Below are 70,984 nucleotides of genomic sequence, written 5' to 3' on the forward strand. Positions count from 1 at the left end.
ATAATCGAAAGTTATGAGACTAATTTTCTAAGTCATAAAAATTATCAAAGTGAATTTTATATCTCTAACAAAGTCTTTTTTTTATATACATGACTAAAGAATTGAACTTTTGTCAACATTCTTAAAGAATCTAGGTATCTACTAATTTTGATGGACCTGGTTGGTTACTTAATTACACTTTTACTTCTTCATGACAGGGATCAATACTAGAAAATAAATGTACAAACAGTATGGGAATTTCAATTTAACATAAGGGGCCTTATTGTAGTGTGGATTCTCCCACCTCCATCAATCGGGATGTAATGTTTATTATGTCCAAAGTTGCAAGCTGAGTGCAGAGTATAACTATTCCCTCGTTGAAATTTGCTGGTGACTAGCATGACATTACGTAGACAACCATAAGGTTGTGTTGGAACTTGGTAAGAAACAAGCAAAAAGGATAAAAATGTTTTCTGAAGTGTAAGGAAAGAAGGAAGAACTAAATTGAGTAGCACAATTATGTGTGAGATTGAAACAATGAGGCATGGGAGCAACCACATTTAGCACTAGGCTAGCTTTCATTGGTGAAATTGAGAACATGAAACAGGTGCTTGAAATATCGCAAAGAGTAACAATGAAGCAGTGCGAGGAGTGCTAATAATGTAGAATTATAAACTCGTGGAAAGAACTGAAGTGAGAGAAACAAAGAAGGGACTTTCATACAAAAGGTGATGTTGTAGATTGTAAAAAGTTGGAAGACATTATATACAAAAATATGAAAATCGATACTTTTTGATGGGTGGTCAAAAGTTTCAGTGTTCGTAAGAGGTGAAAAGGAAAGATAGGCACAGCATGGCAGTGACTGTATATGCTTCCTCATTGCCATAGTGGGGAGCAGCCAGACCATTTAATATGGACCACAAAAGTTAACCATATTTTCTGTCCCTTCTCCATTTTAAATTTTGATAGCATTGATTTGTGTGGGGATGGTATTTTAAAAGATTTAGGAAAATTATTCTTGTTGAAAAATCATTTTTAGAAATGAATTTTGTAAAAAAAAAAAAAAATTGATTCAAATGGGTTATCAATTATCATGGGAGAAAGAGGCTTATAATTGTAAATTAAAATTCTCCATATTTCAATATATTAGCCAAAGGAAAACGTACGTGCCCACCTATGTGGTGATCACACTCAGAAAGATAAAGAAAAAGAGAAAGAAAAGTGATAAATGCAATATTTCTTTTCTAAAATGATTTTGTCTAGATGATATATATGGTAAAAAAATGAAAAGAATAAATAAAATTTTGTCTAAAACACACAACCCTTGTTCAAAAGCAAATCTTAAGGGTAGGTGATGGGGTTAGACCTAATTCTCGTGACCGTGACCTCGCATTGGAAATTTACCTAAACAATAATGAAAAATTACTAATGCCGATTTGACATTGCAGAGGACCATTTTCGGGGGGTTGGCAATTTCAACCAAAAGGACATTATAACATTGACTTCACATATATTGTCCATTTGAAATTTTCCTATAAGACCCCAAAGGCTGAAAGGTGGCCTTTTTCGTCCTTTTCCTGACTTTTTTTTGTCTATGACTTATTTTTTTGTCTAGATTATAAGCACCTTTTACTAGAAAGCAATCTTAATTAATTATTCAAATTTAATAGAATTAGTGTAGATAATAATTTTTTTAAGTATTGAATGTAATTATATATTTAAGATTCGAATTCAAAATTACTAGATGAGTCAAAATAATTTCACATTAATTAATTCAAGTGTGTTTACCATCGAATACTCTCTTTTTTTTAGCTTTGTAGGAAATATCCAAAGCCAATTAATATCATGGAACAACGATGCTTTGTAACTTACTCTTATCTCATGTATTCCTTCGTTTTTTTATTATATATAATTTGATATTTTGGCGACCATTTATCTCTAACTTGGTTCAGTAGTACCGTGATGACTGATGACAATATTATAGAAGAGCATGGCACTATGATAGATGATGAAAACTTTAGTGGTTCTCAATTCTCATTCTCGTTACTTTAGTGTTTCTTTATTCTTCTATCCATTAAAATATTTGAATGTATATAAATGACTAGCTAACAGAATTTCAATTACTCGTATATTACCATGAAATGCTTTATGTGGTGAAATGCTGAAATGATATACTTTTTAACGTATTGAGAAGTTACATTATCACCTTACAGCGGTGATTGTTAGAAATAGTTAGCAAAATTAAATTAGTGTTACGTCTAAGGTGTCTACTATATTGTTGACTTTGTTTAAGCTGAGATGAGATGGCAGTATTGCTACTTAAAGGGTGGCTGCTTTAAAGTTACATACTCCAACAATTTAATATATAAAAAATGCGTATAAGATACTCCCTCCATCTCAAAATAGTTATTGGCTTATGTAATTTTACATCAATCAAGAAAAAATAATAAATGAATAAAATATCTTATAAAATTAATCTTATATCGTCTTTAATTCATCTTTAAATTTTATAGTTTATCATTAATATGTTGAAAAACTAAAATGATAATTAATTTAAGACATTTTTTTTCTACACTACAATTATAATGGAATAGAGGGTGTAGTGTTTACAATATTTTGCAATTATAAAGCATTCAAGTTAGACTGAAATGCTTGGCATAGAGCCTAAGACCACTAATAGGAATTTTCACCTCTTGAGCAATGTTGTTAATGACGGATCATGGCACCAGCCCAAATTTCATATAAATATAGTGGATTGCTTATTCTTTTTAAAGTGGTATCTAATTTCATATAAATATAGTGGATTGCTTATTCTTTTTAAAGTGGTATCTAAATCGTTTTAAGGATGAAAAATAAAAACATAATTTATAAAGATTAAAATATAAAAAAATTGCAAGAATGAAAAGAAAAAAAAAACTAAATTACAATGCCTAAAAAGATATTTAAGTTCTATAAATATTATTGATTGACTCTGGACTTGCAGTAGTGATGTTTATGTTTAATAAAGCCAGGCCAACATAATTGATTTCAAACAGAAATAGAAAGGAGAAAATAATTGATATCAAGTTCCCCCATCCAAACAAAACCAATCATAAACAATAAAATTAAATAAAATAGTAAGCCACCGTTGCAAACAGAAATAGAAAGGAGAAAATAATTGATTACAAGTTCACAAGTAAATGACATGTATGAAATAGACCATCTTAGTATTTGGAAAACCAACATAAAATGCATATAGGCGACAATGCCAATCACAACCCATGCCCCTAACTTGACAAGCCTCTGACTCTGTCATTTAAGTTTCAGGCAAAACATATTGTTACAGTATCTACATAAAGGCCTTATTCATATGAATAAAACAGAAAAGGAAAATGAAATATCAACAAATGAGAATGCTAGTTTCATTAGCCTCTCCAATTGTCTTTCTGCTTCCTTATCTCTCCTAATGCTTCAACAGGTGACTTGCAGCCCACCCTCTCCTGGAAATATTCACAGTTCAAGAAAAGCATCAGGTTCAGCCTTGTGTCACTTTACAAAAGACTGCCACAAATTGCAGCTCCTTTTCTAAGTAAATATGTTAGAGTGATAGAGTTTCAATTTGATTATAGAAAGTACCAATAAACTCCTTAAAGCATTACTAAGTACATACTTCATTTTTCCCTCATCAATATGAAATCATTTCACACTTTGTAGAGTGGGTGGAGAGATGACAAACCTGGATCTCAGGTAGATCAACCCTCATAAAGGGATTGGTCTCCAACTCATCCTCAATGGTTGAGGGAATTGTTGCTTGGCCAGCTTGTCGTTGATTCCGAGCCCAGGTTAATTTTTGTTGTATCCTCAAATTGTCTGGCTCAAGTGTCAGAGCAAATTGCAAGTTGTTCACTGAGTACTGGAGAAGAAACAATTTCAAACTCTTACAAGTGATTAATGATATAAGTGGAAAACAGAAAATAATAAATAAGCCACTAAGAATTTAGGCTTTTATAGCCCAAAAGTAAAATAACCAAAAATTTCTCCTTCCTCACCTTGCATGTTCTCTATGCCCCAAAATTGCATTTTTTTTATTTAATCTAAGCCGTAAGTATTGCATTTTAAGCAGAAGTACACAGCCAATTCAAACAAATGAGCTTCTAATGAACAACCACCTCGGATTATCTAAAACAATCCACTTCTTCCCAAGTCAGAACTTAACACCTGGGCAGCTGAATCTTAAATATTTCAGAACCCATTATATCTTATTTCAGAAAATCATAGAAGTATGTTCTAAAGAGTGGAGGATTTCTGGTTTTACTTGCTCAAGGTTATTGTAACAGAACGCTATCTCTTAACTAGAAATATAAGTTTCCATTCTAGACACAAGCATAACAAAAGGATAGGAAACAGTATTCATGAATACTTAATGACCCTAACTTCAGCACGAGTTCTTATTCTGTTATATTCATATCAAGCTGACTACTCTATGCTGCACAAATGGAAATATAATCCTTGCATTCACCATACTATACACTTTTACAAAATATTAACATGTGTGGACTAGCTTAAAAAAGCTTATTTAGGACTGTTTACACCTTCACAACCAACAATTCCTAGGGTAGCACCACTAACATCCTCAACTAGTTCACACATATTTTGTGGATTGACCCAAGATGCTGAAAGAATTCAGGGAGCTAGCACAACATCTTTTCCATCAAATTAGATATACATCCTCATCAACTGTAGAAAGAATTAGAACTCATAAATATTTGCAACATTCCCCATCCTCCTATCTCCATTAATTAAATTAGAAATATTTACCGGGTAAAATCATACATGAACTAACTGTAAGAAGCAGTTTTGTGGCTTAATCCCATTCATCATTTATACTTATAAGATCAATCATCAATGACACTCCCATAGAATTTTTTTTTCAGTATGGATGGAGATTTTTACCTCATGGCCACAGTATACTCGAGTTGACTTTGGTAATGAAGCGAGTGTTACATTAAGTGACTGATACATCTGTTCTGCAGTTCCTTCAAAAAATTTCCCACAACTAGCAATAAACTGTAGAGCAACAATAACACAATAAATCCAGAGATTTAAAAGGATCTCTTCAAAATTCATATACACGAAAGTTTTCAGAGAGAAAGAATGAGAGCGAAAAATACAAGCACTTGTCACAGCTTTACATGTTTTCCAAATAACTACTTCTTTGTGATGTTAAAAAGATTGAGCAGTCATCTTACCAATGTATCTCCAGTAAAAACAGCCGGTTGCTCATCCTCTTTGCCAGTAACATAGTAACTTATATGACCTTGTGTGTGGCTGAGCAAGTCACAGAAATAACTTATGTTAATGCTAACAAGAGAGGGAAACATGTAAGCGAGGTTGAATCGCTACCGCAAACATCAAACAATACTAATAGAATGATAAATATCAACAACTAATAACTCACCAACCAAAATGAATAATAATAATAATATTAAATAGAATAATATTAATAATAACTGATAGGGCCAATGAAGCAGAGCAATGTCTTCTTGGTATCGTTTTACGCAATTCAGCGCATCTATTGTTTTTTATCATCAGATAAGCAGGGCTAAATCCCTCCAACAGAGGATGAGAACAATTGTCTCAATAAGTTCAACAAGCAGTACACAATTGATTCTACAATACAATACTTTTCTAGCAAGAGAAATACATTACAAAAAATTACAGCTGGGTGTCAAAGACTTGCACAATATTCACCCTGACCTGATTACAATTTTCGGCATTCAAACATCATGCTTGGCTCTAAGCAAGTTTATGAATTGTTCAAATCAGTTCCAGCCATGAGTTAGACTACTTCTTTCTTGGTATTCTTCTTTTCGAGCTTAGACTAATTTTATTTCATTTGAAACAAGTTGAAATAAAGATAGAGCTTCTATAGATTAACTTTTGCATTACTAATTTTAACTTACGAAAAAAACTCATATCCTGTTTCGATTAGTTTCTCCCAAAAAGCTAGTTTTAATTTATGAATTATCTAATTTGAGCCTATACACGAGAAATTTGTTTCATTTTTTTTCTTCTTGGTGTCTATAGAGAAGTTTATCCAAATAAGCGTAATTCATTTTACTTTTATACTTTGTTCTCCTGTAAGTGCTTAATGAAAAGTTTATCCAAAATTAGTGTACACTAATTGGAAACAATTGACAATAGCATAGGGATAGGGCATAGAGTACCAAGGAGTGTGAAGGGCCAATATAGTGATTTCAGCTCCAAGAGAGACCTTATCACCGTTTTCAACTTTGTCAGTGCAACCCTTGACGTTTTCAATGGAACCACCATAGACTTTGATTCCTGGCACCAGCTGCTTTATCTTGTCGTTTCCACCAGCATGATCCCTGTCACATAAAAAAAAAACAACATAGTGAACAAGTTACTTAGAAAGAGGTGGTTGATAAGGGTACCATACCAGTGATGGTGGGTGGTGAGGACGAATTTGAGAGTGAGGCCGTGCGAGCTGGCAACTTCAAGAACCTTCTCCGGTTCGACCGGGTCCACCGCCGCGGCTTCCTTCGTGCTCTCGTCTACGATCCTGCGCCACTCAGATGATTCATTCATCAAAATCAAGAGAAAAATTGAATGAAGGAATGTTAGATACTACATACAGATAGGAATAATTGTCTTGGAGGCATGCTATGTGATGGATTCTCATTTTTTTTGCTTCCCGATTCAACAACTCCCACACGCCCAATTTCTTCTACCAACAAGCCAACCATTCCACACCCTTACCTTATATATTATATCATTTATATATATATATATATATATATATATATATATATATATATATATATATATATATATAATATTTATTTTTTCTACGAAAATATAAAAATTATTATAAAGCTCACAACCATAGTAATCCATTAAAAATAGACTCCAATACAAAAATATGTTTTTCTTAGTTCAACCCTATAAAACTTGTCTATAAGAACACTATGTTCATTCAACTTGAAACTACAGCATTTCTACAATTATATTTATAAATTTATCTTTCGCCATGTGTGACTTTTATCACAATTATATTTATAAATTTGACTAATATCGTGATATGCGTGTCTAGGATGTCATTTATTAATCTGCACTAATTTAATGTTTCATATTCTTAATTCTCAATTCTTCCATTTTTAACTAATTAGCATCATCACCGGTTTGAACCAAACATGCATGATTTGTAGACTCAAAGTTTAAGATATTGAATGTTATAAAATAAATTGGCAGCGTTTTCCTTGAGCTAATTTATTCCATTAATTATGGATAAATTTTAAGTGTGTGAATTTAAATTTTTACATCAATTTTTTTTTTCATCTTACTTATAAAGATTATCATATATCTCTTTAAATTAAAAGAAAAACACCACAATTTTATATAATAGAAGTTTTTCACTTCTTATTGGAAGGTGAAGCAAGGTTTGATTTCATTAATTTTTCGCACATAATGATTCATCTTGTTGTCATGCATTTGATTTGACTTTTTGTTAAGTCTAAAAATGTCATATATTAAAAAATATGTCTAAAAGATAAAACAAATAAAACTTATTAATAAAGACAAATTAAATGAAAAATGATCAAAAAATAAAATAATAAAAAAAGATATATTTTTTTTGTAAAAAAAATTATGCAATAGAAGTAGAATAATCCAACCTCATTTTAATAATATAGTAGAACTTTACATATCTTCTTTTCCAAACCATTCATTTGAATATTTTGTGTTATTTGCTAAAACGAAATAAACTATAAAACTTAACTGAAAAAATTGGCAGATTAATTTTTTTTTTTTTTTTTGTATTTATCCTTCCTTTGAAGTTTGAAACTACATAACAATTTATTTAAAGCATTTAAGGTAATAGTATTATTTAAAGCGATATAATCATTTAGTAGCACACAATTATTGATTATCAATTTAATCAATTCTACATTATTCTATTTGTGTACTGACACATGTTTTTAATTCTATTTTATCATGTTAACTATTAATAAATTAAATACTAATCATCAAATAATATAATGTATACTTGTAAATAATAAATAACATATAAACGTAAAAAAATTGTGACAGTTAAAAAGTTACTATAATTATAATGAATATTTACAACAAATAATTATAAAATTTTGATAATAAATAAAAAGTTACCATAGTTATAAAAATCAATTCATCACAATTGATTTCTTGATTTATTAGCAAATATTACTATTACTATTAATATTAATAGGAATTAAGAAATTTTCCTATAAATTTGTGCTAGTAAATATTGATTTATTAGTAAATATTAATTCAGCCCAATGGAATGTCCAAAAATCATAATTCAAAAAAATGGAATAAAAATAAAATTTGAATGTTCTAATTTACATAATTGATATTAATTATCATAATTATATTTGTTTAATAAAAAATAAAATAATTTCATTTAATATTTTTTAGAGAGTGACATATAGAACAAAACCTTATTTTATATAAATATAATATACAGTAGATTTAAAATTAATTTTTTAGAGGGAAATTTTTTTATTTGTAATGTAATTAAAGGGTACTATGTGCAAACTTTCTCTCTGTTACTCAATTTCCAGAAGATTAATAAAATCTTTACAGAAGTCAAAATTTTTATGAATATTTTTTTTATTTTACTTAAAAATGACTAATAATAAAAGAAATAATTTCTTCTTCTTTTTTCTTAAGATGGACACGTTGACTTTTTTTTAATATATAATGTATAACATATGTTTAAGAATCTCATCCAAATAAGTTTTTTTGAGAAAATAAATTTAAAAGAAAAAAAATGAAAAATAAATGTTTTAGGCAAGATTTAAGATTTTAATTTTCAGAAATATACTTAAAAAGAGAACTATATTTCAAATATTTAAATTTAAAATGAAACTGAAAAAACAATTTAATAGACTTTTAATACCGAAAAAAATTTCTTTTTCCAATACAACTTTAAAAGTAAATCACACATTAATTCTAAAACAATTGAATTTAAGAAATAATAATTCAACTTTAATAATTTAAATTTTATTTTTCTAGTAATTATATCTTAGTAATATATTAAAAAAGGAAATAACAGTAACCCGTGCAATCATATTTGCTCCTAATTAAATGAAAATCCTCCACATTTAAATCCAAACAATTATCAGGTAAATGCACATATTAACATAAACTTCACATATTACACAAATTTTAACTAAATTATTTTCATTCATTCATTATATAATTAAATGATATTAAATAAACATCTATCAATAAGTGGTTGAACCAAGTGGTCATGAACTCGATCTCCTTAAATAAGGTCTCAGATTTAACTTGTGTGAATATAAAAAAAAAAAGTGATTAAAACAAAAAATCTCACTAAAAGTGATCAATCATATTTTTTGGCAGAGATTAATTACCATTAAAACAGATGGATATTACACACCAACATCATCATGATGATTCACCTATAATAAACATTTAAAAAATATATATTTTTTAATATTTTTGAAGTGTTTTACACTATTTTAGTATGTCAAATTATTTTTTTAATATTGTAGTATGTTTTTAATATGTTTCAAATTATAGGTCACTTTTTAGTATGTTTCAACCGTAATTTAAAGTTAATTATATATATATATATATATATATATATATATATATATATATATATATATATATTATTACTTTAAATAATACATTTCTATCTGTGAATCAATTTTTTTAATATGTTTTAATAAATATTAAGTCAAATTTTTTACTATGCTAGTATATTAATGTTTGTCACATGCATAAAAAAAATTCTTTTTTTTTTAAAAAAAAATTCATTGTAAAGTAGTGATGGACTCTGCTTCACACACTATACAATACATATATATTAGAATGTTTGAAGTTTTCCAACAAAAATATATTAAAAATTTCAACAAAAAATAATGATAACAAAACAAATTCATTTCTTATTTTATTTAATGAGATATATTTATAGAAATTAATGTTTGATATGTGCATAATATTTGCAACGTACATAAACTCTAAAAAGTTTATAATGATTGCATATACATGCAATTTTTTCTAAAATAAAATTATAGAAAATTTTTAGACAAAATAAAATAGAAAATTAAATTATAATAAAATAAAAGTTTTATAAATAATAAAATAAAATTTAATTTAAAAAATTTTGTGTCTGATTTTTGTATACATAATAATAATAAATGCACATTTAATTTTTGTTATTGTTTTTAATTACATAAATGATATCAATATAATAGGTATAAATCGAAAATATTATTCTTCCTTTTTTAAACTTTGAGAAAAAAGCGAAACATCCTTTACGAGAGCAGCTGACACATGTGCTAACAGATACAGTTGTGTTTTATATAACATATCAATTGATGATAGAGTAGGTGTGGATGGAATTTTAAAAAAATTTACAAAGATAACAACTATTTTAATAAAAAGGTTCTTCTTTTGAATTTGATGATAGTACTTTGTTTCGTAATAAAAGAATAGTCCCCAACAAATATAATTTTATGACAAGCTGATTCACAATAATACTATTAATTTAAAATATGCATGTACCATTAAACTTTACATTCTATTTAATGTGACAATACTAATCAAATTTTTAATGTGAAAATACTAAAAAAGATACCAAAATAGCCTCTTTGTTCATCACCTTCATGGCATAAAGGCACTACGATTATCTCATGAGGTTTCGTATTTGGAAAAGTACATGTTTCTAATGTTATTGTTGTCGTGCCTTTGTAGAGGGCAGAAATAATCAATGACTTAACTGAAAAAATTGACAGATTAATTTTTTGAATAAACATTATGTGATTAAATGATATTGAATAAACATTTACCAATAATTTGTTGAGTGATCATGGGTTTGATCCCAAAATTTCACTAAAAGTGATCAATCAAGTTTTTTGGCGAAAATTAATTACCACTAAAATGGCTAGATATTACACTCCAATATCATGATGATTCACCTATAATAAACATTTGAAAAATGTGTTTTTTTTAATATGTTTCAAGTGTTTTACCGTAGTTTAATATGTCAAATTATGTTTTTAATATGTTTTAAAGGTCACTTTTTAATATGTTTCAACCCTAATTTAAAGTTAATTATATATATATATATATATATATATATATATATATATTACTTTAAATAATACATCTTTATAGGTGAATCAAAATTTTTAATATGTTTTAATAAACATTAAATCAAATTTTTTACTATGTTAGTATATTAATGTTTGTCACATGCATAAAAAAAATCTATTTTTTTTTTAGAAATTCATTGTAAAGTAGTGTTGGATTGTGCTCCACACACTATACAATACATATATATTAGAATGTTTGAAGTTTTCTAACAAAAATATATTAAAAATTACAAAAAAATAATGATAACAAAATATATTCATTTTTTATTTTATTTAATGAGATATATTTATAGAAGTTAATGTTTGATATGTGCATAATATTTGCAATGTACATAAACTCTAAAAGGTTTATAATGATTGCATATACATGCAATTTTTTCTGAAACAAAATTATAGAAAATTTTCAGACAAAATAAAGTATAAAATTAAATTATAATAAAATAAAATTTAATTTAAAATTTTTTGTCTAGTTTTTTATACATAATTATCATAAATGCATATTTAATTTTTGTTATTTTTTTAATTACATGAATGATATCAATATAATAGGTATAAATCCAAAATATTATGCTTCATTTTTTAAACTTTGAGAAAAAAAGTGGAACATCCTTTACGAGAGCTTGACACATGTGCTAATAGATACCGTCAACAAGTGTTCTTTATATAATATATTGATTGATAGTAGAGTAGATGTCAATGAAATTTTTAATAAGAAGGTTCTTCTTTTAAATTTCATGGTAGTACTTTCTTTCGCAACAACAAAATAGTTCTCAACAAATATAACTTCATGACAAAATAGTTCACAATACTATTAATTTAAAATGTGCATGCACCATTAAACTCTAAATTATGTTCAATATTTTGTCAGATACTAATTAAATTTTTAATGTGACAATACTAAAAAAAAGACACCAAAATAGTCTCTCTGTCCACCACCTTCATGGCATAGAGGCACTACGACTATCCCATGAGATTTCGTATATAGAGAGGTACATGTTTTCAATGTTGTTGTTGTCGAGCCTCTGTAGAAGGCATAAGTGGTCAATGACATCTTTGTTGTTGGTTTCGAGGCAGAGGCACTACATGGCCTCAGACAATGCATACTTGTTCATCATCGTTCACACATCTACGATGAAACGACCAAATGAAAAAAACACCTTACCTTACAAGGTTGTCTTTCATCTTCAGCACATAAGGAGAGATCATCTTCTAAAAATGGCCAGAAACCAATCGTCACCACGTCATCAGTGTTGGCCACCGATAATGCAAAGGCAGGAAATAGAAGATCACACTTAACAACCATGATTTAGTCTCTCTCTCACAAAAGGTAAAAAGAAAGAGGATAAATGAATGGTTAATTTTTATGGTGACTTAAAAGGTAAAAATCTTCACACACATGAACGGACAATTTGGTGCACACATACCTAGCCTAGCACATGGATGTCACTTCCCCCATGTGGATTTGTCATGCCATATTTGATGTACCACTTAGGCATTCTATGTTAATGGAAACAAATATTACTTGAGAGTATGACTAAATTGTTGTTACATTTGCACAATTGTGAACTAAATTGATCATTTTCATAATATGAATTAAATTGTTAGCGAGTGTAAAAGTGCAACAATGAAAACAGTTAGTTATCCAATTTTTAATAAAGTGTAAATGCCCATTTGGTTCGTGAAGATGTGAGGCGGTGACAAATTAGTCATTAAAAAATGAAAATTTTGAATTTAATCATTGAATGTGCAAAAAGTGCTAAAAGTGCCACAAATTGATTATCTATACAATTTAATGACAAATTTGATCCTTTAACTTTGCAACTTAATGTCAAATTAGTCATAAAAAATATAACTTAGTGTCAAATTGGTTTATGAACATTACAACAAAATGATCTCACAAATTTAACAACAAAATCAATCTATTGCGTTTTATTACTTTCAAAGGACTAAATTTAAATTTTTTATTTTTCAAGAGTTAGTTTGTCATGATCTCACACTTTTTGAGACCAAAATACTTATTTATCCTTTAATATATAAATTGAATAAAATTATGAGAAAAAATAATATAAAATTTGTTTGTCAAAAGTCATATCAATTTGTAATTTGATTATAACATTGTTTTACATTATTCTTAGAGTATCACCATCCAACTTTTTAAATCATTATTTGTATGTTTAGATCGATTATGATAAAATAAAATGGAATGAAATTGAATTTTATTGCCTTTTATTTTACTCTTGTTAAAATATTTATGTTAAGAGATCACAACAACATAGTTCATTCACTTGCTAAAACAACATTTATCCAAGTGTGCTTTATATAAAGAAATGTGTTGGAAATAAATTCAATAATACTTTGAATACATCTATAATTATTTATTAAACTTGATTAAAAATTACAAAATTAAAAGAAATAATCATTCAATTAATAAGTTATTGCAAAAAAATTGTTATTTCTAATAAATTTTAGTTAACAATAAAGTGTTTTAAAAAAAAAAGTTATAAAATACATCTCTAACCTTTGTTCACAATAAACTGTCCAATAAGTAAATTAATTCAATACGATTCCCATTTTTTCTCAGAAAAAAATATACAACTGAACTCAGCAAGAGTGAGTAAACTTAGAAGCTGACTCACTTAATTTAAAAAATAAAATATTAAAATAATAATTTTTAAGTTAGTTATTGTAAAAATAAATTAATTTATCATAACAAAAACAATAAATTCAAATAATAAAAAATAATGTAAAAATATCAAGAACAAATACAACTAAAAAGCAAGAGAAACAATAATTTTTTTAAAAAAACACGGATCAACACATATTGGCCCAACTAATTTTGATTGATTAACCTCGTTTAGTAAGTCAAATTAAAACAATCTAGAAAAAATAAGACCAACAATTTTTAACCCAACTGGTGCTCACGTTTACATCTGTAGACTAAATAATATGTTTATGCATATTAGACTTCGTAAATCTGAATTTGTTCAGCTTATAGTTTTTTATTTTATTTTATTTTGAATTGTTCAAATTATAGTTGATAATGATATATTTTGCCATTAGAAAACCAATTTATTACTTTACTGGAGAAACTGGACCTAATGGACCATTTTGGGCCCAAAACAAAAGCCCGTCTCGTAAACAGGCAAAGCCCTAAGCAAACTACCTCTATATAAACCACTTCTTCTAGGGTTTGGTTTCGCGTACGCAGCTTCATCCCTAACGCGTGCATAGCAGAGTCAGAGACAGAGACGCAGCCATGGGGCGGAGTAAGTTCTAAGCATTTTCACCTTTCGCAGAATTTCAATTATTCGTTTCAATTTCATATCTGCTGCGTTGAAATCTGCTATTGGTTTATGGAGTTCTTAGCTGAATCTATTTTGTTCTGAAACACGAAAACTGTTTCTTCTGTCAATTTAGATTTAAATCGTTTACTGAAAATTGAAGATTAGATTTGATTTATTTTACGTGTTGGTTTTGTTGCTGTTAATTAAATTTAGAACTTGGTGATTGCTTTATTTTGTTTATCAATCACTGTATGTGTCATTTTGTGTTGTGCTCAATGATTTTTTTTCTAGGTTGTCAATTTCTAGTATTATTATCCATTAAATATGTATGTTATTCGTGTTTTGGAATAAACTGGTCCAGATTTTGCATGTTGTATTCTAAGTTGTGAATTTCTAGCATTAATATTCACTAAGCATGTATGCTATTGTGTCTGAAATTACAATCTCATGTCTTTGGAATAAGCTAGTTCATATTTTGTGTTATTGTTTTGATTGTAATTTTGAATGGTTTTTGGTTTAGGACCTGCGAGGTGTTATAGGCAAATTAAGAACAAGCCATACCCCAAGTCACGTTTCTGCCGTGGTGTTCCTGATCCCAAGATCAGGATTTATGATGTTGGTATGAAGAAGAAGGGTGTTGATGAGTTTCCTTTCTGTGTCCATCTGGTTAGTTGGGAGAAGGAAAATGTTTCAAGTGAGGCCCTGGAAGCTGCTCGCATTGCTTGCAACAAGTACATGGCCAAATTTGCTGGAAAGGATGCTTTCCACTTGAGAGTCAGGGTGCACCCATTCCATGTTCTTAGGATCAACAAGATGCTTTCGTGTGCTGGTGCTGATAGGCTCCAAACTGGAATGAGAGGTGCTTTTGGAAAGCCACAGGGTACTTGTGCTAGAGTGGCTATTGGACAGGTCCTTCTTTCTGTCCGCTGCAAGGACAGCAACAGCCATCATGCTCAGGAGGCTCTTCGCCGTGCCAAGTTCAAGTTCCCTGGTCGTCAAAAGATTATTGTTAGCAGGAAATGGTATGTGTTTGTTCTACTGGCAGATGTTTGAAATTTCCCCCACTTTAACTGAATTATAGATTTGGACTGCGTAGTTAACTCCAATTATTGTATGAAATGATTGCTCAGGGGCTTCACCAAGTTTAGCCGTTCTGATTATCTCAAGTTCAAGTCAGAGAACAGAATTGTGCCCGATGGTGTGAATGCAAAGGTAATGTGAAGCTGCTCATGAATGCAACATGTGGTATAATTGAAACTGTATGACATATAGATTGAGTGTTGCTGATGTATATTGGTAACATTGAAGTTGGGAATGCGTTTGAGGACGTTTCTGAATGAAATTCGTATTGTGCATTCAATTAGCACTTTTCTTTAGTTATTTTAAGTGCTTGTAGTTGGCCTCTTTAACTTATAATTTCCTTTTTGTTATCTTGCAGCTTCTTGGGTGCCATGGACCATTGGCCAATCGTGAACCTGGAAGAGCCTTTTTGGATACTGCTACTAGTTCTTAGTCTGTCTTTTAATTTGGAAATACTAGACTTTTGGATAACATTAGTTTTGCAAGAGTGAATTTGAGTTATTTTGTCAGCACATTCCATTTACTTAAATTTTGTTTGCGAACCTCTTCGATTTGGTTATTTTAATGTTATATTCTGGTATGATGCACAATTTCTCCTTATTACTATTGATATTCTATTTTCCGTCTCTTAATATTGGATCACGGTTCCTAGTAATTTTTCATTGTTTAAGAGTTTGATAGCACTCGCAGAGTGTGAAATTTTATATTTTACTTCATCTTGCTATAGATAAAATAATGGTTTTCACGAACGGAACAAAATATCATATTTTTGGTGCATGTTATAATATGAGCATTGCTCTGCCTATATCTTTGATGGAATGATTGACTCATTTGGGTCACTTTTACAAACTTTTTATAAAAAATGGTTTCTTCTAAAACAAATTATTGACATGGGTCTGTTTTTTTTCAAAGTTGAAGGTCAAATTGATAATTTGGAGATATGACAGGCTAGGCAGCAAAAAGGATGAAACAACAAAATTGTTGGATAGTTGCTTAACATTCCTGTGCACTGCTTCTGAGATTTCCCATTGTTTCTATAGTCTTTTTGACATCAAAACTTAGAGGGAAATGGGAAATCTCATAATACATAACCTACCAAAAAATTGAAATGAGCAAAATTGAACAACATAACGAACAATAAATGAACACAATAATAAAAATTGAAGAAACTCCCCAAATTGACATCCGGCAACATGCTGACGAAGAAGGAAAGGAACACGAAAAGGGTAGTAGCATTTAGGTCATGTGATACTTAGGAGAAGAGGGTAAATGTAAAGCCATTATTCCTTTCATCATCTCATTGTTTATATTAATGCAGTAGTATAGCTTAATGACCAAATCTCTTGGTATTCTTCTTAAAGTCTTGCTAATTTTATTGTATAAATCATAGAAAAGCTTAAAAAAATTATGAATAATATACCTTTTTTGTGTCCAATAAAAAACATTTGTACCTTAAATTTCTTAACTAATGTCTTTATGACACCACTAATGTCTTTATGACACCGTTAACATTTGTTTATTTTTAATTGAGGTTTATGTTTATATTAGAGCAGTTAAAACTAGATTTTATAATGGTAAAATTATATTTTTGTTCCCCTAGTTATTTTTAATTTTGATTTTAGTCTTTTTTTAAATTTATTCATAAATTTAATCTTTCAATTGTGTTCAAATTGGTGAATAAATTTAAAAGGAGATTAAAATCAAAATTGGAGATAACCATAGAAATAAAAAATGTAAATTTGCATTTTATAAATGAGAATCATGTTTTGAGTTTTTGTGCCTAGTAATGGATAACATGTTTTAGAAAAAAAAAAGAAATAATTTTCACTCATTAAATGTGCTTGATCATTAGAATTTAATATAAAGATTCTTTACATAAAAAGAAGAGACTTGAGTTTAAATTGAACATAAATATTGTGAAATACAAATAACACTAGAAGGAGGATTAAATGTATACTTTGAATGTTTTAATATATACTTTGAAGTATTTTTTGCAAAATGAATGTTTTCACAAAGTTATTTATCAAAAGAGGTATAAAAACAAAGCTCTTAAAAAGCATCCAACAACACTGAACACAATTTTACATAAACAAGTTTAACCGATAGTGTTCAGTTAATAACAAATAATTTTGACAAAGCTTGTGTGTAAGGGTGGGAATAGGCCAGGTTAGGCCAGGCTTTAAAAGGCCTAAATCTAGCATGCGATGAATTTTTGAGGCCTGAGTCTGGCCTATAGCCTATCAAAAGCTTTTATTTTGGCTCAGTCAGACCTTTTTAAAAGTCTGGCCTGGCCTGATAGCCTTTTTAAAAGCCTTCTTCACATTAATATTTCTTTGCTCTGGAGTAGTAGGAACTTAATAGGAAAGTTGAAGGAAAAGAAAACATTAACAGGAATAGGAAAACAAATAAAAATAATGAGGAATATAAAGGGACATATGATAAATTGTAATTAAAGTCTTACTTGATTATAGGAATAGAAGTTATGGAGCAATAATGTGTAATCAAAGTCTGCTAGTTTCAAAAAAATAATTAATTGTACCCAAAAAATAATATAAGTATATATTGGTACCCAAAAAATAATATAAATATATATACATATATATAGGCCAGCCTATTAGGCTTAAAAGGCTTTTTAATAAGCTTAAGCCTGATCTATTTAATTTAATAGGCTTTTAAAAAAGTATGAGTCTAACCTTTTAATTAAATAGGGCAGGTCAAACCAGACTTTATGTAGACCAGGTCGTAGACCCCTGTAGACCGGTCTGGCCTATTCCCACCCCTAATTGTGTGTCCAAGGCATGAAAGAGATAACTTAAAAGAGAAAAACAAGTTATAACAAGAGTTAGAGTAAAAAATACCGTTTATATTGGTTCACTCAAACTCGAGCTACATCCAATTCTTCTTCAAAACCTTGAAGGATTTTATTAATCAAAAACAAATTTTAAACAAGTATTTTATTCTGTCACTTCTGACTGCTCCAAGTATTCTCTAGGCAATACTTGAAACACATTTGATCTCCCTTGAAATTAAGGAACACCCAAGTATTTTTTATCACCAAACCACTCTTGACATTTCAAACAATAGTTTGAATTGAATACAATATTCAAAGCTTCCAAAGAGAGAATACACAATAAGCTCGGATATAACAAAATAACTTTGCAAGATAAAGGTTTACTCTTTTGGATTAGTGTTTGATCGTCCAAGGATTTCAACAGAGTTTCAACACTTGTAAATAATGATTGCTTTATTGTGGATTTTAGTATCTTGATCTTCTATCTATAGGCTTTAGAGGAATATATTCTTAGTGGGATCAGTGCCTTCTCGAAGATATATATTGTCATATAGATATCAAATTTTGTCATGTGTTAAGCATGTAAAGAAGAGAAAGAGAGAGGGAACAACAATAAAGACAAGATTTGATTTTCTGCTCCACTACTTATACAATAATTAGTTACATCAACACTACGAATTTTGGACCACTTGATTAAGAGATCCAAGTCGTTACTACTTTTGTGAAGCATTGTTAGTTAGATGTTTTATCTTCGTTACACATTGGAAATACTCGCTGTACTTATGCTACAAACCACACGTAAAGTTCTCTTGTACGTTGTTTAATTAGTTTGTATTGGTACTCTATACTCTATAGGGTCAATTCCCGAAGACATGCCAGCTAATTTAATTTATGTCTTGCTATTGGATTTCAAACGTTTAGACTATAAACCCATGATAGCTGTTTGTTTTCCTTATATACGTTGAGCTAATTTCAACAGCAAGAGGTGCACATTAATGTGATTGTGAGTTAGTTTGAAGACTTTGTAGGTTAGCTCCCTCATTATTGCTGTCATTGCAGATTTGTAGTTGAGTAGGAAAATGATTTTTTTTTTCTTTCTTTCATCAATGATATAACATAGCTCTGTGTGAATATCTTGGTGTGACCAACTCCAAGTGCTTAGTTTTAATCTCTTTATTTATTTCATAGTTTAATGTCATATGTTGCGTGCTCAATAAGTTTAGTTTAGCCCTGTTGCACACCATTTCATTTGATCCTCATTAAATGGCAAGTGGGAAATTTTGAACTTCATAACACTTCTCTCTTGTTGAACTGGATTAAATATCTCCTACTCGTTTTTGTGACATGATCTTGTTTCATTCTGTTCTAGGCATCCTCACACTGAATTTCATACAAAGGTATTTTCTCTTAATTCCTCTAAATTCCAAATTTGAACACTTGCAGTTGTTAACTTATAGACTTATAGTGCTTCATATAAAATTTTCCATGATTAAGGATTGGAAAACAAGGCATTTCTAATGAAGCTGGTCCATTTGTAGTTGATTATCTCTGCTGCTCATAGTTGAGTCATCATAATTGTTTTTTTTTATCTGATCCAATGCTTCTTTTAACCATCTTCTTCACAGATCTGTATATATGTTTTTTGTGTATACATGCTTGCAATGTTCCATATTACATATATCTCTGAAAATATGGTCTTTAACTTAGTCGAATGGCGCCCTGTGATCCACATACCTAATCGCACTTAGTGGGAAAAGGCTTTTATTGTTGTTGTATACATGCTTGCTATGAGTGTTATTCTAGTATATGTTAATTCTTGCAATTCCTTTTCTGCTGACAGTTTTATTTATTTAATATTTCTGGTAATGTTTCTAAGTGGAATGTTTTGTTTGCATGACTTCACTGGAGGAATCAGCAAGTTGTATTTGTTAAAATATTGATGGTACGATTGCTTTGAGTGTGAAATTTTTGACCCATTTGCATCCCTTTTGATTATCCGTTGTCCCCCGTAAATGCCTCAATCTGGTTCCAAGACAAAAATAGTTTTCAATATTAGAAGAAGAATGAAGATGAACTTTTTAGAGTATGCATTGATGGTGGTAAAAACTAGAAATCAGCACTCATGATTCACAACATCATTTTAAATTAAGAGATAGCAGCCTACTTTTAGCAATGAATGCTTTTTCTTTAGAAAGTACAAAAGAGAGTCAAACTTTAGCTTTTTCTTTTTTCGAGTTCTCTTTTTCTTGGATTCTCTATTACTACCTTCCTTTTCCCTCTCTTCCTTCTTGCTTGTTTTGAAACATGCAAGAACTGATTTCATGTGAGAATTTCTTTATTCTCAGTTAAAAGTGCACTTTAGTCCCCCATTAACTAAAGTCCACAGTGAAGCCTTTGTCTTTTTCTTTGTAGTTGAAAGAGTACTGATAGCACGACAAATGCTGAAAGAATGAACTTTCTTCAACTGATTTATTTGAATTTTTTACCACATGTAACATTCTCATACTAAAATTCAAGCTCTCTAAGAAAGGAATTGATTCAACTTATTGGACTTGATTTCTGCACAATTTCTAAATCCAATCTGTAAACTAATAATCTAATCCACTATTTCATGTTTAAGTTCATCACTTTCCAAGTGGCACATCATTGTTTCTAGACTAAATTAATGCTTACTGAAATGAATCCATGACTCTTGAACAAAAAAGTAGTTCATTATGACTTTCAACATTTTTATCCTTATTTGCTATATGATTCGCTAACACTTTATCATTATCTTTCAAAGCTAAACCAAGCAAGAATGAAGAACAGCTAAAGGTCAGAGATAGGAACTACCACTTGCCTCCACTTCACACCAAACAAGCACCTATGAAGTTCCAATTCCATGCAGTTCCATTTGTTCTACTAAGCTTCACAGTGTCTCTATTTGGTCTGATTGAAGCTGACTTGAACTCTGACAGACAAGCTCTCCTTGAGTTCTTTTCCAATGTTCCACATGCCCCAAGGCTAAACTGGAGTGATTCTACTCCAATTTGCACTTCTTGGGCTGGTGTCACTTGCAACCAAAATGGAACTAGTGTCATTGAAATCCATCTTCCAGGAGCTGGATTCAAGGGCTCCATTCCAAAGAACAGCCTAGGAAAACTAGATTCTCTTAAAATTCTTAGCCTTCACTCCAATGGCCTTAGAGGAAACCTTCCTTCTGACATTCTCTCCATTCCTTCACTCCAATATGTAAACCTGCAGCAGAATAACTTCTCAGGCCTAATCCCTTCCACTATCTCACCTAAACTCATAGCATTGGATATTTCTTCTAACAACTTTTCTGGAAGTATTCCAACTACCTTTCAGAATCTTAGTAGACTCACCTGGTTGTATCTCCAAAACAATTCCATCTCTGGAGCTATCCCTGACTTAAAAAACCTTACAAGTCTTAAGTATTTGAATTTGAGCTATAACAACTTGAATGGCTCAATTCCAAATTCCATCATCAATTATCCATACACTTCTTTTGTTGGAAACTCTCACTTGTGCGGACCACCTCTCAATAATTGTTCTGCAGCCTCTCCTCCATCTTCTTCTACTTCCTCTCTTTCTCCTTCTCCTTCTCCTTCTCCTGTTTATCAACCACTCTCTCCAGCAGCAACTCCCCAAAATAGAAGTGCTACCACTTCAAAGAGCTACTTTGGCCTAGCTACTATACTTGCTCTAGCAATTGGAGGATGTGCCTTCATCTCCCTCCTACTTTTGATTATCTTTGTATGTTGTTTGAAGAGGAACAAGAGTCAAAGCAGTGGCATTCTGACAAGAAAGGCACCTTGTGCTGGAAAGGCTGAGATTTCAAAGAGTTTTGGGAGTGGAGTGCAAGAGGCTGAAAAGAACAAGTTGTTTTTCTTTGAAGGTTGCTCTTACAGCTTTGACCTTGAAGACTTGTTAAAGGCTTCAGCTGAAGTTCTGGGAAAGGGGAGCTATGGAACAACATATAGGGCTGCTTTGGAGGATGGAACAACAGTGGTGGTTAAAAGGTTGAGGGAAGTTCTAGTTGGAAAGAAGGAGTTTGAGCAGCAGATGGAGGTTGTAGGAAGAATTGGAAGGCACCCCAATGTCATGCCCCTTAGAGCTTATTACTATTCCAAAGATGAGAAACTTCTAGTCTATGACTACATTTCAGGAGGCAGCTTGTTTTCCTTGTTGCACGGTACGTTTTATTTACATTGATACATTGTCTTTTCTGTTAGTTTTCCTTGTCTTTTCTCCATTGTTCAATTGCATTATATCATCTAGCAACTTGATGTGAGTAACCGAAAGGAAAAAACTGAAGTCAATATTTATGTAAGTTAATAAAGAAGTTCATTGACTTAATGTCATGGAAAAAGTAGCATGTTTTATTATTTCTACATGAGAGATTGTGTTATAATTAAACTAGGCTAAATTAGCTTAAGTTAGAACTTAGAACCAATCACCGTTGAAGATTGTTTACCAGAAATTTTATGGATTAGTCAAGATAATGGACAAAATATGCCATCTTTTGTTCATCATTCATCAGCTGCATTATGTTATTATAATTCATATATGAAACAAGATGACACACATTTTCTATTCTCAACTGTACTCCCTCTGTCCTTCCTTATAAAATCATTTCAACTAATTCACGTCCCCTTAAGAAAATTAGTTAATTTTGTCAATTATTTGTACTATCATTCTAAAATTATCCTTTTCTTATCTCTTCATTCACTTAATTGTTTCTCATTAATGTTTGGAGAGAGAATAAGTAAGAGTATGTAGGAAAAAATAATTGATGCATCTAGAAATTAGAAAAAGATCTTATAAAAAAGGACAAACAAATTTCTAAGAGTTTTATAATTAGGGACTGACGGAGTAAGTTGTAACAAAGCTATATATTTGTCTTATTCTTCTATCCTTCCCAAACAACAATAGGAAACAGAGGCATGGGAAGAGCTCCATTAGACTGGGATTCAAGAATGAAGATTGCACTAGGAGCTGCAAAGGGAATTGCTTCCATTCACACTGATCACATGGACTCAAAACTCACTCATGGCAACATCAAGTCCTCCAATGTGCTCATAACCCAACAACATGATGGCTGCATCACTGATGTAGGACTCACTCCTATGATGAGCACTCAATCAACCATGTCAAGAGCCAATGGCTACCGTGCTCCTGAAGTAACCGAGTATCGGAGGATCACTCAGAAGTCTGATGTTTACAGCTTTGGGGTGCTCCTTCTAGAACTGCTCACTGGCAAGGCCCCACTGGGATATCCTGGCTATGAGGACATGGTTGATCTTCCAAGGTGGGTGAGGTCTGTGGTTCGCGAGGAATGGACGGCTGAAGTTTTCGACGAGGAACTTCTTAGAGGGCAATATTTTGAAGAGGAGATGGTGCAGATGCTTCAGATTGCACTGGCCTGTGTGGCAAAGCTGGCAGATAATAGGCCAACAATGGATGAAACTGTTAGGAACATAGAGGAAATTAGGCTTCCAGAGTTGAAGAACCCTAACACATCATCCGAGTCTGATTCTAATCTACAAACTCCATGATTATTTTGTATATGTATGCTTGCCTTGCCATGATGCACTTGTTATTTTCTGTTCAATGCAAGGAATAACCTTGCTTTGTCTCTAGAATTTTAAAGTTATGGTAACTCTATTGTATGTTTAGATGACAATAGTAGTTTCTTATTCTCCAAATGTAGTAAGAAACGTAGTGTCACGTGAGTGGTCATTGAAGAAGTAAAAATTTTAAAACCTTACATTCTTGTATAATTCATTTGTGTATTTTGCATGAATTTTCATTGTCACACTGATCCAAATAAGAAAGACTTGGAAATCTTTGAATTCCCATATCAGGGTATGTGTCATATGCCTCTCAAAATGCCAGCATTCCAAATGCAAACAGTTTGTAGCAACAGTTGATGCGAAGTGAACTTTATTCACCTCTAATCTCTATTAGAAAACTTAATTAATTACCAATCTTTTTTTTGATAAAATTTATTTAAAATTACAAATTTTGATGAGTTTTATTATTATATAAGTAATAAATGTAGCGTCATTTGATATTAAATAAATATTCTTCTTATTTTTATAATTTTTAATAAATTTTAGTTAATAGAGTATGTAACACTCTCGTATTGATATTAGAGCCTATTAGGCTACACTTAAGAATGATGTTTTCCCTTTGGGTTTTGATTATACAAAATAAACAAAAAAGTTAGTGGAAAAAACATTTATTACATCAGAAATATTTAAGTCTTATAATATTTGTCTTTTTGAGTAATCAGAAGCATATAATGGGATATATTTAACACTCCTCAAACAATACCTTGGTTATGAAAAAGATGACCCTATAAACAAAGCATGTAGGAGTGTGGGGATCTAAATATGTCAGCTAGAAAACTTCTACAAATTGCATGTTCATGGCTTGTGTTCTTGCACTATTGCAACATGCAGCCTTTCTGTTGAAGTAAAATCCTCTTAGGCCTCTCACGTACAACCAAGTGGATTGCAGTTAAGGGTAAAGAAAACAACCCTTGACCCACCCACGGAACCAAAAGTGTATAAGGCTACGAGCCTTGAAGGATATTTCTATCTATGTTATATATAAATCTTCTTTTTTACTGCATCTCTCACCTATATTATTCTCATTTTCTTACATCTTTATCTCCATTACCCTTGAAATCATATTTTATAGTTTTAAATTGATAACATATTAAAATTTAATAAATTAAATCATTATATTATTATTAAAAAAATAAAATAACCATTCACATCTTCACATCAATTGTTATTAAAAGTTTCACCTTTATTTTAAATTTGTCATTAAAGGTGGACAAAAAAAAAGGACTTGAGGAGCCAGCATTGCTCCAGCAACCCTACATTAAGGATGATAAAGTAACACTAAGAAAAAATATTAAAATTAAGAGGTTTGTGCGGTTCAATCTTGAGAGTGTTTAGAGAAGAAAAATAAGGATTTTGTTGTTAAAGTAGCTACACAATCTCTTTTCCTTAAAAAAAAAATAGTAAGATGAATAACATCCGGGGGCGGCTCAAGGACTTAAAGCAAATTTAAAAATAAGACCTTTTATTTATTCATAAAATAGTTTATTAAAATTATCATTGTTTTATTTAAAATTAATTTTTTGAACTTTTTGTGATGCAAAATTATTGATTAAATATAATTTTTAATAACTTTTTTTGAGGTATATTAGTACTAAAAAAAATTTTGGGACATTTTTTTTGGGGCCTAAAGCCTTTGCTTGGACTGCTTGGGCCTTAAGTCGGCTTGATAGCATCCAATGTGTAGAATTCATGGATTGGTTTGGAAGCTTTACTGTCTAATTCATAGAAAAGCTGTAGTTGTTAATTCCTGTTCATAATTTACTGTGTGTATTTTAATTTTATTATATCCTTTTACATTTAATTTGTATATATGTTTTCTATTATATATTTTTGGGAATTAAATTTATATATATGTTTTTTTAGAATATATATATATATATATATATATATATATATGTTTTATTATATATAAATAACTTATTTTTATTTATATTTATTTTTCTTATGTTTTCGTTATATAGAATTTAAGTTGAAAATCATTAAGGTGATATTTTAGCCTTTAAAAATACAATACTAATTACAAATGGAGTAGTATAGATTACATCCAAAAAGACCAATTATAAATACAATTAATCCATATTAATTAATTAGTTAGTTATCGCTACAAAATTATGGTCATTTACGTCTTTATCAATATAAATTTTTTAATTAATACTATTTAATTCTTATAATTAAAATCTTCATAATTACACAATAATTACCTATTATTAACTAACATTTCAGAACACTAATTAAATATTTGTGCCAATTACTATTCCTCTTTCCACCTTAATTAAAAGTTTCAAAATAGTTAAGCATGGTAAGATATATTTATTTTTTTATTGTATAGTTATATTTATATATTTTTTTTATATATGATGTCAATTAATTTATTTATGTATAACTTAAATTTGAAAATTATCATCAATAAAAATATTTAATATTAATTAATTACTTTCTAACTAAATTTAATTCAAAAACATTTTGCATATTTAATTCAAAGTAACAATAGGAGTTTATTTGATTTTTCCTTGATGCCTCAGCCAAATCTTAGTTTAATTTCAAACAAAGGGAACAAATTGATATATGATGAGTTAAAGTATGACCAAAAAACTTTGACAGCAGGACATTCCTCATTGATGTCATAGGACACTATCATGCATGGAACGTATTCCTCATTGATGTCAACAATGAACGTGGAGCAAAGAAAAATATATGACACTATCATGGAACATATTGCTCAATCAAAACCAGGATTATTCTTTCAGTATGGTTATGGAGGTACAAGAAAGACTAACATTTGGAGAGATGTAATATCAAGCAAGGAAGCCCCCTTGTAGGATTGATAGTGAAAGCAAAATTGATAATATTGGATGAAGCTCCAATGACACATAAGCATTGTTCTCAAGATGTAGATACGACATTCAGGGACATTCTTTGTTTTGTTAATGATAGAAATTTACGTTTGTCTTTTAGAGGAAAAGTTGTTGAATTAGGTGTGGACTTATGACAAATACTTCCAGTCATGAAATATAAATATGCGGGCTTCTCACAAGAAGTTTCAATTCAAATGTTGCAGAAATGAAGTTGTTCTCAGAATGGGTTTTGGGAATTGGAAATCAAACAATTGGAGAAACACAATGATGTTGGCATACATGATGATATGTCAGATGATTTGTTGATAAAATCAGGCGAAGAATCTGTTGCAATTATAGTCAATTGTACTTATCCAAGTTTCTTACATAACATCAATGATCCATCATTTTTTCAAGTCCCAAAAATGATATGGTTGACATCATAAATGGGTACATGTCATTATTTTCAGGAGAAGAAAACACATATTTAAGTTTGGATACTCTTTTTTCAAATTATGATAGAATAGATAAACATGATGATGTTCACACCTCTGAATTTTTTTAATAAAATTACTACTTCAAGTCCACCTAATCATTAGTTGAAACTCAAAATAGGAGTACCGGATATATTATTAAGAAACATTGATCAATCCATTAGATTGTGCAATGGTACCAGATCATCATTACAAAAATGGGCAAATATGTTCTTGAAGGAAAAGTCATATTTGGAAGTAAATTGGGTAGGAAGATTTATATACCTAGATTATTAACTCCTTTAGAATCCCTTTCAAATTTTAAAGAAAGCAATCTGTGTTAGCTGTATCATTTGCAAGGACTATTAACAAAAGTCAAAGCCAATCTTTGAAGCATGTTAGAGTGTTTCTTCCACAATCAGTTTTTTCTCATGATTAGTTATATGTTGTCACATATAGAAAGGAATTGAAGATTTCGATAATCGGTGGGAGACAAAGAGGGCACAAAAACATTTAATGTGGTTTACAAAGAAGTTTTCAAAAATGTCTAACACAAAAGGTGAATTATCATCTTTTTTATACATTTCAGTTTAGACTCAATGGAGCAAGTTTGAGTTTACTATTTTTATACTATTTTCATGGATTTATGCCATAAAATTTCATATTACCATTTCAATAAATTATGGCTTGTATCAATAGAATAATATTTCTTATATTGCATTTATTTCATAATTTAATGTTGCCAATAGTTATCTTATACCTTATATGCACAATTTATTTTTAGTTGCTTTTATTCCATAGTATTTAAAAAAAAATTAGAACACATAATTTAATTAAATAATTAAATTTAATATTAAAAAACTCTTATATCTTCTATCACACATGGGTAACTTAATTAGTTGTAACTTTAATTTATTACTCATTAAGTTATGTTTGTTGTGACATACAATGAATGGATAGTAATAAAGGAAGGTTGGCATAAAGTCAACTTCGATGATATCATGATTTGTCTTAGTCAAATTCTATACATGTAGGATCTAACTAAGGAGTGTCAATGGGATTTAGCTCAATTGGTTGAATAGGATGCGTGAATTATTGTTAACATTTTGATATTATTTTCAATTTTCACAAATAAAAAAATAAATAAATGAATTTGTAGTAGATATGACAGCAAGGTAGGTAAGACAAATGGACCATATTTCTTTCTTTAAACAAATAAATTATATACGAGAATGAAACAATTTAGATCAAATTACACATATAATAAATGTTAAGGATATTAAGAATTCTTAACATGTAAGCTTAATTTTATGATTTAACTTTATTATAATTTAACCCGCTCCTATTCCTATCATATAAAACTCAACTGCGGCCTTGAAACAATTAATTTGATTTTTTTTCTCGTCATAGTCAAGACAGGATAAGTACCCGTATATATGATGTTTTCATTATGTATAGTTTGTATCGCAATTGAACCTACTCAAATCTTCAAAACTTCAAGTGTGGATATTGATATCCTCGAGACCAATGTGCTCGGAACTCCAAACTGATTAAATTTTAAAAAAAAATTGATAAAACAATTATTGTTTCTTACTAATGATTTGTATGAGATTAAATATAATTTTAGGAGAAATGTTAGCGACACTTTTCTAACACTATTATAGGTTAAATTTTATCGAAAATCATCCATTTTAATAAATCTCTTTCTAATACTTACTATCATCAATTTCAGTCAATCATGTGAATGTTAGAATGAGAATACCAAAAGAGTATATTGTTAGCATTTCTAATTTTAATCTTTCATCTCAAATTTTCCCCCTCTTACTAACTTTATGTTGGGCATAATACAAAGTATTTAGAGACAACAGAAAGAAAGAAGATATTGAATTTGGACAAGAATACTTCCTAATTTAAGTTACATCAATCTCCTTACATCTTCTAGCCTTGGATTCAAAACTTGACATATTGTGCCAACATATGTAACAATGAAAAATTAAAAAATTAAAAGGTTTTGCCTTGAAGGGTACGTGGATTTGGCCCCATATATAAACAGTCACGTGTTAACTCAACCAAGAAAAACATATTTGGATTTTGGAGATTACGTGCATGGGTTTCATCAATGAATCTTCATGCATATCGTAGAATATCCACAGGGAAACCAAGTTACCAAGGAATTAGAATTCCTTGTCAAGGGTAAAAGCAGGCAGTAATATGAAAAGACAAAAGATAAAACAAAACTACACTTTTTTTTATATATATGTTGGAAGCCAGCTTAGGGTGGAAAGTGCAACTTACAAGCTTTAACGCTAAACATTGTGTTCTCAAATATCAATGAATTTCCCTTGAACAGTCGATATTTGAGAAGCTCGATGTTCCCTATGATATCTTTTTCAGGTTTTAGAAAGCAATGTCTCAATTGTCAAAATCCAAGGAGTCTATAAAACAATCATGTTCCAACCCTTTTGTTTTGCTCACACTTTACCGTCAGATAGCAACCTTGGTTCAGCGCCATGGCCACGAACCAAGGTGTCCTCTCAACACTTGACAATGCCAAGACACAAAGCTACCACTTCAAGGCAATTGTGATAGCCGGGATGGGGTTCTTCACCGATGCATATGATCTCTTCTGCATCACTGCAGTTATCAAGCTCATAGGTCGCTTGTACTACTATGATCCCAATAGTCATAGTCCAGGAAAGCTTCCAAAGAATGTAAACAATGCAATAACAGGAGTTGCATTGTGCGGCACCCTCGCGGGGCAACTCTTCTTTGGCTGGCTGGGTGACAAACTCGGCCGAAAAAGGGTTTATGGCATAACACTTGTGACCATGGTGGGTTGTGCCTTGGCATCAGGGCTTTCTTTTGGCTCCACAGCCAAGAGTGTGGTTGCTAGTCTTTGCTTCTTCAGGTTCTGGCTAGGATTTGGCATTGGAGGAGATTACCCTCTCTCAGCTGTTATTATGTCTGAATATGCCAATCAAAAGACCAGGGGAGCTTTTGTTGCTGCTGTTTTTGCTATGCAAGGTGTGGGAATATTGGTTGCTGGAGGTGTGGCCATGTTGGTCTCCAAACTCTTCCTATTTGCCTATCCTGCCAGAATTTTTGCAGAAGATGCTGTGCAATCCACTCAGCCAGAAGCAGACTTTGTTTGGAGAATAGTGCTTATGTTTGGTGCATTTCCTGCAGCCTTAACTTATTACTGGCGAATGAAAATGCCAGAAACTGCAAGGTACACTGCCTTAGTGGAAGGAGATCACAAGAAAGCTGTTGAAGATATGGCCAAAGTTCTTGATAATGATATACCTTTAGAAGAATCAAATGCCAGGGTTGCTGCCACACCTGGCCCCTCTTATGGATTCTTCTCTTCAAAGTTTCTTGAAAAGCATGGACTTCACCTGCTAGGAACAACCAGCACCTGGTTTTTGTTGGACATTGCCTTCTACAGTCTTCAGCTAACACAAAAAGACTTTTACCCTGCAAGTGGACTTGTACCCAAGGACTCCCGAATGAATGCTATAGAGGAGGTTTTTCTACTCTCCAAAGCAATGTTTACCGTGGCTCTGTTTGCCACTGTCCCTGGATACTGGTGCACAGTGTACTTCATTGACAAGATTGGAAGGTACAAAATCCAACTTGTTGGATTTTTTGTAATGTCTGTTTGCATGTGGATTTTGGGACGCAAATATGGAGAATATAGGGGAGTTGACTGCAGCTCAGATGACAGATTAGAATATTGTGATGGAAACCTCCCTATGTTTATCATTCTTTTTGGACTCACCCTTTTCTTTGCAAACTTTGGACCCAATAGCACAACATTTATAGTGCCAGCAGAGCTGTTCCCTGCCAGGTTCCGTTCAACATGCCATGGGATATCAGCAGCAGCTGGGAAAGCAGGAGCTATCATTGGTGCTTTTGTGGTTCAAAGCTATACAGATAATGCAGAAGACAAAATCAAAGGGATGAAGAAGGCACTTATGACACTTTCAGTTGTCAATTTTCTTGGATTCTTCTGCACTTTCTTAGTGCCAGAAACACGAGGTCGATCACTTGAAGAAATCTCAGGAGAAGATAAAGAACTCCCAGGCAATATTACTCAAGACAATGCAAATGAGACAACAACTGATAAACAAAAGGGAACAAAAAACTCTAATGTTGAGAAACTTCCAGAAACCTTGATGGTTTAGTTCCTAGGTATAATATCTTAATACCCCAACAAGAAGCATCAATAAGAGAAATAAGAGGAAGGAGCAAAAAGAATGATGTTGTTTCAGTAAGTTACACTTACATGTTTCTGTGTTCTGCTTGTGTTTTAGTTTCCCCTTTACACTCTTCTCTAAGAGTAAAGAATAAAGTCTGTGTATGTGTAATTGCTAGAATAGGAGCTTCTTCCTTAAGTGTGTGTATGTTAGCACCAAAAGAAATAACTTTTTGCTGTAACCTCTACTACTAGTGCTTCTTCTGTTTTATGCGTATTAAATTCTTTACCATTTAATTTATCTCAAACAGAAGAACTAAGAATAGCTTGTATCATATCCTTAATTCCTTTTACTCTAGTTCCAGATGATACAGATCAGAATCCAGTTATCCACAATGAAGATAATGTACAAAATGCCACCAATGACACCAAGTAACTATTTGATGATATATTAACCTCATCTAATTTTGTTTTTTTTTAAAACGCATTCCCCTCCCCCTAGAAGAAATATTTGAAATGAAGTATCTTGACTTTTAACTTATCCCCAACTAACGAACATCTAACAAGGTCCAACTGCTTATAGCAGATTCATACAACAAGAGAAAGGCTGCACTTAGAAAGTTCACAAGCATTGAATTTGATACAAAAGCGTGTCACTGATATCATGGTCATCTCGTAACAACTAACAAAAGAATACCCACCCAAGGGTGGACAGGTTGGATAAAAGAAAGTTGAAACCTTGAAATATTTCTTCACACAGAACATTAGTATTGCTTGTATGATTACTAGAGAGCATAGGTTTATACAACGAGCAATATCACAGGGATATAATTTTCTAAGCCATCATAAATTACATGAATTGGCTGCTCAAATTGGACCTTTACTGTAGAAATCATGCCTTTCTATCATGACGCAACCGGAGTACCAGAATATGAGAACTTGTTGAATGTATTGTCATCCTTTTTGGGACTGGCAGCTGGAGAATTCAGCAAGGGCATACTAGTCCACCGCTCCTCGAAGTTAGCAACACAGTGCTTCCCAGCAACATCTGGGACAAAGCTTGGCCTAGTTTCACGGCATTCCAGTTTCTTCCAATTGACTAATTTAAACCACTTGTGGCTTTTAATCTCCTCACTGCCTCTCGATCCACTGCCAAGGCGTTTACTGACATCTTTCTGCAACAACTGAAGAGGAAAACTTCATTGTACTCCCGTTGTCCAATACATGGCAATTGTGAAGCTAATGTATAAAATGATTGGTTCTATAAAAGAAAATTTAAATATTTCACTACCATACAAGTAATGGATTTTAGAGAACCATGCATACAGCAGCAACAAAAGCCTTATCCCTCAGAGTGAGGATTTTTCAGAACCTTATTAAAGGGGGAAAAAACTAAGGTTTTACATGTAGGTGAAAATTTGTACCCCTTTTAACAGTGAATGTGCCTCATTTGACAAAAAAGCTGGGAGCTTGATTTTGTCTTTAATTATCTTCTGCTGGATCTTGTGTCTATTTCCACCAGAGAAAGGAGGCTGCAATAGGAGTAAACAATAAATTAAATTCTAGGGAAATTATAAAACTTATAATAATTCATTTAAAGACCAACAAACTAAGGTATCAACTATACATAACTAAATACATCCAAGTGACTTATGAGTCTCCAAGATAACTTTCTCAATCTCTTGAGCAATATAATAATCATTAGCAATTGCTTAGAAACAGGATTTTCAAATACAGTCATGTTTAAATATAACAGTATTCAGGATGGAGTTTGTAAGAGACTGGTGGTTAAACAATCAAGTTATAAAACACAGCACCACAATTTAAGGAAATGGAAGATATCATTTATTGAGAACTACAGGCCAATAACTAGCAACTACATATCATTCACCATAAACTTAGCAGAATTCAGTTGGAGGTTGACCTCATCAGCCATCATTCTTGGGTTTATATAGTATTGTTAACTTATATTTCTTTCTTCAGAAACAAAATAAATTCCACGCAGAACAGGCATACAAACTTATTTTGCCAAGTCACTAGAACAACACAATTTCAGTAAAAACTTGAGTAAAATGCTATAATCCGAGCGTAACGAGTAAGGAATAACTTTCAATTATTTTGATGAAAGTAGAAAGTGATCAATTGCCTTTAAGATAATCAAGTTGATCTATCAAGTTCAAAGTAATCCGAGCTCCATCTTCAATTGTAAATGCTTGAGAGAGAGATATGTCAAATTGGAAAAAATAATAGTAGTGCAACCACTATTTCATACTAAAACTCTAAAAGAAGACAAAAAAAATACAAAGATTCTAACCTTTCCTGTAAGCATTTCATATAGTAAAATCCCCACACTCCACCAATCAGCTGCCTTATCATGGCCTTTTCCCATAACAATTTCAGGGGCCATGTACTCTACAGTTCCACACATAGAATTTGACCTTTCATTCTCATTGAACTTCTTAGCCAGGCCAAAATCTGTTAACACTGCCTGGTATCAAGCACAGGAATATACCATGATACAACAAGACGATAGTTAGATACAAGTCACAAATCCCTTCAAATAAATACATAGGCATGTGGCATGTCTAATGCAGAGAGACAAAGTCACAGATACACAGATGTAGGTTTATGTTATCTTACATGACCATCTGCATCAAGAAGAATATTTTCAGGCTTAAGATCCCTGTGCATTATATCATTTGCATGAAGATAAGAAACAGCACAAATAATCTCTGCAGCATAGAAGCGAGCCAAATCTTCCCTGACAAAAGTTGCATGCATAAGACAGCTAGCTATTAAGCATTTCATAATATGGTCACAGAATGCAGCTTATAATACCTAAATAGGCCTTGGTGATAGAGATGAAAGAAAAGGTGGCCACCATTGACAAAATCAAGCACAAGGTACAACCTGTATTTGGTCTGCAAGTCCAACATTAGTTGTCATTATGCAAATATGGTAGTACTGTCCATTTTCCCTAACCTAACACCGACAGATAATATGAAACATATGATATGACAATTAAGCTTCATTCAGGCAAAATCATTACTTGGAATGCATATCTGATCCGCACAACAAATGGGTTGTCCAGCTTTGTCAATATATCCCTTTCAGATTTGACATATTCAGCATGGTTTCTCTGCATGATCTTATCCTTTCGCATGACCTTCATAGCATATATTTCAGAAGTACCAGTCCTCCTCACCTGATACACCTTACCAAAAGCACCTTGGCCAACAACCTTCAACACTTCAAAATCCTGAACACCAATAGTCTGATTATTCAGACAGTAATTATTAACAGAATATTCCTTAAGTTCTTCATGTGTTTCTATAAAGACCTCCTCCACAAGATCCAATGCATCATCTGTCTCATGAAAGGTGAGCTTGCTAAGTTGCAAGGACTGACCAATACAGGTTGTGGGAGCCAATAAAGATTGAGAGCGGATGTGAATGCAATCAGGATCCTTGTAAATATTTTCACTTGAACCTCGTGTAGCTACTGAATTCCCATGTTTCTCAGAGCTTACTGATATTGAATTTGAGGCTTCAACAGGAGATGGTCCAAACACATCAGAAAATTCAAAATCCACACAATTGGAAGAAGGCAAACGATCAGGCGGCCCATTTGGTAGAAGCAACTGATTCAGGAAATGCTTCTGTGAACCATTTTCATTCAAGATAGAGAACTGGGCGGAAACCATGGTTCTTTGATAAAAACAAGGAAACTTCAGAAAATGACACCACAAATGGGTGTGCCTTGCCAAAAGATCACACCCCAAATGAGCTTTATCAATTGGAAATGAGCATATACTTCAGGAGCTCCCAGAAAACTTGGTAGCAAGAAGCAAACCAAAATCCAGAAAAGGAAATTGTTGTTGCTTCCCGCTTTACAGGAAACAGTGGGTGTGGCAATACTTCTCAAATTCATGAAGATCAGGTTGTCAGTTCTGTAATTCAGGACAATAGAACAGTTATTTCCAGATTTTTGCATTAAAGTGTAGAACACAGAGAATTACATACAAATACAACTGCACCACAGATTGCAACTAACACTTAAACACAGAAAAACAAAAACAAAAATTGAAATTGCAGACTGGCAGTTTCAAATTAGGCTCCAAACAAAACAAGGTTAGTTTCACAAACTAAATTTGATGTGTTGATTCCTCTTTGTGAGTTCATGGGATCAAATGTGTGATCACAAATCACAACAAACAATGATAGAAAACCACAATTAAGAGAAGTTCAAATGATGCGATAACATAACATCAAAATACATTCTTTCAACAAAATTTCACAACTAACTCGCTAATGAAAAAATTTGAAAACGTAAATAAGAAGGAAAAACACACACACTAAAATAGAATTTCACAAGACATTCTTGAAGGGCACCTAATTATTATCATTATCATATAAAACACAGTAAACGCATCAAGGGAAAAGGCTTTTTTTTCACAAAAACAAAATGATTAAAAAAAAAATACCAACATGGAACAAGTTCTGGAAAGAGAGTTTGATGGTTATCTCACATTGAGGAGAATGCAGATCGGAACCGTTACCAAAGGAAACTTTAAAGGGTGGTTTTTTACAATCTTCCTTTTTTCTTTTTAAAATGTTAAATTAGTTTTGGCGGCGGCTTTTCTTTTCGCCACTTCCGTGTCGTACAGAACAGAAAATAACAAGCTGACTTTGTTAAGAAAAGTGAACAAGATTAACCGCAACGTGAAGACGTGGCGTTACACAGATTTTAATAGGAATGTAAGTGATGCGGGTTGAATTTTATGTATTTTTTAATCCTATTTGATTAAACTTAATTAAGTTATATTAGATTTACTTTTTTTTTATTTTATCAAGGTAATATTTTTGGCTGTTACAAAATTGTTCTTGATCTCCATCGGTCAACAGCAAAATCAAAAATACCACTCTTCTTTTCTTCTTCCCTTTTTTCATTCATTTTCACTTTTCCTTTCTTTCTTCATTCATTCATTTCCTCTTTTCCTTTCTTTCTTTATTGGTTCATTTCCTCTTTTTCTTTCTTTCCTCTCTTCACTCATATTATTGAAGTATTTTTTTTTATTTTTGTTAACACAACAGAATCATAATTCTATCATACAAATACACAACAGAATTATAATTTTAATTTTTTTCGTGTTTTTATATAATATAATTAAATCATAATTTTGTTATGTTATAATTTTTTTGTTCATAACGATCCTATTATGATTCAAATTCACAATTCATGTAAAACAATGAAATTACAATTCCATTGTATAATAATTTATGTGAGACAATGAAAATGTAAAATTATTTTACACTATCAATATATAATCATTGAACTCTTCTAATATTACGTCTAACCAGATTGAAAGATTATATAATTACATTTGGAAAACCATTTATTCATGGTCTTTAGTTAGGATTCTAAATTTCAATATCTTAGAATGAGATACCAAAAAAAGCTTAAGATTTACATCAAACTAGATTACTATCTTAAAATTGAAACTTCCGTGGCTTTGCGATTGGGATCAGGTTAAATGAACCTCAAGCAAAGCAACAGAATACAATACAGCGTGGATTTACCTGTACGCAATTGTTTACTATGCGTCATCTTTCTTTTTCTTAGCGTATGCAAATCAAATTCCATATTATTCTTAGCAGTTTGATCTCTAAATTGATTAATATCGTTCATTGTTTAATTCAAATCATGCGTGAGCACTCATTTATGCTAATCATTGACGCGTCTATTGATCTAATCATGTGCAATAATTGAAAAACAAAATTAATATAGAATGTGCACATATCTTATATTTTTGTTTGATTCTTTTGAGTAGCTTTCGAATAATAAGAGTCCCAAGTTTTGCTAGAGATGCCTATTTTTACCTTATTTGCTTCTAACAATCCATATTTCTTAATTTGCACATTTTTTATGCTAAGAATTATCTATAATTATTATAAAGAAAATAATTTTATTTGACATTCATTTTTCTAATAGACATTTTTACCCTAAAAAATTATAAACTTTCCAATTTTAATTACATCATTTCAATTTTATTTTAATTTTCAATTTCAGATACATTTTTTCAAATAAGTCAAACCAACTATATGTACATTTAGCATTTTCAGTCTATAATAATAATCTCATGATGCTCTGAATGTCATAAACTTGTCAACGATAATTGGCAATTTTGTTCTCCAAACGTTTAATAAATCAAAACTTCCAAACTTGGGGTTGATGGCAAAGCGATCCTTTTTATCGTTATAAGGATTAACCTCACATCAAAGCTCTAGGAAATCCCTAAACATTATACTCTTTTTTGTTTATCAAATAAGAATCATTCTTTCATTGAACCTATATATATTCTTTTCTTTTTTTTAACCGAACCTAAATTTATTCTGAAGTGAAAACCTCCAAACTGGAAAATATTTTAATAATTCATTCTCTCAGTCCAATGCAAATTCTTGGTAAAGTCACTTGTATTGACTAGGAATTCGCAGAGGAAAATTTAATCTCTTTGGATCTTCTGATATATATAATGATGTATGATATAATATACTTTTATCAAGGAATGTATATACATGGTGAGAAGCTAGCTTGAAGCCATGTGTGCGATCTCAATCCAACATGGTAGGATAATAACTTGACGAACTTTTGTCACATGGGTTATACTTTGCTAAAATATTATAAAAATATATTAGTAATATTTATTTATATTTTATGATATTTTTAAATGTTGTTAAAAAATTAGTAATATTTTTATTAAGTATTAGACAAAGAAATATTAATAAAGATCACAAGTGTAGTAATGAACCATGGGGACAAATTATATGGGGTAATATTTTTTATTATTTTAAAAAATTAAATTTAAAACTTCAAATAATGACAAATATTTATAAAAATGATTTATTATAGCAAACCCTAAACTTGTAGTAAATATATCCATATTTAATGTCTTTTATACGTTTTTAAAATAATAATAATAATAAGTAAAAGAGTGAATAAATAATTTTATCATTTAATAATTTGGTCATACTAAATTTTATCGATACCACTTTCTTATTTTTCAGCAAATGAAAAAACACTATATGAGTAAAACTTTATAACTTGTATTTACTGGAAAAAATTTAAATTAAATTTTATTTTATATTTTTACTTTAGATTTCGAAATTAAATAATTACATTAAATGTATTTTAATAGTAAACATTTTCAAAAATATATAAAAAAATTAGAAAGAATATTTATATACAAATATAAGAATTTAATATAAATTATTTTTGCTTAATAGTAATGTGAGAATTAAAATAAGATTAAATATACAGTTTTCAAAGGTGATGTCGATTAATTTTATTCTTAAAAAAGTTATATGCATACAATAATTTTTTGTTTTTTTTTAGCTTTATGTTAAATTTGTCATTCTATATTAACTTAGTAAGCAAATTTATTAACTTCGTAACATTTTAGTCTATTCTTTTTTAGGGGAAATTAATCTTTATTCATAATTTACATGCATATAATTTAATTTTTTGAATGCAATTTAATATCAACCAAAATTCTTGTTTTTCTTTTACTTTTGAGACCCATGCTTAGTTTTTTAATGGAGGTTAAATGCCTACTTTAGTCCTTGCATCTTTTAAACGCGGACAATTTCACCCTTATATTATATAAATGATCAATTTAGTCTATAAATGCATAAATATGTTGACAATTAGTCCGACTATCAAGTTATCTTTGTTTTCGTAACATTTTTTGCTGTGGCATGTGAAGGACAACATGACAGAAGTGATCTCCATGGTTGGGTCAGGTATATATATGTGGATCAAATTGTTAGTTTTATCTTTTTGTTTTGACCTCTAAAAGTTACCACACAAAGTGAGCATTCATCTATCTTCTTCATTTTTACCTTTTGTGAGAGAGAAGTTGAACCTATAATTGCTAAGTGTCCTTCTTCTCGCCCTTTGCATTGTCATTGGCCAACGGTGGACCATTTTGCATATGTTTTCTTTGTATACATTTCATTCTTTGTTAGATTTGAAATCCTCCAACCCTAACAGAGTCTAAACTTTGATTGAACTGCAACCTCTGATGACTAGGTCACTTTCATCACGGTCGACAAAAAAGAACACACATTTTACACATTTGACAATAACACTTTTTGTTGTTACCATCACCAACACCACTGTCACTACCATCACCATCACCACTACTACCACTACCAATACCACATTTGTCATTGTCATAACTGATTGCCAACACCACCATCACCATCATCAATATTGCTACCACCACCACCACTACCATCGATATTGCTACCACCACCACCATCAATGCAATTGCCACTAGCATCATCATTATTATCACCACCACCTTGGTCATTGCCACCATAACCACTACCACCATTATCACTGCCACCATCACCGTCATCGACATCATCATCACTATTGACATTGCTATCACCACCACCACCACACCGCTACCACCACCACCACCACCCCATTACCGTTACTACCACCACCATCGACATTGCTACCATCATTGTCATTGTTGTCACTACCACCACTAATACCACCTTTATCATTGTCACCACCACCATCGCCACCGCTGATTGCCACCACCAATTCTACTACTACCACCATGTCATTGCTGCCAGCACCATCGGTATTATCACTACCAACAATGTCACTGCCACCCAATCATCACTGGTATTTCTAATGCTGTTGTTGATATTACCACCAACTAAAACACTCTTAAATTAGTTTTAATATCATATGAAACTTTCAAAATAAGTTTATTTGAAACTAATCATATTTTAAATACTGATTTATTTATTTTTTAAAATTAAAACTAAAAAGCATCCCAATCTTTCGGAATGGAAAGAAAATTAAACCATGGAAGTTTGGAGAGGGACATTCGGTGTTGGTGAGGATTTTTATGAAAAAAATTGTGTTTTGTTGCCGGTGGAGATTGAAAATATACTCACTTGGTTACTATTTACAAGACTAAAATAAAAAATAATATTTGTTTTTTTATAAGATTAAATTCATATTATCTCTTACGTTAATTATTTTTAAATTAAAATACCGTAAATTAATTCTATTTGATATACAATTAATTAGAAGAAAAAGAAGAGTACTAGGTTGCATATATAGAGGGGATGCAGACAAAGGTGTGAGGGAGCATGGAAGGCTGAAACGAATCTTGGTGGGCTGTGTGGGAAAGCCATGTTGGTCTATAGTAAAAAAAATTCCTTGAAACTTATGTCCTGTTTAGTAGAGAGAGAAAAAAAGTAAATAAAAAATAAAGTTAAATTAAAAGTATTTGATGGAAGAGAAATAGACAAGAGATGAGTGAAAATGATATAGTGTGTCATATTAATTTCAAAGTTATTTTTTTACTCAAAATCTATTAATCCAAATACAACACCAACTTATTTTCATTTACTCAAAATCATTTCCATCTCTTGTACCAAACAAGGCATTAAGAAGATTTTACTTTAATTTTTTTCTCACTCTACCTGTTCTTTTTTATATTTTTTAATAATTTTTTTTAAATGTACTTGGAAAGTTGTGTTCTTGCGTAAATTAGTTTCTAGAATTTATTTTTTCAACTCTCCAGTGATTAGTTTATGTAATGTATTGAAAAATAATTAGATTACGTAAACTAGTTTTTGTAATATAGTTATTTTTATTACGTTATTGAAACTAGTTTCTACAATGCAGTTATTCTTTGATACATTACGGAAATTAGTTTTTTTAAGTAACATAATTTAGTTATTTTTCATGTCATACGTTTGATTTTTTTAATAATTTAATAACTTCATAAGTTGAATAACTTTATAATTAAAGTATGAGGCAAAAATATTAGTCAAATAAAAATAAGTCAACATAGTAAAATATCAACGGTTAACTAAGTTTTTTAAAATTTAATTTTTATTCTTTGAACAAAAGTTGGAGTGGTTATGATTCTTCAACTTTTTTTTTTGTTAAACTTTTTAGTTCCTAAACAAAAAGTTTGATTGATAAGGTCCCTAAACTAGAAAAAAAAATAGTTTCAATTTGCAAATAAAAGTTTGAACTCTATTATTTTTAATAATTTAATGGATTTCAAGGATTAAAAATTGATTTTTTTTTTAAAAGTTTAGAGACATTGACTAACCAAACTATTATTTAGGGACTAAAAAGTAATAAAAAAATTAAGAGACTATGATCAGTCAAATTTTTATGTAAGGACTAAATCTCAAATTTTAAAAAATGTTTAAGGACTAAAAATTTAATTAACCCAAATATTAACTGTATAAATCAAATTTAAAATAGTTAAAAAAATAACAAAAATACCAACAAGTTATTAGTTCAAGGAAAATTGAGTTTGACATCTTTAAACAAGTTATCTGGTTCAAACTTTATAAATAAAAAAATATAATTAGAAGAAAAAATCCTATTAGAAGTAGTTAATCAAGTTCTTTGATAAAGATCGATTGTCGGTAAAATTGATAAGAACTTTATACCAATTGTATGAGTAAAAAAATACAATAATAGTATAATAAAAAAACAAAATGATTATATTTTCTATATAAAAAAAAAACCTCCACTTATATATATACACTCCACCCTAGAGCTCGCCCATGAGATATTAACATAATTAAATACCATAAAAATGTCATTGCATTAAATACATAGTAGATTTTTCTTTTGTGAAAATACATAGTAGATAAACACACGCACACACTTTTATATATATATAAATATATATTTTTAAATGCATGAAATATTTATTAATTATAAATATATTTATCATTTAAGACAAGATTCTTACATATAATTAATTTTTTTATTGTAAAATAATCTTAATTACTTTAATTAAAACATACACATGTGTTGATAATAATTAATTTAATTATTTAAAATTAGAAGATATACTTATTCTAATTATCTTAATTAATTTATTTATAAAATTTTCTGAATTAAAAATAGAAAAAATTCTCTAATTTTTTATGGCTCAATTGCGAAATTTTTTTTTTGAGACTTGTTTACTTTTATTATAATAAAGAATAAAAATAAAGTTAAATATAAAGATATAATAAAAGAATAATAATTAAAAAATGTATTGAATAAATAAATATTTAAAATTTATCATAATAGTTTATTAAAAAAATAATTAAGAATAAACACAAAATACACATAATAAAAACAAAATAAAAACAATAATTTTAAAATTTTGATAAATGCACTATATTGTTATTTTTTTACCCATGATATTTTAATTTTAATCATATATTTTATTTAATAAATACAATAATTAATGCTATAGAAGAAAAAATCTTTTTTTATTTGAATACTTCGATAAATGTAAATCCTATATTAGAATCATTAAATATTACATTAATATTTTATGTTTAAGCTTAGTTCATGAACAACAATAATTAAAAATATTAGATATATAATGCAATTTTGAATGTAATAATTGCTACTAGTAATCTATTACTTATATTTATATAATGTATAAATAAAAATATTTTTCTTCTTTAGAATTGAGTATTTTATTTATTAAATTTAGTATATATTTAAATTTATAAATATTATTTTATTAAATATAATGAACTTATTCTATTTTTAAAAGTATTTAGTATTATATTAACATATGTGTTTAAGTCATTATTATTTTTTGATTTAGTTATTTTAAATATGTTTCCTGTACAATAATAATTAAGCTTAAATACTTTTATAATTCTTGTAATTTAACATTTTTTTTTGCTTTTTGTTCTTAAAAAATTGATTTTAGTCCTTATAAATTATATTTCTTTCTTTTTTGTCTTTTAAGCAATTTAAATAGAATTTTTTTCACTACTCAAAACATTATCTAAATCACTCTAAGAATATAAAACAAAACAAACATAATTGTGCAATGATTAAGTTAAAAACAATTGCAAGAAAGAAAATAAAAGAACACTAAATTGTAAGGACTATAAAAGTATTTAAGTCTAATTATATATATAGAGAGAGAGGATGTGTCACATGAAAATGATCATTTTATGTGAGAATGAAAATAATTAACCTCAACTATTATATTAAAATAAAAGACCAAGAGTCATGTTAGTAGTGACAATGGTGATTATGATAGCAATCATGGTGGTGATGATTGTGGCAATAATGACAATAATAGTGATGTTGGTGGTGGTGACGGTTTAGTGATAGATGCGGTGACAACCATGATAGTCATGATGGAAACGGTTATAAGGATGGTGATGATCATAGTGATGATAATTTTAAAATATTCTAGGATATCATAAATTAAAACTTTAAGATATTTAATTTTCTGTTTGATAAATTTTATAGAAATTTTATTATTAGATGAGGTTTTAATTTAAATTTAAAATATTTTAATTTTGATTTTTTATTTTAATCTATCAGTTAAAATTAGTCATTATTATTCTCACATAAGATGGTCATTCTCATATGATATGTCTTTATATATTGACGAGTTTTTCTTATTTAATTTTTTTTGAAAATATATTTTATGAACAATAACAATGGGAAAGATTTAATATTTAATGTTATTAATGCAGTTTATATTCATATAAATATAAAAATAAAAAATATGAAATTTCCTTCTATAGCATTAATCACTGTATTTACTAATTGTAATATATAATTAAATTTAACAATATTATTAAATTAAGTATAATGTATTTATTGAGTAAAAAAAGTATAATGTATTTATTACATTCAAAATATAATATATTTATTAGATGTATGACTTTTTTTATAAGTCTATATACATTCAAATTCTTTTATTAAATAAAATAATTATTACAAATCTAAAATTTATCTATCTCTTTATATATTTAAAAATCTACATATCTAGAATGTGAGAAAATACAATCTCATATTCACATAAGAAAGAGAAAGATCACAAGCTCATCTTCACAAAAAATGACTACTAAAAGAATCATGAGACTTAGCTTTATCTTGGAAATTATGTGTATTGTTTTTCTTTTAACTTAAAAGAAATAATTTGAGCTGTCGAGCACATGAGTTACCTAGGCCGATATTGTTTCAAATTAACCAATTATGATCTTAATTGCTTGGGTTTTGAATATGCATTTGTGTTAAATATTTTTTTTTTAAAAAAATTAACAATTCATAATGACCCTACCAGAGAATTAACTCTTATGGAGGATACTGAATAGTTTATGTAATAAAAATGATTTGAAAAAGAATATAGAGAGAGGGAAAATAGCCAAAGCAATACCAATGAAAGAGTGATGGTACAGAGAGAAAAAGAAACTTAAAAACATTTATTTTGAAAAGCTCATTTTCATTAAAAAAAATTCATTATTTTAAAAGTAATATTTTAATTTTATCCAAACACCTTTTATATTAAAGAAATGTAGATACAATATTAATAGATTAAATATTTTAAGTATTTTATGAAAGAATGAGAGAATAATTTAATCCTATCCATGTATTTACATTAAACAAATATATTTTTTCTTCTAATTTTACTACATAATTGTTAGTACACATGGAATGATCAATATAGACTATTAAATTCTCATATTTGAGTTTATATATTAAAATAAAACTATGATTTGCATATAATTTCTAATGAAATTTCATTGATTTCAGGATCCCCGAATATAGTTTGCGTGAAGAATGGAAATTTTCCAGATGCTAAAGCTTGTTACACTTTATGTGTATTGTTTGGCTTTAAAGATTATGACGGTAAATGCACGTACTACTGATGGGCAAAATCTATGTTGCTGCATAAAGGATGATTGCCCTGGCCATTTATCAGACTTTTGTCATTGTGTTCGTAACACAAGGTTCCATATAAAAAAGTGGAAATATATATAAAGTGTTTCAATTTTAAAGTCATATAGTTACATGATTTTTTTTTTTTTTTGGTGTGTTACAAGCAACTAAAAGTCCAAACAAAAATCTCACAAGAAAGAAACAGCGGATCCTCCAACGTAGATAACTAAATTTTAGTAGGATGATTATAAAAAACCTTGAACACCATTTGACAACTCTATTCCCTAAATAATAAAAGGTAATAAATGATATGTCAAATAAATTAACTTTTAAGTTTGATGACATGACTTATATTTAAGGTAAATAGTTATTTTGATTCTTAAATAGGTAGAGTTTTGAAAGTGAAAAAAGTACGATAAATCTATTTATCTTGTTAATTTTTGTCAGTTACTATTAATGAAAGAGCATATGTGGCACAAAGAGATAAAAATATTACAAAATGATTGTCAACAATATCAATAAATTATCATTGGATCAAAATATCTTTAAGTTATCATTAGACCAAAATGTGAGTAATTTTTTATTAGATCATAATATCAGTAATTTTTTTTTGAAACAAAATATTAGTACATTTTTATTGGACTAAAATGTCAGTAAGTAATCATTGAACTAAAATAACCATTGAATTAAAATATCAGTAATTTTTCATTGAAACAAAATGTCAATAATTTTTTTGAACCAAAATTTCAATACGTTTTCATTGGACTAATTTGTTAGATCATAAGTTTCATTTCATTTAAGGGTAAAATATAATTTAATTTTCATCTTCCTTTTTTTATAGTTGCAAGCATAACATTACAATAAACACTTAAAAATAGGAAAACAAACATAAGTTAAAACAAACATAATATTGATTAATAAGGGCAAGCCTTGTAAAACCAAGACAAATAGGGATGGAAAGCCTTGTAAAACCAAGGCAAAATAGTCATAAGTGTAAACCCAAGGATCCCCAGGTGGTACAACATCGCCAAGAGGAATCATATGTCGTTGGCATTCCGCCCACGCCCAATCACAAAGCTAATACGAAAGACAAGGAGGTGGTTGGCATGGAATTGTTTGGACATGGCCAAACTACCTTAGCACCCTCTTCGGACGATAAGGCCTCACGTTAGTCTCGCATATGATGAAGCTAGAGAAAAATGACTTATGCGAAAGGCCTTACAGCCTTGTGGTCCTTATATGGACACCACATCAACATCTATCTGTATGTCATCCAGTCTCACCTTGGCTAGAAGGACACACCCGAAACCTTTCAACGACTACCATTTGGTGGCTATCGAGTCTTCCACAATATAATCCTCCATCTCTAAGTAGCCAACAGTGGACAAATGCACAAATACCCATGACTATAAAAAGTATCAATAAAGAATATTAATTAAAATAATAATAAAATAATTAAAATACTAAAATAATTTACTTACCATGAGTAATGTCATATAGGTTCCACACTGCTTGCTGTTATATTGGCTTGCATTGGAGAGATGGTCGTACAGGTACATTAGTACAACTATTCCCCATGTGTACTTGTGGCAAACATCCATGTGTCGAGGTATTGGAGGTAGGAGACATGGACGTGAGTGGTGTACTTGTCACCAAATATCATATTGTTGATCAAGTGCAAGAGATAAGTCGTTGCAGCCCAAACATAAAAGCCTGACTCAACATAGCGGCGGTAAAGGTCTTCTAACCACGTCAACCTCACCCTGACACCTGCGTTTGCCGCTGTGGAAGCCTTTGTTACTATCAGAATACCCAGATGACTCATTAACAGGATCTTCACTGCCTTTATGTTGAAGAATAACGGGACATGATCAATGGGCTTGCTTATGACAAGAAAGAGAAACAAACAAGACACATCATCTAGTGTGATGGTCATTTCTTTAACGGACAGGTGGAAGGAAGACACCTCCTGGTGTTGCCTCTCTAAAAGCACATTCACCAAGCCCCTATTCGTGGCATGATACCATGTCGTAGCAAGGTCTACTAACCTCGACTAGTTCATGTAAGCCTGGACTTGCAAATGAGTAGGGGTGATACTGATAGCACCTGACTATCGTGGCTTACAAGCTTCAGCTCTGGCCACTCCTGATAGATTTAGACATGCCCAACACAATAGTCCCTATATGACTGAAGAAGGGACAAATCAATTGGACCTCCTCCAAATGGAGGGCCAATTATCCTACCAGGATGTGGCCCTGACTATGGTTGTGGCTCCGACTTTTGCTACAGCTTCTAGTGCTGACATATCAACACAATCGCTTTGTGATGTCTCTCTGCACCATCTTTCCTTTGTCGCGATAGGCCTTTATGGGAGGGATCACGTTTAGCAACATATGATGACTGTTTTGTGCTAGCCATTTGAAAAAAAATGAAAAAAAATAAGTGAACATATTAAACAATTATATTTAACCAAGACAATAAAATAATATAAAAAACATTACATTTGTCTAAAGTAATTAAAATAAAATAAAAAAATACGATAAAATCATGATTCTGTTGTACATTATGATGAATCACACAACGGAATTGTGATTCCATTGTATTATTTTCCATAGTCACTACAAAATTGTGGAATCATGATTCCATTATGGTTTGCCAAACCCAAAAAAATATGTAACATAATCATTCTGTTTTGTCAAAATACACAATAGAGTCATGATTCCATTTTTTATTTTTCCGAAGAAAATATAAACAAAATCATGATTTCGTTTTATAACATAGCAAAACAAAATACCTAAGGCGTGAGGGAAAAGAGTTGGGTGCAAGTTGGGAAGAGAAGGAGAGGGAGGAAAGGGTCTAAGGGAAGGAGAGGAAGAGAGGGTTAGGAAAGAGAGAAGAGGAATGGGGTGCCAAGAAGGAGGGGAGGGATAGAGGGAAGAGGAAGTGGTGGAGAAATTCAAATGGGAGACACAATGGATATTTCACACCTTAGTAGGGACCAATAGCAACATCTTAGTCATTGGCCGGATAACCGGGGTTAAAAAAAAAGTATCGTGGGCTAAATTATTTTTTTGGCCCAAATCCACTACTTCTGTCTTAAACAATTGTTTGTTTCGTTAACGATGCCCTCAAAAAATGGTTTTTGTAGTATGCGAAACGACAGCCATCCTATACGAAACGACGGACTCTCTAATGACTAAATCTCTAAAACGCTCGAAACCCTAAAACTGTGTCCTCCGCCGTTCACATCATCGTCGACGTTCAGTTGCTCACACTCTCAACAGGTGCGTGCTTTTTGATTCTGTTCTCAATGTCTGTTTTTTTAGGATTGCGAAATTTGTTGTAACAAAAAAAAAAAATGCATGCTTGAATCTTAATTTTGTAAGATAATTCTTGTATTTTATTGGCATCAACTCCCTAGTTAGTTTTTGGCTTGAATTTTGTGAGAGAGAGAGATAGAGATGGTTTTGTTCTGTGATTGTTACTGCTATTGATTGTAGTTACAGGCAGAAGAGAAGAGGGTTCGTAGTTTTTTTTTTTTTTTATCGGGCAAATGTTAGTTTGTTATTTTTGTTAGAAAGGTTAGTTGGGGGATTCGAGTCACGACCGCTTCCTTCACCCTTCTCCAACCACTGGGCCAACCTTATTTCTCCAGAGGGTTTGTTGTTATTGAGAGGTGGGGGAGTTAGATTTCAAAGAAGGAACTCTTCTGCAACGATTTCCTATTAGTGATAACGAGAATATGGGCAGGTTATATGTGATAGCAATTTCGTATGTTCTCATGCTGGTTATGGTTTTTTTGTTGGTGCAGGTGAGAAGAGAGATGAGAGGAAGGAGCTATAGTCCATCGCCTCCTCCACGCCACAGCAGAAGAGGAGGAGGAGGGAGGAGTCCCAGCCCCAGGGGCCGCTATCCTCCCCGTCCCAGACAACAAGATCTCCCTACCAGCCTTCTTGTCCGTAACCTTCGTCATGACTGTAGGTACGCACGGATGCGCCTCCCTTTCTTTAACTTTTACCTTATCTGTATATATCATTCCAATGAGTGAATGAGCAATTTTGCAGGCCTGAGGATCTACGCCGACCTTTTGGTCAATTTGGTCCTCTCAAGGACATTTACCTTCCTAAGGATTACTACACTGGGTGAGTCACCGCTCTCCCTTTCCCTTCCCTTCTTTCCTTTTCACTCCTCCATGTACCATGCATCCTATATCATCTTTTTAAACAATACAGAGTTTGGATTCAATTAGGGTCTGCCTTTTTGTTGAGACTGCTACTATTATAATAGCCAATTTCTTAGGTTTAGCAGTGATTTAGAGTTTTGAAGACATCAATCAATCAAGTAAGTAGAAGATGTTATTGGTAGTGAAGAATTCAAGCTATTTCACTTTCATTACATTATGAAGATGTCCCAAGTCTTGAAGATTTTCCACTCATCTTTAAACTGACACAAAGGTCAGCAGCCTAGTGCTTGCTTGCTTTATTATCCACATAATTGGGGCATGTAAACTGCACACGCTTCTCATTACCAATTTCCTCTCTAATTAACCCTACCACTCCCTATTCTCATTCTGCTTTTGCATTTTCCTTCTCTTCACAGAGAACCCCGTGGCTTTGGTTTTGTCCAATATGTGGATCCTGCGGATGCTGCTGATGCTAAATATCATATGGATGGTCAAGTTCTTCTTGGTCGGGAGCTCACTGTTGTCTTTGCTGAGGAGAATAGAAAGAAGCCAACTGAGATGAGGACACGAGAGAGAAGGTAGCAGGATCTCCCTCTCTATCTACTTTTCTTGCTACTTGTGTATTTGAATTTGACTAAATTACTTTGCTTTCACTTCTGTCTTCTGATCTATTTGCTCATAATCATATTTAACCCGAACACTGATTAGGTTCTGTCAGTGTATAGATCTTTATCTTAAATGATTTTATTTCTGTTAACATTTCATTAGGGTGTTCTAATTTGTCCAAAATGACTTTAAACTCTAAAGGTCCATATGTGAATGAAATTTCCACCAGGAATTTTGTTCTTTGGGAAGTATTGCAGATATTGTTGGTGCTACTGTCCGTTTGTTTCCTAATGTTTGGCATTTTTACCATTTTCCTCAAAGGGTTTTTGAAAAAAATAAAATAATCGCATTGCAGCTAAGAGGTCAGGTGACATTCTGATTGTCTATTTTTTATGTCTCTTCATAGGGGTCGCTTTAATGATCGAAGGAGGTCTCCTCCTCGTTACTCTCGGTCACCCCGCTACTCTCGATCTCCACCACCACGCCATAGATCTCGTTCTCGCAGTCGTGATTATTATTCTCCTCCTGCCAAACGAAGGGAGTATTCAAGGTGTGTGGCCTGTAATAACCAATCACTATTTTTATTGCATGTAATTGTATTAAACCATGCCATTTCTTTTGATATGGTTCTTATATTAACACACAAAAGAGCTGGTGTTGTTAAATAGTTGTAATATAGGCCAGTGCACTCTATTGTGTGGTATTTGTTTGAGTTTGTGCCATGGACTATGGTTATGGATATGATTATCTCTGTCAAAAATATGTGGTTGAAATTTGATTACCATTTTGTTGATAAGGCCTTTGATGCAATGGGTGGTAAAGACCAGTATATGTAAATTTAGTTTTGCACTTACTTGATGCATTGCCTGCTGTGTAGATCTGTCTCCCCTGAGGATAGAAGGTACAGTCGAGAAAGATCATTTTCACAGCATAGTAGAGAGAGGTCATACTCACGATCTCCTCCTTATAATGGGGGCTCAAGGAGTCGTAGTCAGAGTCCAGCAAAGGGCCCAGGTCAGAGCAGGAGTCCAAGTCCGAACCGAGATGGAAGGGAACCAGCCCGGGGTAGGTCCCCTAGTCAGTGAGCATGGGGAAAGACTTGCCTTGGATATCATATGCAGGATTTTGTCTTAATATTAGGCAAATTACTTCTGTTTATTGTTGTCTGAACTCTGATACAATGGAATTGGATTTTGATTTGTTGTTTTATATACCAGTTATGTTTGTTGCTTGAATTAAACATGGTAGGTAAGTCTAGCCCTAGTTGAATTTTGATTTTTGAAACTGATTACTATTTTTTTTTATCTAGTTTTAGTTGGATATTGATAGACTTTGCTAGTATTTTCTATTTGTATGTTTTGGTATTTAAATGCGGCTGATGGTATGTTTTGGTATTTAAATGCAACCAGCTTGATCAATCACTACTTCCTTTCAGTTGTTGCTTTGCCTGAGTCACCACTACCATCAACCAAACCCTCCAATTCCTATTCCTATTGTGCCATTCCATCAGACTAAAACTAGCCTTAATTAGAACTTTGCTAAAAGTTTGAGTATTTGCGGGTTGATTAGAGCCTATTAAGAGCATGTTTGGATTTGTGTTGCAAAATTACTCTTTAAAGGCAAAAGTAGTTTTGCCACCATATCAGAATTATTGTTTTTGTTTTTATTCGATTGATTCACATTTGAACCTGCATCATAGCATTTTCAACTGGAAATCAATCATGCACTAAATAGGTTGGGATTGAAGCTTTTCTAAAAGTTCATTTAACTTGTTTTGGTGTTTTGCTTCCCAACATTCTGAAAAATTAAGGCAAAAGATTTTCATTATCTCTTATTTAAAAGGGGTTTGATTTTCTAAAAGGGGCTTCCCTTCCGGCATTCTGTGACAATCAAGTACAATCTCTTGCATCTGTTTCCCCGCATCTTCAATGGGTTGGCAATAGGGGTACGCATAGTCTGGTATTATATAATAATTATAATCACAACTAATAAATAATTAAATTATAAGTATTTTAACTATAATTAATCTTATATAACTAGTTATAATTTGATATAATTAGTTATTCTTTTCAAACATGAATATATAATTGATTATGAATAAATTAGTTTTATAACAAGTTATATCTATAATCAGTTACATAACTGATTATGAATGAATAAAAGTAAGTTATTTGAAATAAACATTTTTATAAAATTAATCATGGTTTTATAATTGTAACTGTTTTTTAAATAAAAATAAGTTATTTAAAATAATTATAACTATAAAATTAGTTATATTATAACTACTTTTATAGAACTAGTTAGTTATAGTTATTTTTTTAAGACTAAGTTTTTTTAGCAGTCCTAGTAGGCAAGCATCAACAACCTGCATCAAGCCAGTGGAAAGGTTTAGCATGTGGTTAATTAAACCTTGCATGGAGCTAAATAATAGGAACCAAAATGACAACAAAGCACTCTGATTGAATTTGTAGGAATATAAATATAAATAAGCCAAAAACGGTTTTAAGCCACAGAGCAAGAAGTGTAGCATACCTCAGGAGATACGTCAAGGTATACTACAACATCTGGTGCCGGCAAAAAAAAGAAATTGCATTTTACTAATGCTCTTCGAGAGTGTATAAGAAATTATGTAAACTAAACTACTTTTTTTTTTCGTTGCCAATAAAAATAAAGAAGTAAAGAACCATGCTAAATCTTTTACCTTACACCATTCAATATCAAGTCCCTTGGCAAATGAGAAAGTCACCCCAGAATAAGAACAACGGTCAACAATGAGGGTTGTTCTAGTTTTCATTTTTGTTTCCATCAATGATCTGCAAGGACAACACAACTTGATTGGTGATATTCAAATGTAATAATGTCTTGGAATTTTACTTGTCATCAAAAGTACTAGCCTTGAAGGTTTAAAGTTGTTATAAGAAGATCAACCTTTGTTTGTAAAACTTCTTGTGGGCCAGATTCTCTTTTAAGCCCAAAACAACATCTTCTGCTTAAAGACAGGACTGAACTAGGCATATCTAGGCTCGAATCGATGCCCTTGTTAAATGGGATGGTAATTGAGTAATGGCTATTGCTATCTTCACTACCTTTTTTCTAAGTACACTCCCCTTACCTTTTTAACATAAAATTACTTAAATAATCTTTCCTATTTTAAACCATCTTCTCTTAAGGGTGTTCACATATTGGATTGGAAGAATAAAAAATCTGATCCAGTCACTTTGGTTTTTATAAAAAATTTAATATAATCCGATCCAATATAAAGTGGCTTGGATTGTATTGATTTTAATCATGCTTTTATTTTTTTGAGAAAATATTAAATAAATAATAAGATATATGATAAATATAATAAAAAATAATTTAAAATATCAAATATTTTATTTATATGTCATTATATAGTGGTAAGTTATGTAATAATTTTATAAATATAGAAGAAATAAAAATATAAACATGAGTGATGTTATCAAATTATGAATACAAATATGTATGTGTAAAATTCTGTTTGGATTCGATAATATTGGTTTTGAAAATTAAATCCAAAATCTGGTGCAATCCAATAAAAAATTTCATTTTTTCAATTTTTTTATCCGTTCAATTTTCAGTTTTTTGATTTTTTATTTTTTTGATCGGTTTTTTAATTCTCATTGGATTTTCATAACAACAACACCCCTCTCTTTTACTCCCTTCACCCCCATTTCGATCTCTTGTTCTAGTTTTTCTTTATTCGTCTCTTGCTTGACTTGCTCTAGCATTAGAATTTTTCTTCCTCCAAATTCCAACCTAGTATGTTTACACTTCAAGTTACTTTTCTTCCTTGTTTTATTTTTGTTACCCATACAACAACATTAATATCTCTCATTTTATATATGTGACAATTTATTGCTAGATTCTAAATTTATCTGATATGTTGCAAAGGAGTGCCATAACTGATTCATTAACGTCTTTTTTTTTTTTTTGCAGGACTGAATTTTAAAAATTTATAGATTTAAATTTTTAATTTAACCCAATATATTGTAATCAAACATTTTCAAGATACCCTTCAATCTACTTTTTGATCATTTACTCATATTTCATCCTTATTTCTTAGAGTCATCAAAATTGAAGGACCAATATTAATTATATGGTTTCTCCACTTCAATTATTTCTCTATTGTACAACTTTTTTGGTTATATAAGATTTCTAATGCTCCTAGCATTATTGCATTTTTTCAGATATTTTTTAACATTCCAAAAAGTGCTTTTCGCACTATAATATTTTGAAAAGTATTTTTTGAAACACAATTTTATTTTTTAACATTTTGAAAAGTCTTTTTTTGAACACAAAAAAATATTTCATAAGTAACTGTTCGGGATGTTAAAAACAAAGCATTATTCCAAAAATACAGTCTGAAATAATTGCTATATGTACATTATGGGTATAAAGGATATATACGATAAAAATTAGAAGAATAAAAGCGGAGTGTACTTAATAAACATAGGAACGAATATAGAAAAACTTTCCATAATTGTATATCAAAAACATATTTTACAGTCAGTATATTTTATGACTAATATCTTTTTATATAACTAAGATGATGTATAATTAATATGTTTATATAACTAAAATATTTTTTATGAGTGAATCCCACGTGTTTTTTAATAAAAAAAATATACGCAGCTTTGAAAATCTTTTCATGGCCATATCACTTTCAAATTGTTTTTTAACAATTAATTTATAATTTTACCTCACTTTGGTCAATGTGGCCCTAGGACGGCATTAAATCAGATCATCTATCACTACCATCCAAGCATAATGCTGTATTAGATTTACACTTTTGATTCAAATATTACGCACTAACAATTTGCAAATTAATTAAAATTAATAGTCATTGACGCAATTACGAATAAAGTATTTAATGTCTTTGGGTGTTATACCACATTGTTACTAATTGATTCTTTTATGGCGTGGTGGCTTCTCCATTGCGTTTTAGATTTACATGTCAGAAGCCATCCATAACTTGGCTTCTTCTTTTGACTCAAAAATTTAATTTAATCAAAGTGAAAATAACTAGCCATTAGCCACACGACATATATGTGTCCTTGTAAAAATAAAATACTCGTGCTAATTAATTAACTGCATATGCCGAAAGTATCATTTAGCCATTAGCCACACGAAACGTTGGGATATAAAGATCAAGGAACTTATAATAAAAATATTTTTATTAGAAAGTATAACATTAAACTGTTAATAATCTTTTTGTACGAAATAAATATTTTACACCAATAATCTAAAAATCCTGGTTAACATCTATATGTTTAGTCTGAAATAATTTCAAGTCCATGATGTGATGTGATGTGATTTTTATGTTTGCTTGTGTGTATGCTAAAAAATCATAGTACGTATCTTATTAGTTTGTTATTAGGGTAGATTTGTAATATTCATATAACATTATTTTCATTAGATACATGCTCTTCCTAGTCTCATTTTGTTTGATATTTATGTAAAAAAAAAAAAAATCCCATTTTAGCTGTAGTTTTAGAATACCAATGAAACATTAATTATATTTTATTATTATATTTTTAACCATTTATTATAGAATGAAAAAATATATACATGAGAGATAATGTAATTAATGTGAAAGATTAAGGATATATAAAATTGCATAATAATTTTTATGAAACTAAAATATTAATTATATTTTTTTGGTTTAAATATTTTTTCATCTGTGTAATTTAACTTTTTTTTTTGTTCTTGCAAAAAAAATCATTTTCATTCTTGTAAAATTTGTTTGTTTTGTTTTTTCCCCTTAAAACACTTTAAATAGTATTTTTAATAGTAAAAAAGTGTTTTAAATAATGAAAAAATATTATCTAAAGTCCTCTAAGGACGAAAAAATATAATTTACAAGAACTAAATGAGAAAAAAAATTACAAGGATGAGGATGAAAATGAAAAAAAAACACTAGAATGTACGGGAAAAAAATCAAGCTTATTTTTTAATTATTGTTTTAAAACTTTAAACATCAAACGGAATATTTCTAAATAATGACATGCTTCCTAAAAAATTGAAAAATAGGTACATGCTTAATGATTATTTCATTTGTTCTATAATTATTGTTATTAGCCCTTTTGATTTTAAAATTATTGGTGCATTAAAAATTTTATATTTCATACTTTTTCTCATATATATACCCCTAATTAAAATAGTAAAAATGTTAATTAATACGCATGCTTTAACTCAAAACACATTTGTGTTTTATGCGATATTGGATTGTGACTTATGCATTGTGTATCCATATTTTCGAACGATAGCATATATATGTCATGATCGAATGCAACATTAAAAGATAACATTTAAGACTTCATTTAATATTTTGCGCAAACATTTTTCCAGGATCTATCAAATCCTATGAAAAATAAATAAAACTTAAGATTTAAAAGTTGTCAAATACCATCAAAAGACATGTTCTGTTTTGACAGACATGCTCTAATTCTAAAGAAGTGATTTTCTGCTGAAATGTTCTACATGAAAGCAAACAAGAGTAATTTTTCAGCATGAAAAAGTACATGCATTCAATGCAACAACCACAACCATCAGATGCAAGCTCAAATGATGGAAACTATCCATTTAGAGACATCAGGTACTTAGAGATAAAGGTCTATAAATATCAAAAGCTTTGAAGACATGGGTTATGAAATTATATACGTGGTATTACTTAATTTTTGTATGCAAAAAGTTCTATGTAAATTATTGTATAATTCAAAAAAGCTCTCAACACCTAGAGAGAAAAAACTAAGTGTTGAGATTGTATATCTGTTTGTAAAACGATTAAAAGTTAATCATTGTGCAAACATACAACAAATCTTTGATTTATATAGAGTCTGTAGTGACTTGATAGGACAAAGAATATTATGTTGTACCAAGCTTGGTGTAGAACCTGAAGTAACATCAACTAATACTTGTAACATGTTAAAGTTAGTGAAAATTGGTGGTTTAATTATCAAGAATTGGACGTAATCTCCATGATTGAGATGAACTAGTATAAACTCTATGCTTGTTTATTTTTTTGTTCTCCTTATCTATTAACTAGCCTAAGGTTTGAATTTTGATTTTATTTTGAAAACATATTATGTTTTATAAAATTTGTGTCTATCATTTGAATTTGGTTATGAAAATCTCTTATATGCTTTGTTAAAATATACATAAGACGATAACGTTGTTTTTCAGGAAAAAGGTTTTAAAAATTTTAAAATCACAATTCATCTTTTTTTATTGTGATATTTGCCTTTATAACTTAATACATTGCTTAAAGAATTTAAAATAAAATTTTTTTAATGGAACAATTAAGAATACACTTTTTGATAATCTAAATAAAATTTTTATTTTTATTGATTCCTTAATCAGCTTTCTATTAAAGAGGACGACACTTGTTAGTAAGACCCTTTAAAATGTTATATTTCTCCTTGTATAAAACACTCTTTCAACTCTTTTTTAAATGACTCTTTTAACTTGTTCATATTGGTTAAAAAAGTTAGTTAATTTAGTTAATGACAACAAATTTGTACTCCCTCCAATCTCAAATAAAAGCAACAAAAATCTCCTTTTTTATTTTATCTAAATATAAGTAAATCTTAAGTAGCTTTACCTTACTTGGTTAGACACTTGTGCAAAACTAAGTTGCATTAATACAATTATATTTTGCTTTTAAAAAACTATCTTTAAAATACCTTTCATTTAATAGGACTAAAAACTTTATTTATACTTCATATCAAATTCTAATGAAGGATAATTTAAAAAAAAATATTTTTTAATTGAGATTAACACAATTTGATGAAATTAACCAATTTTCTTAATAAATGTGAAAAATTATTATTTTTTGTTTATAATCAAGACCGAAAGAAGTATCATTTTTCAAAAATTAGCCCTAAGGTTTGCAACTTATCATTTCACTCTTTCCACTTAATTATTATCCATCTAATTATTTAATGTGCACTATAGTGATCTTTTTCAATCATCATAAGATAGAAAATAAACTTATCTTATTAATTTATATCATTTACTTTTTATTAACTACAAAAATGTAAAATAACCAGGATATTCTAGTAAAAAAAAGAATCAAACGACAATTTAAAAGGAGTTTTATAAGGGACAAGTAAATTTGAAAGAGGGATGAATTCAGGAATGTATCAAAGGACCAAACATTTTTAATCACAATAATTTAAATATTTATTTTTTAATAACTAATGAGTTTTGTAAAAATATTTATTATTAATTTTATGTGTAAAACTGGAATTAGGATTAAACAAATATAAACACAATACCCTATTTTTGTTATTCATTTTTTTCTATTAGCATATGTTTTTAATTTCTCATTTTTCTCATGGATATACACAAAGAGTGAGTCTTGAGGGAGGGGGGAGGGGGGTCACAAGGCCCCTGCTTTGCCCCCTAAATTGGTGGTTGATCCTAATTATATAAAAGGAGAAAGGTACTTCCTCTAGACTCATATACCAAAAATAACTAATTTACACCAAATAAAATATTTAACATCATTTAATTTTATAGATTTCAATGAAAAAAATAATAATGATATTCCTAAAAGGTCATTCGTTGATACTTGATATAATAAATAAAAGAGAATTATTGACAATAGAATCACAATTCAATGAAAAGCATTTTAGGAGTAATATCATATAATTTAATAAAATAAAATTAATTATATTTGTTTATATTTAAATTCATCCTACAAAATTATTTTTTTAGTTATATTTGAGTCAGAAATTAGTAACTATATTTTGATCTTTATAAGAAATACTCTACTAGCAACCTGTTACAAAAATTACTTCAACAAACAATAAGACTACATTTTTATCTTATACTATATTTTATAAGGGTATTTTAGATAAAACACATTAATATTTTATACTTATTGAATGTTGTTTAATAGGTGTATTTTACATACATTTAGGAATAATGATATTTTTTGTAGTGTTGGATAGAATAAAGTATGTAGTTAATGAACAGAGTGCCGTTAGTTACCGAATATCAGTGTGTATAGCTGAAGTTGAGTCAATGACTTTTTCAAGAGGTGAGGAGTTCCCTCACGTTACTCCTTTTCTCCACAATCATTTATATATATTATCTCTTTATAAACCGGCTAAAAGATCAAAATTCCTTCTAATTAAAATAAATGTCATATTTAAATACCACATATATATATATATATATTATATTAATAAATTTAATTTTTTAATTAGATTATATATCACCATTAAACTCTAAAATTCATGTATTACAATAAATTCATTTTTGCCAAAAAAAAACCTACTTAATTTAACAAAAGGATTCTTAATCAGTATTTTGACCAACATAAGGAATATGTAGCTTGTAACAGAAAGTAGTGAGCTAAAGAAATGCACAAGGCAGGTTCATTGAACCTGGACATACTTATTTGAACCATTCCAATCATAAAATAAGTCTTTTCAATTAATGTATTTAGAAAATTAAAATATTTATTATAAAATTATTTAAAAAATTATAAACAATATAATTTTACACTATTATAATAAAAACATTTTTTTTTCTTTTAATTAGTTATCAATATACAAAAGTCATATTTGCCTTGTATATATATTTATACAACTCCATCAACCAAATCCAACAAACCCAAAGTAAGTGTTACTTCTTATTGCACCACCCACGATGATCATGGGAATCGGTGATAAGAAGAAGAAGACGAATACGAGGGAGTGTGAAACGACGTCGTCGTTGGAGTTGCAGCTTAAGAAGCGGAACGAGGAGTTGGAGGAGGAGCTGAGCCAGAGCAAGGAGAGGGAGGAGCACGTGAGGCGCCAACTCCGCGCCGCACTGGACCGCCTCACCGTGGCGGAGGAAGCGGAGGAGCGCCTCTGCGCCCAGCTCGGCGACCTCGAAGCCGAGGCGCTGCAGCAGGCGCGTGAGTACCACGCTCGCATCGTTTCGCTCGTCGACCAGCTTTCTCAAGCGCACTCTCTCCTCCTCAACACCCCCATTCCCCTTCATGCTCGCTCTTAAATCAATCTAGTTCTCTTTTCTTCTCTCATGTGCTTGTTGCTTTCACGTCTACGACGGTACGTCGTGCGTAAAATTCGATCATGTATAGGGTTTTTTTTTTTCTTCCTTCAAGTGTGTTTCTTGGGAGATAATCTTTGTTTGGGGTATGATTGAACACTAAATATCAACACTTCTCCCATGGGGAATTTGACCTTTGATTCTCTATGTTGTGGGAGACTAATCCTTCTGCGCTAGATTCGACCTGTTCCTGGTGGAGTTTGACTTCTCTACTGTATCTTTCCTTTATCAGCTGTGTTGCTTGTTGCATCTTTGAAACGATATCGTTTTTATGATTTTTAAAATTTAATTATAATCATAAATATTAATATAACTGTTACGCAGAAAGAGACAACTTGAAAAAAGACATCAGAAAAAGTCACATCCTCCATGATAATAGGGTTTGATTTGTTTGCAGGTTTCATTTCTGGAATATTGTGTAGAACTGTGGATGTAGATTACTGTCTTGATTAATATCATTTCTGGATTCTGTGAATTTTTAGATTGGTAAAAAAAAAAAAGCTTTTAAAATAGAATATAACACTAAAACACGCACAAACTAATTTCTACTCAAATTTTTTATAATAAATTAACCAAAAGAAATATGTTGCTTCTCAATTTTAATTAATTATGATCCATCTCAAACACATGAAAGCATGGAAAAAGAGAAGTTAAATGAAAGAGCCGAAAGGATTTTTAGGTTTGGAATTGGAAGAATTAAGATAGAGACAAATTTGTATATCTCTCTGTTCGGTTGATTTTGTTTTGTAATTTGGGGTGTTAAATTAATTACCACATTTTTTTTCCTTTTTGGCACAGATAAAAAAAAAACCATTTTGTTTAAATTCTTTTATTAACTGTGAAATTTGAGAGCATTCCTAGGTTTTACAACTGATGCAGTGATTCTTTTCTTCTATATATTTCAATTTACAAATTAAGATTGAATGCTCGTATTTTTTTCTTTCTTTTTTTTATCAACTATTGAATGCTCGTATATACCTAGTTAGTGCGGATTTAGTGTCAAACCAGAATATAATAAATTAATAATGGGAATCATGAACTTAAGGCCTAAGAGTGTTCAACACCCATTTTTAATACTTACGTATAGTTCAATGTTAATTATGACACGTTTGGTTTGCAGGATTTACGGTTTTCATATATTTTATGTTTTTTATATAGTGGTTTCTGTTTTTAGTTCTTACAATTTTTTTTTTCCTGTAATATGCAATATAATGACAGTTGTTTTGCTTCCCGCAGTAACACAGAGACTAGAAACATAATCTATTTTATGTTGTAGAGCTGTAAAATTAGAGCGGAAACTAAGGACAAAATATGGTTATATTTGAAAGGATTAAAAACAAAAATTAGTATATTTTATAAGAATATAAAAAGCAAAAACACTATATTTATAGAGATATAAAACATGACGGTTCATAACGAACACAAATGAGGTGACGACAACATTGAAGGAATCAGAAATAAAACAAATGCAGAGACAAACAAACAAAAAAATGCATTAATATTGTATGTTTTTTAAGAAAATATTAAATGTTAAGATGTACTATGTTGTTTTTCTTTTTTCCAACTGAGTACGAACTTTAGGCAAATTAATGTAATAGATAACGAACAGAAATTATACACGACAAAAAAATGAAAGTTGTTAAGATGAAAAGAATGATAATTTTTAAATTTATTATCTTGTACGTTGAGATTCAATTACATTTCATGTTTGTCTCATGCCACAATATTTTAAATTAAAATATACAATTATTATGATTACTAATAATAAATAACAATGTTTATTGACTTTAATTATATCTTTTACATAATATATATGTTAATATATTTATATTCATAAAATTTATTTCAAAACAAATATCATACGTACAATATTTTTTATTTTTTTTTTGAATAGATAATTCACACACTGATAGTGTAATTAATAATTTTTTATATTGTTATCTAATAACATATTATTATGTTAAAAAAGTTTACATACTTCTATAACAATTATCTTAAAATTATATTTAAAATAATTTCTAATTCATTGATACTATAAAAAAAATCTAGTTAAAATGCATGCGGATTAAACTCTTGCTTTTAAAATTTAATGACTTAATATAATGTCAGAATTTCATAAAAAATTATAACGTTAGAAATTTATATACTCATATTAAATAATAAATACCGTAGACTTAATAAGTATCAGACTAAACTAAGGTTAAGTTAATTAACCCGTGTCACAGAAGATTCTTATTTTTTTAAAATAGCATGCATTATATTCACTTGAGATAAATTAGTTTAAACTTAATAAGATCATTATATATCAACACTAAAGTTGTCATTTTGAATATTCAATAGAACCATACACCCTTTGAGCATAAAACTTCTAATTAAGTTACAATTATACATCAATTGATTGATGCTTTTATTAATTATTCTTAATTGTTAATTGTTTTTGAAGTCAGAATAAAAATAATGGGATGAATCGTGTTTTTCTAATCTCCACCCAATGAGGCAAGGCCTTTAGGTCTCCTCTACGTGAAAGACAAGAATTGCTAATACTTTATCTTTTGGATCCAAATATATATTTTAGATGCTGCCATCACGTCAAGACTCAAAGTATGGAGAACACATTATCATGAGTGGAGATAGTGGTCCAGCTCATGAGCATCGATTACATCGAAAAGAAAAAGTGTGGCATCCATGCATAGGTGAAAATAGATTAGAGTTTGACCGTTTGACAAGAGCCTAAGAACTAGTTTATATTACGTTTATGCCAGATCAAATCTTAAAAAAAAAAAAAGGTCAGATTAAATTTTTTAATAAAATTATTTAGTTAAACAAATCAAATCATAAGACATTAAAAAAGCCTTTAGGTCTAATAAGGTGACTATAAAAAATTATAAATAAATATTCATATTAGTATTATTGTTATATTAAATTTATTATAATACATTAAAATCTTACATTTATAATTAATTTTTTTAATTATTTATTTTAATTTCTTAATTTAGTTTTAGGTATTTATAAAAAATTGGATTTTATTTATTTTCTACATCTTTTCTATATATAGAATATAAAATTATTTATCTTTTAAATGTTAATTAAGTTGATCAACTACATAAAAAATTAAGTTAAAGCTTATAATTAAATGTATTGAAAAATAAATTTATCTTTTTAAATATCTTATTGTAAAATATATTTTTAAATAAGTTATCATAAATGTTATATTAGATCTTAAAAATATATTTTTGTGTGACTTTCTTAAAAATATGTTTATATCATATAAATAATTCTTATAAAATAAATATTTTTGCTTCTATTTTAGTATTTAATTAATTTTTATTAACAATAGATAAAACACGGGTAATTAATTTTTCTCTTTTGAATAATTAAACAAACATCTTACATGAAGGAGTATAATATCTTTACCATAATGAAACATCACATTAATAATAATTCATTGAATTGAATAAAACATAACCATACACTCTTAAGTATATAAATATGATGAGTGCTATCATCACACTCTCAAACATCTCACTCTTATACACATGCACTCTCTCCTATTGGCCCACCTCAACTTAACTTATAACTCATTACTTGGTTAGTAGGTACTATTTTTCTTAATTTTAATTTTTAAAGCCCAAAGTCTAAACTAAAGGGGGAGGAATATTGCTTATATTTTTCATATCATTAGTATGATGCTCTATAACTAACACAGTTTGGTTAGGCCACATCTTGTTCTCTAACTCAAGCTTATCTTTTAGTGAAAGTCTTTTTGCTTCTAAAAAAATAAAGAAAAATCTTAATTCTAACATTTTCTTTTTAAAGAATTTGGATGTTGCTCTAAGATATATATAGACTCATGATACTTAAAACTTAGAAGTTTATATAAAATGTTTTAATAGAAAATTTCTTTACTATCATATGAGCTATGGACTTGGTTAAGGTTAAAATTGTATTTGTATATTTTCTGAATAATTTTCCTGTGTTACTAGTTTCATAAAATTAGGGACTCTCGATCATTTTATAGCTACCAAGTAACTGCACACGGTTCAAGAGACAAGTGCGACAATCAATGTTGATATATACACAAAAGTGCTTCATTTTCCTCCTACCTAGTTCAAAAAAAAAAGGCAATGGAAGCTCATCAATTTTAATAACTAGCAAATAGTTGATTCTGCTTCACCCTCCTAGTTTAATGATAGAATCCAATTTCAGCAAGGGACAAAATTGGTGGTGGGGAAGACAATGAAAGAAATGGGTCTCGTAGTGCAGTAGCTTGAAGTAGAATCAAATAGTGAAAATTTTTGCATCTGGTTAAGATGCTTGCTTCTTATATGTAAAACCACCTATAGGCTAGTGAATATAATTTTATATTTTTGATTTGTAAAGCCACTTAAGGCTAATGAATACAATGTATGTTTCTGATTTATAAAGCCGTATAAAGGCCTGCCAATGTAATGAGAAAATTTGAATAAAGAGTATTAGTTCCAAGTTCAATTTCAAATGATTATTATTTAACAATTGTCTATCTTCATGCTTTCTCTTTGTTTTTTCCTTTGTATGAAAATTTTTGTGAACCTTGTTGTACAACTTAGAGAGTTAAAGACCTGTGAACACTATATATATATATATATATATATATAAAACCATTGATGTTGCATTTCTCACAATAAAGATATTAAATTTTGATTTTTTGTAAAATAAAATAGTTGTGTCATCAATAAGACTTGTATTATTAAGAATGACCAGATATAGCATGCATGAAGATTGCAACAACAACCCTTTTAGTTTTGTAACATGTCTTTATTTTTCTGAATGTAATATTTTTTTTACAGTAAAAGCATAAAAAACAAGCAACAATATGAAAAATACTAAAACAAATAAATAAACAGACAAATCATCTACTCTTTATCAAAATCCAGCTCTAACATTTCTTAATAACCTAACATAAAAAAGTTTTAGAAACAAAAATCTTACAAAGTTTTAAAAACAACTTGTCTAATTTGTCTTAGCTCCTCAAACTCTAATGCTTTGCCTCCAAAAAAAAAGAAAAAAAAATTGAACAAAGAAAATCACATAATAAATAGTCTTGAAAGGAATAAATTGAAATGTCTTCTCATACCACTCTTGTTGATGTAGTCACCATTTCATTGTTAAGAACATCAAATGTATTACTTAATTTCTCTTGAGCAATTCCAAACTTCAATCACAAAAAAAGAACATAATTATGAGAAATCACATTAAAGTTATATGGTAAAAAAGTTGATAATATGCAAATCATAATAAAATAAAGACCCTAAACCTTTTTCAATCTTCCACTGTATGTTCTCTTACGCATTTTCTCAAGTAAAATGTTATTTTTAATGTTTTCTTTGTCAATTTTCAAAGACCAATTAATACTTGCAAATCATTTTAGGGTCTCTTCAAGTGCATGATGTGCAATTTGACAACTCTCATTAGATAATGATTTTTCCTCAAGTAATTCAATCACCTTTTTATATAAGAGATCATATCCCTCCTTATTAGAGCAAACATCTTTGTTTCTGTTACTTTTATGATGCTCACTTCTAATGTCTTTGGTTCATCTTCTCATTATATAACATGATGGAACACCAAAGAAACCAATAGCTTGGAGTGCCATTAGTGAGTGTCTACAAAGATACCCATTATTCTCAACTAAACAACACATCCACGAAATTTTCACCCTTGATGTATCCCACTCTACAACAAAGTCTTCATTTTTTTTTTTGAAAATCTTTGATTCTAAAAGAGGTAACTTGACCATCTTCTTTCTCTTTTGTAAGAAGACATCAAGGTAATCCTAACACTTCAATTTGAAATTTCTTAAAAATTTCTTGTGCATAAACCCTTGACATCTGCTTCTCAAAACGAGATGTGGTCTTAAGAATAGGCTGCTTGTGCCATGATTGAAATCAACTTGCATTTCTGCCTTCTCTCTATCATGCAAAGCAAGTTTATATTTTTCAACAAATTCCTTTAATGAAGTTTTCTTGCTTACATATTTGTCAAAGAAAGAGTTGATGCTCTTTGATCTTTGAGTTATTGACATCCACCAAAAAATGTATCTTTAATTCATGTAAATAGGAACCCAATGCTCACGTTCTTCATACAAAGATTGAATTTATCCATCCTTTGATAGTTGAAAATTTTCAACCATTTATTTCCATTTATCTTCAAATTGTTGCGTTGACCAAGACATGTAAATGCAAGTGTTGAGATATGTCATGAAATCTTTATGTTTTCTCAATACATGACTAACTTTTCTAGGTACCTTTCTTAGAATATGCCAAAGACAAAAATAATGTCTAGCATTTGGATGTACCTCTTTAATAGCCACTTTCATTGCTTTGTCTTGATTAGTTATAATTGCATTTGGAGGCTTGCCACCCATAGCTCTAGGCCATGTTTTCATCAACCATGAAAAAGTTTTTGAAGTTTCATATGTTATTAATGCACAATCAAGTAACCTTGATTGAAAGTGGTTGTTAATATATGTCACATCAAAGAAAATCACATCTCCAAACTCTTGGTAGTCATCTCTACCCTTTGCATCCACCCAAAATATGTCTCACATAACTTTTGCCATCCAAATCAATTGCATAATTTTTTTTGGATTTTCTTCTTGCATAAGCATAAAACACTGCAACATTGCATTTGCATCTCCTGATTCTAAAGCCAAGTGATGTTTTTGTCCAGATGGTTTCTTATATCTTTCTCCAAGTAGCCAATATTTTCATATCCTCCATGTTGCTTGGCCATTGTGGCAAAGATTTTGGTTGTCTTCACTCCAATTTGTTGCAAAGTTTCAATACAATGCTTTTGGGTTCAATTGGTGCCTCTATGACAAGGAAAAAATATGCATGTGCTGGTAAAAGCTCATGATTGTGGTCGTTGATAAAGTTGTCAACAACCCATTTTTCATCATGACTTCTTTTAATACGTAAGGAAGCCTCACACTCTACCTTATAACAAGGACAAGGATTACATGCAGTGGATTCTCATTTCTTCCTATATCTTGTGCAAACATATTTCACATCAATAAATTGTCTACTACTTTTTGAACAATGACTAGTCTTAGTGAACATGCCAAATCCAACACATTTAGCATAATGATTGTAGAAAAAATAAGCATATTCATGTGCTCAAATTTCATTCCCATGTAAGATTCTTGACCACCATTAGCCTCCAAACCAGCAATATCATTATCATCAATCTTTTGGTCAACATGGTCTCCATTTTCATTAGCAAATTCCACTGGTTCCTGACATTACAAATACATACAATGAATTGATTAAACAATTAAACAATAATCGCATTAGAAAAGAAAAGAAACTACATATTAATTTTAGAAGATTAAACAATTAAGCAGAGATTTTGTTCTATATTCACAGTGCTTTATTGAAACATAGTTATTTACATCTTTAGACACAACAAATTCACGTCAAATAGTAACCTAAAATTATGCAGAACCATACTATTAATGGATAGTGATAATGAATGTGCATTTATAAATAAGAAGAAAATTCTCGTAACCCGCTTCAACCCTGCACACAACTCATCCTTGATGGTTTCCTTGCAAGTGGTCTCTTCTCTTTCGTTCTCAAACCTGACACCTTCCTTTTCAACATCCTTGTCAAAGGCTTCTTCTTGGAAGCGTATTCCATTTTTTTCCAGACCCATTTGCATAAAAGCATGACCCTTTATCCAAACTTCTTGTACATGATCACCAACACTGCGACCCTCCATAACATCCTTGGTATGTTGTTGCCCAATCATTGTGTTGTTGATGACTTCTAATTTACGTGTTGTAGCATTACAGTAGAGCTCACAATTGCTATTGGGTGATGCTTGCAGCATGAAAATTTGAGTGACGGCAAAAGAAAAATAGGGCATTTTGGCACCCTTGTGGAAATGATAATTTGATCCTAATATTAATATTACGTTGAAATAAAATAAATTATAAAATAGTTGAACCTAAAGAACTAGTAACCAAGTAATGGATTAAAAAATTAAGCTAAGGTGAACCTTTAGGAGGGAGTGTACAAGAGAGTGTGATGATAACACTCTTCATATAAATATATATGTTGCTACATTACTATATCATTAATACAAATCATATATAACACCGAGAAATGAAACAAGTAGGTGTTCTTTTACTAAAAAAAATGAAGTAAATAACTAACACAATTAAAACAAAAATTCATTGATGACTATTATAGAGTTAAAATTTCAATTTATGGCTTTAAAATGTTCAAGTGAATTATGTATATAATTTGATGAAATATTTTTTTCATAAAAATATGCTTAAATTTTATAATAAAAATTGTAAAAACAAAAATTTATTTATAATATTATTATATGAAAGGGGCTGCTAATATACACCCACTTAAGAAATAAAAGGTCTAAGTTAGCACTCAACACCTTTTTACTTGGACTAAAAAATCATTATCTCTTTATTTAACACCAACCCACAACAAAGGGTAAACTTATATTTTATCTCATTAAAAAAATAAAAAATTATTTTCTCTTTCACATGTTCTTATCCTTGTAGAGCTGATCCTACGTATTCACCTATTCCTTTACGTTGCAACTTTGGCTACGTCTTCTTTGCGTTTCAATTTGGTGAGACTTCTATCAAGTTTGTGTCTCTTTGTTTTTCCAAACATCATTGTTGATGGGTTTTCGATAAGAAAATTATAATTTTATTGTTGTGTTCACATGCCAACAAACCAAGTTTTTTTATTAGTTTTGGGTATATGGTTTAAGCCTATCTATCATTGGATTTATTTTTACTAGTTTTGGGCATATGATTGAAGTCTACATTATGTTATCTTCATCATTTAGTATTTATAAGCTAATTTTAACTTCTCTTTCATTTTAATTAGTTTCTAACCTTAATATACATTATTTAGATTTGAAATCAATGACATCGGAAGTGATAAATGGTGTCAATGAAAGGCCTTACAAAGATGGTGAAATTTAAGAGCCATAAGCTGAATCTTTGCCTCAAGTTAGTGGTATTAATGATTGGATTCCTTACGAAGGTCAAATATTTAGTAGTGATGATGATACTTATACCTTTTACTATTTATTTGCACGAAAAAGTGGTTTTTCAATTAGACGTCATCATATTTATAAATCTAGTAAGAATGATAGAATGAGGAAAATCCATCGGGTATTTATTAAAGGAAATTTGTTTGTCATCATTCCGGTGGATGCTAATAAACAACAAAAAGTGAATGAAGTGGAATATCAAAGGAAATGAAAAGCCTCAAGGTGCACTTGTGGTGCAAAAATGTTGGTTAATAGAATAAAAATTGGCTTTGAGGAAAAGTGGGTGGTTAAATATTTTAATAATATTCATAATCATAAGTTATTAGATGATAAAAAGGTTCAATTTCTTCCTGCTTATCATAACATCCCAATTATTGATCAAAATCATATACAATTGTTGGCAAAAGTTGGTTGCTCTGTTAGTTTGATCAAGAGAATGCTTGAGTTGGAGAATGAATAAATACAAGGAATCTACCATATTGGGAGAAAGATATTTGAAACTTTATTCAATCCCAAAGTGGCATTGGCAAACAAAATGATGCTTCAAATGTTCTTAAATTATGCAAAGGTCTAAAAGATATGGATGATGCTTTCAATTATGATTTCACAACGGATGAAAATGATAAATTGGAATATATTATTTGGGCTTTTTATGATTCAATTCGATCATATGAAGCTTTTGGAGATGTGGTTGTTTTTTATACCACATATATATTGAATAAATCATTATGATATGCCACTTGAAATAAGGGTTGGAGTTGATAAACATGGAAATTCAAGTTTCTTCGGTTGTGTTCTATTAAGAGATGAGAAAATGTCTTCCTTCACATGGACTTTAAAGGTAATTTTTTATTTACATGAAGTTGTTATTATTATTCAATTTCTAACTTCAAGAATTGAGTTAATTATTTTATATTTTCTTTATTGTTATAAGATTTTCTTTTCTTTTGTCAAAGGAAAATATTTAGAAACAATTCTTACGGATCTCGCTCTTAAAGAATCTCACCACTACAAAAAAAAGGATTTAATATTAGTTCTGGAGGAGTTTCAACATTGGTTCTAGAATCGATGTTGAAACAACCATCGTTAAAAGTAGAAATTATTTGACATCGATTTTAAAATTGATGTTGAAAATCATTATCTATATCAGTTTTGGCTGAAATCGATGTAAACATATGGTCAAAATTGTGTATTCTATAGCGCTTTCTACATCAGTTTTTGAAAAACCGATGTAAAAATGTTGGCCATAACCGATGTTGAATGTGCCTTTATAACATCAGTTTTTCTAGAACCAATGTTGAATAACTCATTCAACATCAGTTTTAAACTAAATCGATGTTGTTTTTTGCAAAAAAAAAATTAAATATTTTATCTGGTGAATGTGCCTCCCCACAAACTCAATTTTCAATATTTTCTTTAAGAATAACTTTTTTATTACTACTATTTTCTAAATGAACATATAATAGATATGTACAAATTAAAAAAATTTACATACCTTAATAGCACAGAAAAGCCTTGCCATTCCAAATTGTGTCCAATCTTTGCCAACTAAAGGCATGCATGAACTGCCCCAAAACATCAAACCTAAAGGAAAGAAAAAAAAGTTTTTTTTAATCATGGTTGCAAACCATAATGCAACTCTGCCTTCTACTCCCTCCATAGATTACTTTAGCTGAACTTCCATTCAAACATGTTTTGTCTAATCATATCAGCAAATGCAATCATGCTCAAGATAATTTTAAGAATTAAATAAGAATTCAAATTGTAAGTAAATAATAATAATAAGCTATGTTTATATATACAGACATGGGCGAAAACAATGGAAGAGATTAACGTTACGTTTGAGATATTAGAAGTTATTTG

General features: G+C 30.1%; 7 protein-coding genes across 10 annotated transcripts; 5 read left to right on the forward strand and 2 right to left on the reverse strand.

Annotated features, from left to right (window-relative positions):
• Positions 1 to 3,106: 3,106 nt before the first annotated feature.
• Positions 3,107 to 6,744, reverse strand: LOC114382942 (hydroxyacylglutathione hydrolase cytoplasmic-like). The gene is made up of 7 exons (XM_028342488.1): positions 6,615 to 6,744; positions 6,419 to 6,541; positions 6,186 to 6,347; positions 5,208 to 5,286; positions 4,912 to 5,025; positions 3,695 to 3,871; positions 3,107 to 3,458 (listed from the first exon to the last, which is right to left on the reverse strand). The coding sequence occupies exons 1-7, from the start codon at positions 6,659 to 6,661 to the stop codon at positions 3,384 to 3,386; spliced, it is 777 nt and encodes a 258-aa protein (XP_028198289.1). The 5' UTR covers positions 6,662 to 6,744; the 3' UTR covers positions 3,107 to 3,383.
• Positions 6,745 to 14,363: 7,619 nt separating this feature from the next.
• On the forward strand, positions 14,364 to 16,135 carry LOC114385167 (60S ribosomal protein L10-like). The gene is made up of 4 exons (XM_028345170.1): positions 14,364 to 14,407; positions 14,946 to 15,447; positions 15,556 to 15,637; positions 15,864 to 16,135. Exons 1-4 carry the CDS (start codon positions 14,398 to 14,400, stop codon positions 15,936 to 15,938), a joined length of 669 nt encoding a protein of 222 aa, XP_028200971.1. The 5' UTR covers positions 14,364 to 14,397; the 3' UTR covers positions 15,939 to 16,135.
• Positions 16,136 to 19,441: 3,306 nt separating this feature from the next.
• On the forward strand, positions 19,442 to 24,091 carry LOC114383441 (probable inactive receptor kinase At5g58300). Of its 2 annotated transcripts, XM_028343119.1 has the most exons (3): positions 19,442 to 19,693; positions 21,079 to 22,491; positions 23,232 to 24,091. In XM_028343119.1, the coding sequence occupies exons 2-3, from the start codon at positions 21,162 to 21,164 to the stop codon at positions 23,852 to 23,854; spliced, it is 1,953 nt and encodes a 650-aa protein (XP_028198920.1). In that variant the 5' UTR covers positions 19,442 to 19,693; positions 21,079 to 21,161; the 3' UTR covers positions 23,855 to 24,091. The 2 variants fall into 2 exon arrangements, with proteins under 2 accessions (XP_028198920.1, XP_028198921.1); XM_028343120.1 differs by lacking the exon at positions 19,442 to 19,693 and having other exon boundaries at positions 20,817 to 22,491.
• A 5,658-nt stretch (positions 24,092 to 29,749) lies between these two features.
• On the forward strand, positions 29,750 to 31,676 carry LOC114383392 (probable inorganic phosphate transporter 1-3). Its single transcript, XM_028343060.1, has one exon. It carries the CDS (start codon positions 29,750 to 29,752, stop codon positions 31,421 to 31,423), a length of 1,674 nt encoding a protein of 557 aa, XP_028198861.1. The 3' UTR covers positions 31,424 to 31,676.
• Positions 31,677 to 32,065: 389 nt separating this feature from the next.
• LOC114383393 (serine/threonine-protein kinase AtPK2/AtPK19-like) lies at positions 32,066 to 36,104 on the reverse strand. 3 transcript variants are annotated; one of them, XM_028343063.1, is made up of 7 exons: positions 35,963 to 36,104; positions 34,484 to 35,383; positions 34,273 to 34,355; positions 34,075 to 34,195; positions 33,749 to 33,922; positions 32,859 to 32,966; positions 32,066 to 32,618 (listed from the first exon to the last, which is right to left on the reverse strand). In XM_028343063.1, exons 2-7 carry the CDS (start codon positions 35,135 to 35,137, stop codon positions 32,340 to 32,342), a joined length of 1,419 nt encoding a protein of 472 aa, XP_028198864.1. In that variant the 5' UTR covers positions 35,138 to 35,383; positions 35,963 to 36,104; the 3' UTR covers positions 32,066 to 32,339. The 3 variants fall into 3 exon arrangements, with proteins under 3 accessions (XP_028198864.1, XP_028198863.1, XP_028198865.1); XM_028343062.1 differs by having other exon boundaries at positions 35,922 to 36,104; XM_028343064.1 differs by having other exon boundaries at positions 35,918 to 36,104.
• A 12,207-nt stretch (positions 36,105 to 48,311) lies between these two features.
• LOC114385511 (serine/arginine-rich SC35-like splicing factor SCL33) lies at positions 48,312 to 51,310 on the forward strand. Its single transcript, XM_028345625.1, has 6 exons — positions 48,312 to 48,464; positions 48,992 to 49,161; positions 49,245 to 49,322; positions 49,780 to 49,941; positions 50,376 to 50,519; positions 50,847 to 51,310. Exons 2-6 carry the CDS (start codon positions 49,004 to 49,006, stop codon positions 51,052 to 51,054), a joined length of 750 nt encoding a protein of 249 aa, XP_028201426.1. The 5' UTR covers positions 48,312 to 48,464; positions 48,992 to 49,003; the 3' UTR covers positions 51,055 to 51,310.
• An 8,276-nt stretch (positions 51,311 to 59,586) lies between these two features.
• Positions 59,587 to 60,339, forward strand: LOC114383683 (protein RESPONSE TO LOW SULFUR 3-like). Its single transcript, XM_028343408.1, has one exon. The coding sequence runs from the start codon at positions 59,648 to 59,650 to the stop codon at positions 59,996 to 59,998; it is 351 nt and encodes a 116-aa protein (XP_028199209.1). The 5' UTR covers positions 59,587 to 59,647; the 3' UTR covers positions 59,999 to 60,339.
• The last annotated feature ends 10,645 nt before the right edge of the window (positions 60,340 to 70,984 follow it).

The sequence above is a fragment of the Glycine soja genome, chromosome 14 (assembly GCF_004193775.1).
Source record: "Glycine soja cultivar W05 chromosome 14, ASM419377v2, whole genome shotgun sequence".
Classification (NCBI taxonomy): Eukaryota; Viridiplantae; Streptophyta; class Magnoliopsida; order Fabales; family Fabaceae; genus Glycine; species Glycine soja.

Excerpts from the sequence above, each read along its gene's own strand:
- LOC114382942 (XM_028342488.1), bottom strand. The coding sequence starts at position 6,661 with ATGAGAATCCATCACATAGCATGCCTCCAAGACAATTATTCCTATCT. Across the intron at positions 5,287-6,185 it reads TTGGCCCTTCACACTCCTTG|CCACACACAAGGTCATATAA; the intron begins GTACTCTATGCC and ends TGACTTGCTCAG. Across the intron at positions 3,459-3,694 it reads TTGATCTACCTGAGATCCAG|GAGAGGGTGGGCTGCAAGTC; the intron begins GTTTGTCATCTC and ends GAATATTTCCAG.
- LOC114385167 (XM_028345170.1), top strand. Across the intron at positions 15,448-15,555 it reads ATTATTGTTAGCAGGAAATG|GGGCTTCACCAAGTTTAGCC; the intron begins GTATGTGTTTGT and ends ATGATTGCTCAG. Across the intron at positions 15,638-15,863 it reads CCGATGGTGTGAATGCAAAG|CTTCTTGGGTGCCATGGACC; the intron begins GTAATGTGAAGC and ends GTTATCTTGCAG.
- LOC114383441 (XM_028343119.1), top strand. The coding sequence starts at position 21,162 with ATGAAGTTCCAATTCCATGCAGTTCCATTTGTTCTACTAAGCTTCACA. Across the intron at positions 22,492-23,231 it reads CTTGTTTTCCTTGTTGCACG|GAAACAGAGGCATGGGAAGA; the intron begins GTACGTTTTATT and ends AAACAACAATAG.
- LOC114383392 (XM_028343060.1), top strand. The coding sequence starts at position 29,750 with ATGGCCACGAACCAAGGTGTCCTCTCAACACTTGACAATGCCAAGACA.
- LOC114383393 (XM_028343063.1), bottom strand. The coding sequence starts at position 35,137 with ATGGTTTCCGCCCAGTTCTCTATCTTGAATGAAAATGGTTCACAGAAG. Across the intron at positions 34,196-34,272 it reads TATCACCAAGGCCTATTTAG|GGAAGATTTGGCTCGCTTCT; the intron begins GTATTATAAGCT and ends AACTTTTGTCAG. Across the intron at positions 32,619-32,858 it reads CACATTCACTGTTAAAAGGG|TTGTTGCAGAAAGATGTCAG; the intron begins GTACAAATTTTC and ends TTTCCTCTTCAG.
- LOC114385511 (XM_028345625.1), top strand. The coding sequence starts at position 49,004 with ATGAGAGGAAGGAGCTATAGTCCATCGCCTCCTCCACGCCACAGCAGA. Across the intron at positions 49,323-49,779 it reads CCTAAGGATTACTACACTGG|AGAACCCCGTGGCTTTGGTT; the intron begins GTGAGTCACCGC and ends TTCTCTTCACAG. Across the intron at positions 50,520-50,846 it reads AAACGAAGGGAGTATTCAAG|ATCTGTCTCCCCTGAGGATA; the intron begins GTGTGTGGCCTG and ends CCTGCTGTGTAG.
- LOC114383683 (XM_028343408.1), top strand. The coding sequence starts at position 59,648 with ATGATCATGGGAATCGGTGATAAGAAGAAGAAGACGAATACGAGGGAG.